Below are 72,089 nucleotides of genomic sequence, written 5' to 3' on the forward strand. Positions count from 1 at the left end.
TAGTTCTTGTGCCTTTTTGTGCTAGAAGAGCTTATGACTCCTTCTCAGCTTTGAGTCATAAGCTATGAAATGTAACAACCCCTTCCTGTTGTTGACACTAAGACAGCCAGCCTTCCAGAAGTGCAGGGTTGGAGGGCAGGACAGGGGAAACCCACCCTGCCATGTTTTATTTATTTATTTATTTATTTTATTTGTCTTTTTTTTTTGAGGAAGATTAGTCCTGAGCTAACATCCACCACCAATCCTCCTCTTTTTGCTGAGGAAGATTGGCCCTGAGCTAACATCTGTGCCCATCTTCCTCTATTTCATATGTGGGATACCTGCCACAGCATGACTTGATAAATGGCACGCAGGTCGGTGCCCGGGATCCGAACCAGTGAACCCCGGGCTGCCAAAGCAGAGCTCACAAACCCAACTGCTATGCCACCAGCCAGTGGCCGTGTTTTATCTATTTTGATTAATTTAAACAGTGCCTTGTTGAATTATTTCTGAAATAATTTAATGCAGCTTGCAAAATTGGATACACTATAACAAGATAAAATAATTTGATTAAGAAAGAAAATGAGGTAGGATATAATGGGGAATAACGGCAAATACCACAACGTCACACCATATGGGATAAAGAAAGGGATTTGGGGGCGGGGGTTGGGGGGAGGAATTTACAAACCAAGGATCCACAAGAAAGGGATCAGTCTGGTCTCCCCTCCTCTCATCATTCCGTTAGAAGAATACCAGGGCCCAGGCACATAGTGGGTCTGTGTTCCAGGGGAGCGATGGATTCTGCTGGTCTGCCTTCTTACCATGTAAGCATGGGAAGATCCTAAAGAACTTAGGGACAAACAGACTATTTAGATGACTGAGCTTAGATGTCAACTGTTTACAGCCATTGCTGGGAAATGCTGCTACCCAGAACTTGCAGACCTTGGGGGCCTGCGGGAAATTGCAGCCCCTACTAATGGAGAGGCTGCTGTGGCCAGTTAAATTGGGAAACCCCTCCCACTGGAGATGGGACATTTGGGGGTGCCCCAGTCTCAGCTAGCTCACTGCCAGACAAGCTGAGCTGAGCATCCAGAGGGATTCTCAGCTGACCCTGTGTGTCCTTGCACTTCAAAAGAAAGTTTTTGACCAAACCAAGAATGAATCTAAAACATAAAGCGGATGCCTGGAGCCTTCTATATTTGTAAAAGTGGGCCTCAGTTTTCCACATAATTTTTCCAACGACGAATGCAGAGAGAGAAATATGATTCTATTCATGAAGTAAAAATAAGTGGAAGTAAATTCTAATCTTAAAACCAGAATTTCCCCCATGAATCCTCTAGAAAATTCTAGGTGTGATGTAAGGAACACCATCTCCTCAACCAACTCCAGTAATTGATTTCATGTGGTTTTTTCAATGACACTACTAAAGGGTTTTGTGTGGCTCTGCCTTAATTTAGCAGTAGATTTTAGAGCTATTCTCTCCAATGCAGTAGCCATTAGCTACCATGGCTGTTTAAATTAAATAAAATTTAAAATGCAGTTCTCAGTCATGCCAATCACATTTCAAGAGCTCAGTAGACACATGTGGGTAGTGGCTACTGTATTGGACAGCACAGACGTAGAAAACTTCCATCAGAATGTTCCATTCGACAGCATTGTTTAGGTTTTTTTTTTTTAATTTTTTTTTTTTTTTGAGGAAGATTAGCCCTGAGCTAACTACTGCCAATCCTCCTCTTTTTGATGAGGAAGACTGGCCCTGAGCTAACATCCATGCCCATCTTCCTCTACTTTATACGTGGGATGCCTACCACAGCATGGCTTGCCAAGCGGTGCCATGTCCGCCCCCGGGATCCGAACCTGCGAACCCTGGGGCTGCTGAGAAGCGGAACATGCGAACTTAATCTCTGCTCCACTGAGCCAGCCCCTGCTTTAGGGTTTTGAGGATGAATCGCACACCCATCAGACTGTTTGCTCTAAGCATTATGTCCCTTTGCATCACCTTTTTTTAATTAAGATTATGATAGATTACAACCTTGTGAGATTTCAGTTATACATTATTGTTAGTAATGTTGTGGGTACACCACTTCACCCTTTGTGCCCTCCCCTCACCCCCCTTTTCCCTGGTAACCACCGATCGGTTCTCCTTGTCTATATGTTAACTTCCACCTATAAGTGGGGTCATATAGAATTCATCTTTCTCTGTCTGGCTTATTTCGCTTAACATAATACCCTCAAGGTCCATCCATGTTGATGCGAATGGAACAATTTTGTCCTTTTTTACGGCTGAGTAGTATTCCATTGTGTATATATACCATATCTTCTTTATCCAGTCATCAGTTTCTGGGCATTTAGGTTGGTTCCACGTCTTGGCTACAGTAAATAATGCTGCGATGAACATAGGGGTGCATGGGACTCTTGGGATTGCTGATTTCAGGTTCTTAGGATAGATACCCAGTAGTGGGATGGCTGGGTCATAGGGTATTTCTATTTTTAACTTTTTGAGAAATCTCCATACTGTTTTCCATAGTGGCTGCACTAGTTTGCATTCCCACCAACAGTGTATGAGGGTTCCCTTTTCTCCACAACCTCTCCAACATTTGTCACTCCTGGTTTTGGATATTTTTGCCAATCTAACGGGGGTAAGGTGATATCTTAGTGTAGTTTTGATTTGCATTTCCATGATGATTAGTGATGATGAGCATCTTTTCATGTGTCTATTGGCCATCCTTATATCTTCTTTGGAGAAATGTCTGTTCATGTCCTCTGCCCATTTTTTGATCGGGTTGTTTGTTTTTTTGTTGTTAATCTGTGTGAGTTCTTTGTATATTATGGAGATTAATCCTTTGTCGGATAAGTAGCTTATAAATATTTTTTCCCAGTTAGTGGGCTGTTTTTTTGTTTCAATCCTGTTTTCCCTTGCCTTGAAGAAACTCTTTAGTCTGATGAAGTCCCATTTGTTTACTCTTTCTATTGTTTCCCTCATCTGAGGAGTTATAGTGTCCGAAAAGATTCTTTTGAAACTGATGTCAAAGAGTGTACTGCCTATATTCTCTTCTAGAAGACTTATTGTTTCAGGCCTAATCTTTAGGTCTTTGATCCATTTTGAGTTTATTTTTGTGAATGGTGAAAAAGAATGGTCAATTTTCAATCTTTTGCATGTGGCTGTCCAGTTTTCCCAGCACCATTTGTTGAAGAGACTTTCTTTTCTCCATTGTAGGCCCTCTGCTCCTTTGTCGAAGATTAGCTGTCCATAGATGCGTGGTTTTATCTCTGGGCTTTCAATTCTGTTACATTGATCTGTGCACCTGTTTTTGTACCAGTACCATGCTGTTTTGATCACTGTAGCTTTGTAGTATGTTTTGAAGGCGGGGATTGTGATGCCTCCGGCTTTGTTTTTCTTACTCAGGATTGCTTTAGCAATTCGCAGTCTTTTGCTGCCCCATATGAATTTTAGGATTCTTTGTTCAATTTCTGTAAAGAACATCCTTGGGATTCTGATTGGGATAGCATTGAATCTGTAGATTGCTTTAGGTAGTATGGACATTTTAACTATGTTTATTCTTCCAATCCATGTGCATGGAATGTCTTTCCATCTCTTTATGTCGTTGTCAATTTCTTTCAAGAAAGTCTTGTAGTTTTCATTGTATAAATCTTTCACTTCCTTGGTTAAATTTATCCCAAGGTATTTTATTCTTTTTGTTGCGATTGTGAATGGGATTGAGTTCTTGAGTTCTTTTTCTGTTGGTTCATTGTTAGTGTATAGAAATGCTACTGATTTATGTATGTTGATTTTATACCCTGCAACTTTGCTGTAGCTGTTGATTGTTTCTGATAGTTTTCCTATGGATTCTTTGGGGTTTTCTATATATAAGATCATGTCGTCTGCAAACAGCAAGAGTTTTACTTCTTCATTGCCTATTTGGATTCCTTTTATTTCTTTTTCCTGCTGAATTGCTCTGGCCAACATCTCCAGTACTATGTTGAATAGGAGTGGTGAAAGTGGGCACCCTTGTCTTGTTCCTGTCCTCAGAGGGATGGCTTTCAGTTTTTGTCCATTGAGTATGATGTTGGCTGTGGGTTTGTCATATATGGCCTTTATTATGTTGAGGTAATTTCCTTCTATACCCATTTTATTGAGGGTTTTTATCATAAATGGGTGTTGGATCTTGTCGAATGCTTTCTCTGCATCTCTTGAGATGATCATGTGGTTTTTGTTTCTCATTTTGTTAATGTAGTGTATCACGTTGATTGACTTGCGGCTGTTGAACCATCCCTGTGTCCCTGGTATAAATCCCACTTGATCATGGTGTATAATCTTTTTGATGTATTGCTGTATTCGATTTGCCAGAATCCCTTTGCATCACTTTTGACAATGAGTGGCAGTAAGCTTGAGCTTTTCTTCCTTGTCAGGTACCTACTATTCCAGGTTGCCGTTTGGGTCCATAGGTACATGCTTTAACTATCAGTTGAGCTGGAAAAAGATCCACTGATGTCCTCCCGTTAAAACTGGGGGGCTTGTCTACAGCACACACCTGTACACTCTCCTTGTGTTTAGAGGGAAGCCAGGGAGAGCCCACAGCAGGGCCAGGTTCTCCTCAGACAGTGACTCTGGTTCTGGGCTGACACTCAGACCAATAGGCAGTAGAAGTTCTAACAAACCCACCATGTGGCATGGCTCCTCGTTTTGGCTGAGAAGTCTCCTAAAGCACCTGGAACCAAATACCACTTACATCTTCATTTTATCTAAGTAATGCCCCCATCTCGCATCTATGTTTGGGCAACAGAACTTGCTGGAAAACTATCCAAGGCAAACTAGTTGCAAAATGAACCCAACAGGCAGTAGGCCTGAGGCATCACACAGAGTGATTTTTAACTTCCTCCTCTCCCACTTGCTGACTTTCTCAGCAATGTTTGCATAGGATCCCAGGTCCTCCATAGGGTTGCAGAGGAGCTGGAGGTCTGGCCACTGTTATATAATGTACGATTGACCACCCTCAGGGGTCTTTGATGACTCATGATAGGAGAGGATTTCAAACTGTGCTATGATCCCATACATGATATTTTCGGGTTCCAGACACCATCTTAGTCTATGAATTGCCTGCCTTGGAGCATATGTGTGGGACACATACACATAGATTAAAATGTAGAGAGGATTACAAACCATGGCATCGCTCAAGAAACCACATCAGCTATTCTGCACCTTTGTAGACAGGAGTCCTTTTCCTTCACTCCCTCTTTAACTGACATTTATTTTTTATTTCAGCCTAAACTATCACTTCCTTAGGGAATCTCCCCAGAATACTCCATGTACCGCCCACCAAGACTTGGTTAAACGCCTCCATTGTAAGATTCTCTCTTCACCTGCACAAGATTCCCCATATCTGTAACCACTGGTTCACTGTCAGCCTTGCCTGTTAGAGTGTGAGAACCGTGGGAGCAGGGATGGTTTCTAGAGAGTTCACTACTCTATCTTCAGGTCCTAGGGGAATGTGTGGCAGAGTGTATACTCAGTAAAGATGTGTGGAATAACAGAATCCATCTCTGAGCATCTCTATAAGGATGTGCAGATGGAGAGAAGAAACTAGAAGAGGAAAGGTCCTGACGTGCCAAAAGAGAGGAATCAGAGAAAATGTTTTCCTAAGAAACTGGTACTGCAGGAAGCAGGAGAAAATTTTAGGAATCATCTGATTTGTATTCTCAACATCATATCAAGAGCAAGTGATAATTTAAAAAGAACATCAGAGATTAGGGAACTTTATAAAATTATGAGAGACACAATTGCTGAATTGAAAGCAACAAATAGCAGCCGGAATAACTTTTAAAATTTGAAGTCAATGACATACAAAATTAGGCCGAGAAATTTTCCCAGAATAAAGAGATGAACATTTTAAAAGGAAAGAATTTCTAAAAAAAAATGATTCAATAGATTCAATTATCATTTATCAGGGATGTTAATGCAGCTAGCCAAAAAGATGGAAGACACAATAACCTACCAAGTAACAGAAGAAAATTTTATAAAACTAAAAAAATGAAGACAATGATTTAATAAGTCTTTAGATCCAAAGGGCTCCCTGAAGATCAGGACATATTAATTAAAATACCCAATATATAGAAATATTCTGGTAATTATGTTTCAGCCTCAGGCTAGAGAAAATTCTATAATCCTACACAAGAAAGGGAAACCTGTCTGGCCTCAGAATTCTTCTCCTTAATATAAAACAAAAAGATTATACAGCACTGGCCATTAAGGTCTTTTTTCTTCTTGGAAAAAAGTAAGAAATAATATACAAAATTTAAAGTACACAAATCATGAGTGTACAGCTCAATGAATTTTTTTAAAAGAAAACATTCTATAATCAGCACTTGGTTAAGAGCTAGGATATGACCATGAGCCCAGAATCCCCATCACACTCCGACTGCCATTCCATACCCCAAAAGGGTAACCACTGTCCTAACTGCTAACACCATCGGTAAGTTTAGCCTATTTTAGAACTTTATGTAGACGGAATCATAAAGTGTGGAGTCTTCTGTGTCTGGCTTCTTTTGTTAAACATTACATTTTTTTGAATGTAGCTGTGGCTTGTGCATTCTCGTTGCCATTTAGCGTTCCACTGTATGCATATACTACAACTCATCCATTCTACTGCCGGTGGACATTTTACTAATGAACATTAATTGTCTTTGGGGAACAGATATATGCATTTCTTCTGGGTGTATGCCTACAAGTGGAATTGCTGCATCATAGGTAGACGTACGTTTAAATTTAATGGATATGGCCAAATCATTGTCTAAAGGGACTGTACCAATTTATATTCCTGTCAGCAGTATATGAGGCTTCCAATTGCTCCACGTCCTTCCAACACTTGGTACATCTGTCCTTATTTTTAGTCATTCCGGCAAGTGTGTAGAGGTATCACATTGTAGTTTTAATTTGTAGTTCCCTGATGACTAATGAAGTTTAGAGCCTTTTTATATGTTTATTGGCTATCTGAATACACTCTTTTCGAAGGTCTATTCAAGTCTTTTATCCATAATACTCCTTCATCTTAATTACTATCATTTTACATAAGTCTTGATATCTGGTTTTATAAGTTCTTCATTTTGATATTTCTTTTTCAAGATTGCCTTAGGTTTTCTTGGCCTTTGAATTTCCATATAAATTTTAGAATCAGCTTGTTGACTCCATAGGAAAAAAAAGCTGTCTAGAATTTCTTTGGGATAGCATTCAATCTATAGATGAATTTTGGGGTAATAGGCATCTTTACAATATAGAGTTTTCCAATCCATGAACATAGTATGTCCTTCCATTTACTTGGGTGTTCTGTAATTTCATTCAATAATGTGTTGTAGTTTTCAGAGTGGCTATCTTGCACACCTTTTGTTAGATTTACTCCTAGGTATATGACATTTTTTTGAATGTAGTATTACCACAAGGATAGACAAATAGATCTCAGCAGAGGTTCTATTCTATTCTAGAGTGTGGAAAATATTTTATATTTTAATCTGGGTGTTTACACAGATGTGTACAATTGTCAAAACTAACCTAACTGTACTCTTAATTAATGCACTTTATTCATTTTTCCTATGTTTGTTTTACCACAACAAACCAGTATGAAAAAGAAAAATATGTAAAAGACATGGCAGACACTTCAAAACTGGAAAAATATATTAATAATAAAAAATGTAAATTACAATAAGATACAATAATTTTTGACAAATTAGCAAAGTTTTCCTCTTTTTGATGATATTACCAGTATAATTTTCATAGGGTCCTAGGATGCAAGTACTTTTATGTACTACTAGTGGAAGTATAAATTAGTATAAACTTACTGAAGGGCAAGTTGGCAAAAGACCTAAAAATGTGCATGCAGGTCCACTGGAAATTCCACTTCCAGAAATTTATTTTAAAGAATCTATCATGGATATAGCATAAATTTAGCTATTAGGATGTTCACTGCAAAGTTATCTATGATAATAAAATACTGAAATCTATCTAATAATAGAGAAGTAATAAAAAACTATGAAAGATAATGAAATAATATCAACCATTAAAAATATGATATAGAAGAAAAGTTAATGATGTAGGAAAGTATTCTCAATCAACATTCAGCAAAGGAAGGTAATCTACAATATTAATAACTCAGGAAGTTCCCAATTTATCTATCTATCTAGATCATAAATCACCATGAAAACTAAAAGGAAACAGCAGTGATTTCCCGCACTGATGGAATTTTGAGCCTTGAGTAGTACTATAAACATCTTTCAGAGCTCTGGACACAAATACAGAAGCACCCTCTTTACCCAAACAAGCTTGGTCCCAACCTGCACACCCCACCCACAGCTTTCACTCTTGTTCTCTCACTGAAACCTCACAGCAGCCCATTGAGGTCGGCATTCCTCTTTGGATTTTTACACGTGAGGAAACTCAACCCAGACAGGATGATCACGTACTCAGAGAGGTCCAGGTAATATAAGGAGGAGAAGGGATTTGAACCCAGGTCCACCCATTTTCAAAGCCCACGCCCTTGTGCCCACATGAATACTTCTTATTATCACACCAGAAGCAAGACCACCAAAAAGTTGTTATAAACCCTTACACTGCAGTGCAGAAGGGCCTCCTTCAGGATAAATACAATCTGTTTGGAATGCACCAGCTTTATTGAAAAATATTACTGAAATCAAAGCATTTTGCACTACTTTATTCATTATTTTTAGGATACTTCAGGATTTTTGCAGGATTTGTTTTTCATTTCACTTCTGTAAGCCTGCCAATGGTTTAAAGGCAATATTTCAATTCAAGAAGAAAAAACAACTTTCCCAGCAAATACTCAACAATGTTTTCCATCCTTCTTTCATACAGTTTTTGGAAATTCTCCCCTCCCCCTCCTCCCACCCCACATCCCTCCTCCCCAACTCCCATAAAGTGCAAATTTAACACTCAAGCTACTGTTTAAACATCCCCAAATATTCAAAACAAATTCAATTTGTGGTTGCGAAGTTTTGAAATGTTAATTATATCACCAGCCGTTCCACCTGAGAAGCCACAAATCATTCTGATACAAAGGCAAGGAAAGCGCAAACTCGCCATCCGGGAGCAGCCGGAGACTGTCGCCTGCCTTACAGGGTCATGAAGGACTGCAGCGAGGGCGTCCCGGGACTGAGAAGCTGAGCCAGACCTCGGAAATGAAAACAAAGGCTTCACTCCTCCATCCACTTCACAGACACTTGTGTTTTCAGCAGGCGCCAGGTGCTGCTGGCCCTCAAGAAGCTTCCAATCCAGGTTTGGTTGGGGGCAGGTAGATTTTAGAAAGCGTTTTTCATTCTGCTTATGGCGTGCACTCCTGTAATACTGTGCTTTCAAACTGTGCTCCCTGGAACTCCGGGGGTGCCTCAGGGGTGCCCTGGGGGCTGTGAAAGGGAGGAGAGCGAAGGGTGAGGATTCTTCACCGACAACCCCACCCCTCACTTCAACCACAGGAGTTCTGCTATGATCTGTTTCAGGCACTTGGATTCCCCATCAGTTTTATTTTGGACGAAAGATAATGTGGCTTTTAAAAAAAAGTTGGAGAGGAATCCCTGCTTTAATGCATTGTGACAGTGGAATGAGAAGAGAGGGCCACACTGCTCATCAGAACATGGAAAGAAGAAAAGCATTTCAATCTGCAAGTGCCCAGAACCACCTCCCTTGGCCTGAATTCTTCTTTTAATAGCCGATGAAATTACAGACCAGAGCAAGGGAGAGAGACAAGCTCAGGGTCACAGAGATGTCTCGGCAAGTGCACAGCAAAAATTAGGAAGTGTTAGCGTAGCTTGTCCATACCAGAAAACTCAGCCACAGGATCTTAGGAAGCAAATCACATTTCCAAAATGCATTTATTTACTTAAGTCCTGCTTCTTTTCAAAGCACAGAAATAAGTAGGTGTAGCAACCTGAGAGCTAATATTATTCTTGAATGTCGAAATTAATTTTGAGCTTCCTACCACTCAAGGTAAAAAGAGAAATCCACTAGGTTCTATAGTTCTTATTGATGAGAAAATATCAATTCTTTTTAAAAGAGATTAATTCATGAAGAAATGTCCTTATGTAACCTTACAGAGGGAAAAGGTTGTGTTCTTCTTCTGATGGAATATACCAATAATTCCAAAGATACTAGCTTTCCCATCTAGGCTGCCTCATTGGGTCAGTTCACATGTTAGCATATGAACTCCCTCACTGGCCATTTCCACTGATATTATAAATGAAATCATTGGTTTTGTAAGTTGAGAAACTGAAAATCCGTGGTTTTCCTTTTCTCATTCTTCAGTTACATCAATTACCCCAAACTTTGCATTCTGTGTGACTTCTATCTGCAGGTAAGAAGTAGAAACTCCATAGAGAGAAGAAAGGAGCAGAGGGAAAAAGAATAAAAACATTTGTGATTTGGGGGCCCTGAGTATTCCGTACGCCATCTCATAGTTTAATCTAACACCGTGGATTCCCGCTCTGTGTCGCTCACTTCTCGCACTGTGAAATCCGTGCTCCGTCTCTGCTCCTCTCTGCCACACCACAACCCTTTGAAGCGCCTCCTGGTATCACAGGTACAGAAAAGCCAAGGACTAATGAGCTCAGAAGCTGGCCCTGGTTACAGGGGTCTTTCGTCAACACTTCAGCCACCTGCTGTGACCCAGGGCTGATCAAGGCGCTCCAAGTCCCAAAACAATACAGATCAAGCCCCTGCCTTCAGAGACCTCAGGCTCCTGGCCAGACACAGCCAGCAGTCAACAAACAAAAAAGAACAACAAAGAAACACCAACAGGTAAATCACAGACTGTGACACATGCTGGGAAGGAAACAGACCAGGGGAAGCGATGGAAGGCAACTAGTTGGGGAGGAGCAGGCACAGAAATCTCCTGATTTCCACGGGAGATCAGGGCAGGCCTCTCTGAGGAGGGGACGGATAAGCTGAACCTGGAAGATGAGAAGCAGCCAGTGAGCCGAGGACCAGATGGAACCAGGAGAGCCTGGGTCTGCACCCGGAAGTTCAGGAGGCCTTGGGCCACTTCCTGTCTAGTCGCTCCGACAGCCCTGCAGGGTTGGCATCTTTTTCCACTGCATAGGCACACACACTGGGGCTCAGAGTGGTTGAGTGACTTGATCAACACCACACAGCCAATAGCAATGGAGCAAGACTTTAATCCAGGAACATTTGGCCCAAACCTCTGCTTTTAGCAATGACCTCATTTGGTTTGACTCATTGATTGATTGATCCTCTACCACTGCTGGCAACTCAATTTACACTGCGCCAGTCAGTTAACTAGTTAATTGTCTGTCTATACATTTTGATTCATACTCAGCCTCATTCTAAAGGGGGTTTGAAACCCCAGATTCTCTGTACTTGCCGGAGTCTCCTTCAAAGAAAGCCCCTCATTCTGATTGGTGGTACAGAGATCCCATGAGAACGTCTTCTCAGGTGCAAATTCAGACTTTTAAAGAAATTCTCGCATCCAAGATGCCCAAGGTGATGCTTAGGAACCTTCTGATGCTCTGCTGGGAGCTGGGGGCCTTCCCACAGCAGGCGAGTCACAACACATGTTCTCCCAGGATGCTGCCACTCAATTTTCAAGGGGTCCTACGTATACCTGGAAACTCAAGCCTCCCTTTACCAGGCCAAAAGCCGAGCAAAGAAACAAAAACCCTCCTACCTCCTCTGGTGATGCAGCAAACATTCCCTGGAGGGCCAAGTGGGCAACATGCGCTCTGCTCCTCCGCCTGTCTCCATTGCCATCATCCTGAACGTGGATGTCACCATGGCAGCGTCCCTCCACCCCCTCCCCAACCCTGATTCGAGCTGCAAGCTGTGAAAGCGGTCTAGAGTGGCAGAAAGAGCTCTTTCTAACCCTGGGCTCACTTCCAAGCCTGCTGGTTGATGAAACCCATTGCAATGACCAAGACGAAGTGCAGGAAAACGGGTCATCCCCTGAATGGCCAAGTGTGCCAGAAACAGGTACATTACATCATTGCCACACAGGGCCTGATTCTTACTCAACCAGGTGTGCCATTTGGGGGTTTTTCTAAATAATCTGCCAGCTGAAAAAAGAGGCTGCCTTTCAGGGAGCCCTTCCTAGCTCAGAATAACAGCCAGCACATGTTCAGCTTTACCATGAGATAGGAACTATTCTCAGGCCTTAGCGTGTTAACTGAGTAATTCTCACAACAGCTCCATGGAGGTAGATGTTATCAGCATCAGTATTTTACACGTAAGGAAAACAAGGCACAGGAGTTTGCATCACTTGACGGAGGTCCCACCCAGAAAGGAGTAGAGACTGGATTCCAGATCCTAAGTGCTCACTCTGCTGGATCTCCCCACTGGGTGCAATGAAATGGCTTTTCCAAACCATATGGGAAGGTTCTCAGCCTGTTACTCATGCAAAAATCAGAAGCTCGTATCCAGCCATCACTATAGACAAACAAGGAAAGATGGAGATGGTGCTGTCAACACTAGCAGGTGGTTTTCCGATTCCAGGCTCACTCTGATGCATGCAGAAAGCATGCACTGAAAAAAAGTAGGGGGCCGGACATGGGTAGCAGAGATCAGAGAGAATGTTAAAAGTCGCCATCATGGGGCCTGAGTTAGCAGCTGCCTGTGACGTGTCATTCCCCGGCTCTGATTGCCCCATCATTTGCAGGTGACAAGCCTCAGCATCCCACAACCTCAGGTGTATTCGAGCCAGATCCACCAGGTGACGTTCCAGGAGACGGTGCTGCGTCCATGGGCATCACCGGGGCCTCCGTCCCCTGGGTTCCTCAACGCCCAACTCCCAAAAGGAACTCCTTCCCCAGGCAGGCATTTTTATTTGGGGCGGTGATGTGTAAATTCAGAGAGAAGCTCTGGGCTGGAGACAACATTTGCTTCCTTCCAGAGAGCAGTGTCAAGAAATTGCATTTTCGAGGTAGAAATGGTTCATCCCTGTAGTGACACGGCCTTTTATCTCCTGTTAGTTCTGAGACAGGATTAGAGCGAGAGAGAAGTGGAGACAACACACAGCCTCCCTCCTCGCCCTCAACCCCAGGCAAGCAGGAGGCTAGACACCCAGGGAGCCCTGTCTGGCCCTGTTCACGGCCTTCAGCAGTGGGAGGACACAGGCCACACGCGTTCCTCAGGGGACACACACGTGGACATGCGTGGACATCATATTTGGGTCCAAGTGAAAAACCATAGAATCCTGAGCGCTCCTGTTCTGAAGGGACCTTAGAGACCATCTAGCTCAGTGCTGCCCAATAGAAATGGAACATGAGGCACGTATGTCATTTAAGATTTTCTAATAGTCATAGGAAAAAAATTAAGCAAAAAGGAACAGGTGAAATTAATATATTAGTTAACCTAATATATCCCAAATATTATCATCTTGGCATGTAATCAACATAAAAATTATTGAGATATTTTACATTCTCTTTTTATATACTAAGTTTTTGTGTATTTTACACTCACAATGCACCTGAATTTGGACTCAATTAGCCACATTCAAGGGCTCAACAGCCACATGGCAGTGGCCATCACTGCCGCACAGGACAACAGAAGTCTAGCTCATGGATCCATATGGATTATCATGTGCCTTCTCTAGCATCTCCCCCAGGAATCATCTAGCTCCCTGCCTCTCAAGTGTGGCCAATTAGCAGCAGGAGCATCCCCAGGGACTCGTTAGAAATGCAGACTCTCGGGCCTCACCCAGGACCTATTTAAATCAGAATCTGAATTTTAACACTATCCCCAGGTGATTCATTTGCACTAGAAACTCTGAGAAGCCGGTTGCCTCCTCTTAAATACTTCCAGTGGCAGGGGACTCCCTCTCCCATCCCCAAGGAAGCCCACACCATATTTAACTGGCTCTAATTATTAGAAAAGCATTTCTCCTCCCTTTGTTGTGTTCTCTCTGTGAGCCGGGCACTACGTTAACTCAGCCTGAATCATCTCGTTTAAGCCCAGCCCAGCTGGATGAGATGGGGGCTAGCTGTGGCTCCTTCTGATTAGATGAAAAAACAGAGGCCCCACCATCTAGATGACTTGCCCCAGATCACGTAGCTAGCCAGCAGCCTGTCTCCGGCACCTGCTTTCTAAGCCACTCACAACACCAGGGCCTCGCTGTACCTTCTGCCTGCTGGCTCCTCCTACACCCTCCCTTGAGGCCACCAGGAGCCCAGGGGACTTCTCCCTCTTCACAGTAAAGGAAAGCGTAGTTGGTACTCGGTAGAGATGCAGTCTTCAGTACCACGGCTTTCTATTTTGGTGTGTTTCATTTATTACTGATTTGATGTCTTTTCATTCAATATTTCATTTATTGCCTGAATAAACTCTGTGGGTACCTGCCTGCTCAGCATTTCCTTTCCTCATCACAGTTTCGAACAAGTTTAGAAATTGACAACTAAGCAAATAGGCAGAAATTAATAAAAGTCATATGATGTCATTAGATAGCTCAAAGGTTCCTGGTTTCCAATTAAATAAGGTCCACGGTTAAAGCAATTATGTAAGGTACACATATTACGTGAGGGACCCCAATTATACAAGGTTCACACGTAGGTACCGCGTTGAGGAAGACCCTGAGCTTGCCACAGAGTGTCAGGAGACGACAGCGAGCTGAGGGGTACGCTCAGAGCGGGGACAAAAGTAAACAGCAGTAAGTGGCCGTGAAGGAGGTTTACCCCCTAACTGTTGTGGGTCAGTAAAAGCCCCAGAAAACCAGCAGAACGTTGCTTTCCGTCTGTCTTTCCAGTGATAGCCTGGAATTGCTGACTGCACAGTAGAGGGTGAGCGTTGACGTGGAACTTATGCTGTTGTTTTGGGAATGAACTACACTTCAATTCAAACGAAAAGTCCTTTGCCTTGAATAATCATGGAAATCACTGAACGAGACACTGTACTTTTTTGTAAAGAATTTGACACGTTTTAAATGACTATCATATTCTTCGGCTTTACAGGAAATTAAGAATCACTGTGTATCCGAGAGAGAGCGGGGCGTGGAAGTGGGAGATGAGGGAAAGGAATGAAAGGGGAAGCATGCATTTGAAATCAAGTGGCGCCAGCCCGGGACCCCACACTTCAAATCTACATAAAGAAAGGGCCTCTGTGTCTGTCTGTTTCCACATCACATGCAATGCCTGCACTGATTGCCTCCAAATTTAGAAAGTACATCTGGGGTGGCTAACCTTAAGATAGCGGCCGCATGGACACACACCATTCACTTGGGGGTTACCGCGAGGGATCCCAGAGAAATACACAGTTGTCCTCCCAAGCAGCTGATAGCAACCAGAGACCTTTTTCATACCCATTGATAAAGAAACGTCAAATATATCAAGAAGCCACAAACAGTATTTTCAAATATAAGTCCCGATTTAAAGACCTAACAGCAGAACTATCTGAACTGCAGCCCATGATTTATGATCTAGAACCTTCTGACATGGGCATTTCTACCTGGCTGCAGGCACTGGTTGATTTAAAGACGGTTAATGATTGTCCAATGCAGTCCAGGGACAACAGCTAGCTCTGAAATCCACCCCACACGCCACCGCTGGTGCTTCGGAAGCAGCCCACACTCCACGGCCACCACTGTTCCTTCCATTCGTCAAACACTCTGCACCCATGTTAGGTGTCCTCCCACAGGACACAGCCAGTGTGGCCAGGAGAAGTGAGATTGCAGCCGACGGGAAACATCGTTTGGTTAATGTGCAACAGGTTCTCTGGGACAGAACCAACCTTTGTCACCACTGCATCCTCGGGCCTAGGACAACGCTTAGCTCACAGTGCCATTCGGTACAAATTTGTCAACTGGCCGTCCTCGGAGACCTCACTCCCACGTTCCAAAGCTCTCCAGTTAGAGCAGCAGTAACCACAGCAGCTAACATTGATTGGAGGTGTATTTTGTCCCAGACACCATGCTGAACACTCTACTGACATTACCCCATAGAACACCTCAACAGCACGATGAGATTGCGACCATTATTTCAATCTTTCACGTGAAGAAACTCAGGGGCCAGACGATTCAAGCACATGTCCACTGCCCCCTGCCAGTAGGTGGCAGAGCCGGGATTCGAACCCAGATCAACCGCCGCCTTGTTTGGAGGCCCCTCACGATAACGTTTCATTCTTATTTTTGTTCTGGACATCCAGAGGCCCACAGTAACCCCGGATGCTCCTTTGTGGGGGAGCATCTTTGAAATGCCCCTGCAGCAGCTTCCTTTGAGGACCTTGGCATTTTCTCATTCGGAACTTTGCAAGTCATTTCGAGAAGGATAAATAGTTTGTGGTTCGTGCCCTCCAGGAGTCACAGGCTGCACCAGGGGGCAGAGGAAGAGACATAATGGCAAGACAGCGTGGCATTGAAACAGACTTCCACTGAACACTGCCAAGCTGGCGTCACCAAGCGAGGCACTCAGCAGGGTGTGGGGACACTGCACATCCTGCCCGCTAGCGGCTTACAACCTGTCTGCCCCCAAACAGCCTAGAAGTGGGTAGCCCACCCTTGAGCCCAATGGCAGGGTCAAGACCAAATGTGCTAGAGGCGTGCAGATGGGGTGAGATCACTATGGGTTGAGGTCATCGCCATTCTCTGGGAGATGAAAGCAAAAACAGCCCTGACAGATGCCCTGAGTGTCCGTGTCATCTCTAAGTATTTCCCTGGGGATGGTTATTTAGGGGAACTGGGATGGTAATGCTTGCTGTGGTCACATCTGTACAGCAGCCGCAGGCTGAGGGCTCCCCGGGGCTGCCTCCAAGCTTCACAGTTCCACTTTGGTTAGAAACCCCGGGAGGCCATCATCTCGGCCAAGGGTGCACAAGGCTGGCCCCCGGTTAGTGGGGGCTGCTGTGGGTCAGCGAGGTCGGCGAAACTTCCCGAACTTGGCTGACTTTGAACAAGACGTAGGAGCTGTTTTAATGCTCCAAAGGGGAACTTTCAGTGAAAATAGCCTGCACATCTTTCTCCAGAAGGGCTACAGGGACACGCCCACTTCTCCGAGCCCTGACCACGGCTCTGGGGAGTTCTTCCAGCCTTCCCTGAACCAATTTCCCAAAGTGCTCTCTAATTAATGCCTCCCAGAAGAGATCCTCTCCTTGTCACAGAGCAGAGAAAAATAAAAGCATTCCTGCAAACGTTTTATACCCTGGGCAGAGCAGATTCCTTTTAGCCAGCCCAAATCAAGTGCCGTGAGGTGAGTAATAATAGAGACCAATATTTTTCAGGACAGCCTGTCAAAGGCCCTTCTAGGATGTTTCTCTCTTTTTAACCACAGAAGCAGAGTCAACATAAAGTTTGCAGGAGACATTATCGCTATGAATAGAACAGTTTGGGGGGTTCCTATGGAATTTCTGCAAGAGAAGAGCTGGTTTAGCCTGTGTAGCACCTGGCACGCAGTCTCTCAAGTATAATCTGTTTCTACACAACGCGTGGATTTATTCACTCACTCAGCAAATATTTATCAAGCACCTGCTAAATGCAAGACACTTGGATAGATGCTGGAGGGAAAATATGAAATCCCTGCCCTCATGGAACTTGCATTCTTGTGGGAGAAACAGACACAAATAAAATAATAAGATACGTCTGTTAAATATACTATGATTTGTGATAGATGCTGTGCAAAAAACAGAAACAAGAAGTGACCAATATGAAGGGAAATGTGTATTTTGGGTTCAGGCTCAAGAAGGACCTCCCTAGGAAAGGAACATTCATACTGCATTCAGAAAGCAGCCAGCCTTGCAAAGGGCAGAGGAAAAGCTTTCAGGCACGAGGAATAGCTTGTGCAAATGTCCTGCGGCAGAATGGAGCACGACTGAATTGGTGAAGCTGAGAGAGAAGCAGTGGGGCTGCAGTATGATGAGCGGGGGGGTGAAGGGATTGAAGGAATGGGCAGGGGCCAAACCAGGTGCTCCATGCTCTGAAGATGGACTCTCTTCTCTGAGCTTCTGCCTGGCTTCCCTCAGCAATTCATCAGGACAGACCAGTGCCTGACTCCTCCCCCTCTCCCCTACCTAGCACCCCAGGAACACTATCCTGACGCTTCAAAAGAAAAACCAACACACTCTGCCCACCCTCTGCTTTGTTCCTGCAGCTTCTGCAGTGATGAAGGAGCAGGCTCCATAAAGAGAGCGTGGGTGATGTTCCCCCAGTGTGAATTCTTCCCACCCCATCGAGCCAACCCCGGGGTGGCTGCACTCAGTATGCTGCCACGGTCGTTGATAATAATTGTTGCATTAATTGGTGCTGTCCGGACCAGACAGACGTAAAAGATCCCACTGTGTCCAATAATTAATGTTTTTCCCTCACTGCAACGCCATTAATAAGGGGCTCTTCCAAGAAACAAGTAATTGGCTGGTTGGGCGTCATTAGGGTATTTATAGATAAGCTTTGGTCTGGAGACATAGAAGAAAGCTGATTATGTTTATTTAGACTCTATTATCTATTGCTAATGTGTTATCCTGCGTTCCCATCGTCCCCATTCTCCGGTTCCTAATGACACGGGGCACACTTACAACGTGATTTCAGTGACCTCAGCGCGGCTTTCTCTCCGCTGCAGGCAGGCGAGGCTGTTCACGAGTTCCCTCGCCCCCGCTCATCCACCAGAACCTTCCCTTTCTGCTGAGAAATTGAGAGCCCGGCTCTCGGAAGGACCAGAAAGACAGTTTCTCCTAATTAAACCTCAGAGGAGTGGAAGTTTCTTGGGTTTGTGATGATCTGAAGGGTTTTTGAAAATGTAAATCTGGTTGGGGAAACATTGCTTTGAAAAATCAAGGGAGGCAGAGGCAGCTGGGATTTGAGATGATGTCTCAGTGGTCGCCAGCAACGAAGTCTCAGCGACTGATAGAACCTGGCAGAAACGCACATCTCGCTGGACCAGCAGCTGTGCTCACACGCGCTCTCTGGACCCGGGAAGTGGGCACGCGGCGTGTGGGGCTGGCTGCTCCTTCTCCCAGAAGGCTTTGATCCATTCGTCCTTTGCTAGAATTTTCAGAAGAGATTTCTTACGTTTTTTAAAAAAAGTATAGATATGCACAACAGTATGCGTGTACTTAACACCACTGGATTGTAATAAAAATTATTAAAACAGTAAATTTTATGTCACGTACATTTAACCACAATAACATCATTACTAAGAGACTAAATAGAATAATACAATTCATAAGCAGAATTTAAAACCATAAGGAAGAACTAGGGTTTGAACTTTGTAACTGTAATATAGCTAATATTAATTTTAGAAACCGAATAAACTTCTAAACGGTCTTTTCTGCACACAAAACTATCCTCAAGTTAATTTTTAAAAACCCTTAAATTAACAGCAAGAATTCAAGACAATTGCTTTGTCAGTTGAATGAGCTGGATCAGTATTCATTTTTACCACTTTCTATGAAATTTATCCACTCCTGGCTGTAGGCTCACATGGATTCCGTAGCTTTTTCTGTGACTCATAAAATAAAGAACCCAGACCCATCTAATAATAAAAAGTATAACTAAATACGTACACACATCGACTCTCTATACACATTAATGTGCTCAATACACGGCCCCATTCACATCTCCCACTGCACTAGATGGTGGGAAAGCGTGGCATTAGGAGTCTGGAGACTGGGTTCCCGTTCAGGCTCTGCCCAGGTCACACGGCACACGGAGGGTAGGAAGACACACAACCTCATTAGGTCTTGGTTTCCACACATGTGAGATAAGGATGCTGCTAGTGCACACTTGGTCTTGGAAGGTGGCTGGAGGCGCTTGGCACATGCAGAGAAGAGGCCCCGTGAATATCCACCTGTCCCCATCTGACCTTGCAGATGTGAAAGCAAGTGACGCGTCTGGTCCCCCTTCCCCAGACGTCTTCTCCGTGAAGGACGCCCTCAGGATCACTGACCTGCCTCTAGTTTTAAAATAAGCTCCCAGAAAGTTGACCTGTGCATGAATGTGTGATGTAACTTTGCAAATTAAGCGTGCAATCCTTTCAGAAAAACGACGCCCTTTCCTCCCCTTCTCCCCACCACTGGGACCAGGTAATTTGCGGGCACATCTGTTGCAGGTGTTGGGGAATACTCTTGGAGATATTCTTAGATCCTGGCCTGGGGTCTAAAGGGTGAGAGGCTGGCTCCTGGGACAAGGTGATGCCTGTGGCATTGGTCGGGTAACAGGAGTGAGCAGGGCTGGGCCTGGGCAGGTGGCCAGGGTTAGTAGGTAGATCAGTAAACAGGGAAGCCACAAGAACTAGGACTGCATCAGGGGCAGGAACAGGAGGCAGGCACCCTAACCCAAACATACACATACCCCGCATTCATCAGATACCACTTAGCAGATATTACCTGGCCCAGGTGAGCGACTTAACCCCACTCGGCCTCAGCAATCTCATTTCAAGGGAGGAGTACAGACGTGCTTAGCTCCTGGGCTGAGGCTGTTCTGACTGGCAGCACTTTAATTTGCAGAGTGCCTGCTGGGCACCCAGCATGGTGCTGTGTGCTGGACGGGGAGGGATGGAGGATCAAAGTGAAAAAGAAAAAGAAAAGAGAAAAAATCCAAACCGGGTCAAGATCCACACGAAACATGAGGATCCAGCCTGGTGCTCCTGCCAGACAATATTTTGTGGTGCCCCTTGGCTATTCTGAAACAAAGTTTAGAGGCATATAGTTTGTCTACACACAAGATGTTCTAATCAGCATAACATCTCAACTGTAATATAGAGAGGGGAAAAGAGAAGCAGTTTGTAACAAAACAAGATGCATTTCAATAGGTTGATTCTCTGACATGACTTCCCTAATGAACACAAGGACCTGCGTTTGCGTGTAAGTCGTTGTGAATGCCACAGCCACAAACACAGCCTGACAATGGGCGTGTTGTTTCGGAGACTCAAATACCGAGAGCGAGGTTGCCATGGGTGACATGATTTTCCCAACGTGGTGAACGCTGCTTGGTAACGTTCCAAACAAAACACAGCGCAATCTCCCCTTAATTTGTACATTAGTCCCATTCCTGGACAAGTCGATGTATAGTGGACGCCATGCTGAAACTTCCTTCTGTTTATGTGCATAAGAGAGCCACGTCCAGGCTCAATCATTAGAAACCAGCTTTTCGCCTACGTGAGTACCCATCAGGACACCCCAAAGTCAGGCAGGACCCAGGACAGTCCATTGTTGTGTGGGACTGTTCCATGGTCTCTTGAAGTCTTGCATCCTTGGTGCCTGCTCCCTGAATTTATGGCATTCCTTCTATCACCACAAATGGACTCTAGAGGACAATATTGCCCCCCTTGGGAACCACGGATCTAGCCCCTGCCTACCTCTCCAACACTGGTCTGGTCCTACTCTCTCCTCGTTCACTGCATTCCCGGCCACACAAGCTTTTCTCCATTCATCCAACACATCAAAGGGCCTTTGCACGTGCTCTACTCTCCACTAGGACCGCTCTTTATGCAGCAGCCTTCTCATCCTTCATGTCGCAGCTCACAGATATTTCCACGAGAGCACCTTTTCCCTGTCACTTGTCTACAGTAACACACACATCCCCCCCCCCCCCGACTAGTCTCAGTCACATCACCCCATTCTTGTCCCTCAGGGCACAGGTCGTTGCTGTAATGACCTTTTTCTAGATTGTCTCCCCCACTAGACTGAGGTCAGCAAACTTTTCTGAAAGGGTCAGAGAGCAAATACTTTAGGCTTTGCAGGCCATATGGTCTCTGTCACAACAACTCAACTCTATCACTATAGCTCGAAAGCAGCCATAGACAACATGCAAATAACCGGGCGGGGATGTGCACCAATAAAGTTTTATTTATAAAAACAGGAAGGGCTGGATTCAGCCCAGGGGCAGTAGACTGCTGATCCCCGCACTAGACTATAAGCTCCTCCGTCTCTGTCTGTTTACTCTTGAAGGCCTCCGGTCTAGCACAGTCTAAGGCATACAGTGAGAGCTGAATGAGTGTGTGTTGAAGAGATGAGTTTGTTGTCCAGGTAGAAAGAGGAACAATGGAAAACAGAGAAAGACCTACCAATTCTTGGCACCAGGGAAGCGTTTACACGTTGGTTGCATACCCAGCACTGCAAGTCTTGAGAAGGGATGGCAGAAGAATTCAGGGAGAGCTTCCTGCAGGAAGTGGCCCTGAACAGCAGCTGAGGAAAGAGGGGAGTTGGAGCACGGGAGTCATGGCAGTCACTTGTTCAATCATTAATTCATTCCCTCATTCAAGGGACTCTTGCACAGTGTCATATCAGATGCTGTCAACACAAAGATGAACACACCGTGCCACCAGGGAAGGACGAATCTGATCCTGTTCTCAGGACAGTCTAGGGATTTCAAGGATTCTGCGGCCCAGTCAGACTTCTGGGTGCCTGATGCATAGGAGAGACCAGGGTCACATCTGAGCATGACTCAGTAGGGCCCCAGCTGGACCTTCACCCCACCAGCCATCTACAGCATCCAACCCCACTCTGCCATGCCTGTGAAATCAGTGTGCAGCCTCCAACCCCACCCAGCTGCAGGGCCCACCCTGATCACAGCCTGCTGTTGGCCCCTCCACCACCCAGTGGCATAATCCTGCGCTTTTCCCAGGATGGGGTGCCGTAAGGGTGGGTCTTCTGCTGGAGGCTGGGGGCATTTGAGCAGTGGCGCCCCCGGCCATCAGAGCCCACAGCACACGTTGCCAAGTAACTGGGCAGGGGCGGCCCAGCAGCGTGATAGGCATCTTGAGACCATGAGTGATGATTTTTTGGTTTTTTAAGAAGTTATTTGAAATTCTTTTTTAAAAAAGACTCCAGGGTATCCACACTCTTCCCTGCAAAGCTCGAGGCCTCACACCTCCTCCAGACCTCAGCCCCGCCTCTCTTTCTCTGCCCTGCCTTCTGGGAAACTCACAGCCAAATCCGCAGCCCTCAGCCCCCAAGGCCTCGCGGTGGACGTGGTGCGCCATAAGTCTCCACTCCAGAGGATTTGGCTCCTTATTGCCCTTTCCATTGGATTTCCTGTCTATTTTTGAAGCTATAATGGATGCATCTCCACAGGCCAACTCAAGTCCTTTCAGGGGTGAGCTAAGCTCCCTTTGCATACACACAAAAAAAGCTGCAGAACGCTCTCCCTATCTCCCACCCCCTTCACCCCTGAACTCGTTTTATTAATATTGAGCTTAATTGTTTTGAAGTTTAGTTTCATTTAAACAGTCCAATTTATTCTTAGCATTCATAAATAATACATTTTCTATCTGCAAAGGAGGGGTAAGAATAGATAAACTGATTTCTCAACACAGTATTGATAACAAACAAACAAGAAAACATTCCCTACAGGAAGGAACGCAATGTCATGACCTTCTTCTTGTCTTAATCCTGGCTCTGTCCCCTTGTGGTGACCTTGATTGAGTGCGCAACGAGGGGCAGGCCCTAGTACGTCTGCACGGACACCATGAGAGCTGGGGGCTGTGGCCCAAAAGCTAGTAAGGGTCACAGACGAAAAAAGTCCCAAAGGGCTGCTCTTAGTGGAGGGACTAAGCGCCAGGCTTTGGGATCAGAGAACCCTTCATTCATTCCTCTGCTTCTTGGCTCATTCAATAAATCAAGTACCTTTTGGGGTCAGGCAGCACGCTGAGCCCTGTGGAAACAGATGAACAAGACTGGACCTAAGCGCACAGCGTAGGGAGAGCACAAGAAGCGAGGGAGCTGCCAAGTACAAGGTCATTCCAAACTGTGCTAATGCAACAGGGAGCAGTGGGGGTGGGGGAGTGGACACATTAGGGAAGGCCTCTCAGAGGAGGTGACATCTGAGCCGGCCAGGAGAAGGGCAGGGGAAGCAGAAGTCAAGGGTCCAACAGTGAAAGTCCAGAAGAGGAAAGAAGGCGGACGTGGAGGACGCAGAGGCGTAGAGGCCAGTAAGTTTCCCGCCTCTCCTGGGGGGTTTAGGGCGGAAAGGCAGCCTTCAGGAAGGCTGGGAAACTGTAGAGTGCCCGCAAATGTGCCTATGGGGACAAGACAGTGTCACTCCCCTCACAGAGAGTGGCAGAAGAGGACAAAACACTGATCCTGATAGTGGAAGAACGAAAACAAAGAACAGACAGACAGTGTGGGTGAGAAACGAGGCAGAGACGCTCGTTCCTAAAACAAGCCAGGGGCCCTCCTGCAAGCAGGCGCTGCTAAGATGCGAAACCCAGGGGGCCGTCAGTCAGCACCTTCAGTTCCAAGGGTCCGGTCCCTTACAGACCTTTCTGAGGGCCCCAGGCCTCTGCACAAGGCCCAAGCCTGGTGGCACCGTGTCATTTACGGCGCTGCCCAGAGGACCACGATGCCATGTTGAGAATCACCGATGATCTTTTCTTAGCTGACAAGTGACAGCTCTTCCCTCCCCACACCTGTCTGGAGATAACGCTGTTCTGGGCTGGCCTCAGAGAAGAGACAAGCCCACTCGATAAACAGCAAGGGCTTCTCCCCTCATCAATGAGCGGGTGATGCTCTCCGATGCTTCAGAAAAGATTCACCCAGGCCAGCTATCCAGGGGAGCTCATTTGGGGCCTGCTGGAGACGTCTGAACACCAGGATCACGCAGCGACAAGCGGGGAAGGCTCCAAACTCTACCTCGCCATCTTTTTAATGAGTAAAACCCTCTGGCTGCTGCCAGGGCCCTCGGAGACCAGCTATTAATGAGCGCTTAGAATAGACTGTGCCTGTTTTATACGTGTACGGTGGCCTGGGAGAGACACTTCAATTTCCATTTTACATCTGCTGCCGTGTTCAAGTGTCTCCTTAAGGGCAGGAAAACACTTGGCAAATTTTCTCTTTAAAAAGACATGTTCAAAGAGAGCATTCCCTCCCCACAGACACATTCTATATGTGAGCGCTTTTCAATTTTCAAAGTATATATTTAGATTATGTATATGAAAACCTGAGGATGCTGGGAGGCAGTGGGGCCTCAGCTGCACACACAGCTCTTCCCACCTCTTGGGGCCGCGTAACGAGGGCTTTCTGGTTTTGTCCTCAGAGTCAGTGGCTTCCTTCACTGAGATGAAGACGGGCACAGGGCATGGAGACAGCCTGTGTTTGGTTCCTATTGACCGGCCTCAGTCCTAGCCCGCAGACCACGTGGGTCACAACTTGAGGAGTAACACTATTTCCACGGAGACTTCCTATACAGCGTGTGACCTGAGATTCGGGAAAGGGGGCTGGACCGAGGTGTGAGCCACCTGGGGCCCAGAAAGGAGGCGTGACTGGCCCAAACCCAGACGGGGGTCAGGTGACGGGGCTAGCTTTCCGCGGCAACTTTGCAGGGGTCTTTCCAAGACTGGAGGAGGGTCTTGAGTGGAGGAGAGGGAAGAGGAGGAGGTAGAGATGAGAAAGGAGTTTAGGAGACAGCAGATGCTGGGAGGTCTTGAGGACACCCCTGTTGTCCCCAGGAGCTACGTCTGCAATGGGGAGGGTGGAGATAGGGACCGCATGAAGTGGCCTTGTGGTGTAGGGGAAAGCACAGCCTCAGGCTCTTGCACTTACCAGCTTCTTAGTCAGCTCGGGCGCTACAACAAAAGTACCAGAGACGGGGCGCTCAAACGGCAGACGAGAATTTCTCGCCATTCTGGAGGCTGCAAGCTGAGATCAGGCTGTGGTGTGATCGGCTCACAATGAGAGCCCTCCTCCTGGCTCGCAGATGGCCGCTTCTCACTGTGTCCTGACATGGCAGCGAGAGAGCTCTGCAATCTTCGTCCTCTTATCGAGGCACCAGTCCCATCATGGGGGCTCCGCCCTCATGACCTCATCTAAACCTAGTGACCTCCCAGAGGCGCCACCTCCAAATACCGTCACATTGCAGGTTAGGACTGCAACATGCGAATTTGGGAGGGACACAAACACTTAGTCCATAGCACCAGCTGTGTGATCATGGGCAAGCTGCTTAGCCTCTCTGGGCCTCCACTTCTCATCTGTAAAATGGGATCATAATCCCTCTGCCTGCAAGCATGTTGTGAGGAGGACGTGACCTTCCACATGCACAGTGCCTGGTGCAAGGCAGAGCAGGCTCAGGGGTAACCCTCAGAATCCTCCAGAACAGGAAGCCCATCCTCCAATCGACCTCAGAAGACCCGCTGGATAAACATGTCATGAACAGAAAAAATCCAGATAAAATAAAACTTATCCCTATTTTGAAAGGGGACAATGTGGGATGAAAGCCACTGACAGTGCGAATTGCCGCTGATTCCATCACCGTGGCCATCCCTGGAACACACAGCACCAGAAAGCTCAGTGGTCCAACCCTTGCCCTGTGGCACCCCAGGGCGTTGCCAATTATCTCACAGGGTGACACCAAACTCTGACCAAAGCTAACCCGAGTTTTCCCGATTCAAAATGCCACCATTCTCAGCTAACAGCACTTTGGCAAGTGGGAGAGGTGCCACAGGGCCACGCTGTGGCAGAGACGGCCTACTGTTCTCTCATCCTCCCGTACTCATGAGCCTCTATATATTTTTTTTTTTTAAGATTTTATTTTTTCCTTTTTCTCCCCAAAGCCCCCCGGTACATAGTTGTGTATTCTTCGTTGTGGGTTCTTCTAGTTGTGGCATGTGGGACACTGCCTCAACGTGGTCTGATGAGCAGTGCCATGTCCGCGCCCAGGATTCGAACTAACGAAACACTGGGCCGCCTGCAGCGGAGCACGCGAACTTAACCACTCGGCCACGGGGCCAGCTCCGAGCCTCTATATTCTTGAGACAGCAAGGTGCCCAGTTAAAGACTTTCGTTCCCGGCCTCTCTTGTAGACAGGTGTGGCCATGTGACTAAGTTCTGGCCACTGAAACTAGAGAAACTTACAGGGAAGGACTTCTGGGAAGATTCTTGGAAAGGGAGAAAAGACAACTGAAGAAAAATCCTTTTGCTTTACCAACTTCCTCCTTCTTGCTGGCTGGAATGTGGACACAACGGCCGGAGCTGCAACAGGCATCTTGAAACACTGAGGACAGAAGCCAAATGTTGGGAATGGCAGAGCAGGAGGAGAGATGGCCCTGGGCCCCAGATGATGGTGAAGCTACCACACCAGCCTACCTAGGACTTCTTGTACATCAGAGAGGAAACCTGTATGCAATTAGGCCACTGTTATTTGAGTTTACTGTCAGGTGCAGCTGGACCTAATCCTAATATTTGTCCTTTGTTACTGGAGGCTGGTGACTGTGTGAAATAGGAGCTCTGGGTGCCTGGCTACCAACCCATTCTTGGAAGGAGACACGGGTGGGAGGTGGGAGGAAGGGGGCAGAACGTCATGGTGCAGGATGAGGGTCCACACCACCTTCCCACTAGTGCCCACCAATCCACCAATTTTGGCTAGTGCTAGACCCCAGATGAGTGATCCGTCTCTCCCTGTTTCACCTTCTAGACACCTCCAGCCTTAGCCAAAATCTAATTGGGGGGTGGAGGGGGGGCCCGCGCTGCAACAGGAAAAGGGCAGAAGTCAAAATGAACCCTGGTTCTAGTCCTATCTCTGACTCCTACCAGCTGTGTGACTTTGGGCAAAACACTTAATCCTTGAGTCTCGGTTTCCTCCTCTGAAAAATAGGCATCACAGTAACACCTGCCTCAAAGGGCTACATGGATAACGCAAATAAAGTGCATGGAATTCAGCCCTCAGGAATGACAGCTGTTCTCATCACAGATGACTTATGAACTGATACTACTGTTTTCAGAGAGAGGTCTTGGGGCAATGGCACGTCCTCTCTCCGTGAACGCAGGAGGTAGCATTGCTCTGTTCTTCCCAGGTAAATCACTTCCCGTGCCACCAAGGTCACTCCCAACTGTCTGAGACCTGGGTAAGATGACAGGACTGGGAGGGAGGGGACCCGGCTCCTGTCACTGGCTTCACCACAGCGGTGTGACCTCAGGCAAGTTGCCACCTCTGTCTGAGCCTCAGTTTCCCCATCTGTGAAATGAGGATGCCAGACTCCACCTCTGAGACCCCTTCCAGCATCAAAGAGCAGCGATCCCGCGAACACAGGGGGCCTGGAGAACCGGATGGAACCGATCCATCCACCTGCTCTATTTGTACCTGCTGTCGACTCTGCCGGCTTCTCGCCCCTGCCATCATTCTCAAATGTTCCTTCCCACTGTACTCCCATCACACCACGAGCCCCATTCAGGAAGAACCATCATTTCTGCAGACACTGAGCCTAGATCTGAGGACCAGGCACGGAGAGATTGGAGAGAGTGGCTTACCTCACTTTACGCAAACCTGATATAAAAACTCAGATGTGCAAACCCAATAAATTGGAAGATTGTTGGTTTGTAAAAGAATCACCTAGAAATAGAAATAAGCTTGCTCATCTGCGTCTTGCTCATGAGAGCCTCTGCATAGATGGAAATCATGCTGACTGCTGGCTCCTGAGCTCGAGGCCTTAACCACGTACTTAACATGTCATGATATATATTTTACTTAAATTAAGGTCACACAGACAATGAATGGTTGAGCCAGGATTCTAACCTAGATTACTAGATTCTGGATTACTGCACCATAATCTTGAGGCCTGAAAGAGAAACAGCACAAGATGGGCCGATGCCAGGCAGTAGGAGAGAATTTCATCCTGGAACCAGCTGCCACTGGGTGGCTGTGTGACCTCAGGGCAGACATGGAATCTCTCTGTGCCTGTGTTTCCTCCAGTATCAAAGGTGGGCTTTGGCAGAGTGATCCTTGCTGGTAGATCTTCAAGCTGCCAGGAAGCCCCCACCCCACTCCGTACTCAGTATACACCAGGGCCTCCAAGGGGAGAGCACATAGCCACGGAAGCAACACCCTGTTTGGGAACCTCTGCATGGGCAGAAGGCTGGGGACCTTGACTGCACACGTCTTCCATTCCCTGCCCACCCCTGGCCATCTCCAGAACCCCATGGGGGCCTCCACTGGGTTTCCAAACACAGGCAGATCTGCTTACAAACCTGAATGCGTAAATCAGCTATTTGGGGTAACTGGGGACCCCTCTACAGATCCCCTCAACTCCCATTCCACTCAGAGACTTTCTCCACCCGCTAGTTCCATGAGGAGGAGGGGCCCCTCACTTGCATCAAGGTTCACCTGGATCAGCCATGCGGTGCCAAATGATGTCACTGCTCCGTGGCATCCCAAGAGACTTTTGCAACATATAGACAGCATTGCTGTAAAAAATTTAACAGGCCAACAATTGACACTCGAACGCTTTTGGATTCACCCATGAATCGGATGCCCACGTGGTGCCAAAAGCATTTATTGTCTCATAATTTGATTTACTTTCTTTCCGTGCTGCTCCCAGTGCCTGCAAGTAAGGGCAAAATGGCTGATGTCTCCAGATGCCACGGAGGCTAATAAAGCTTGCTGTGCTCCCAGCATGCTCTCTGCTGTCAGAAACCAGCAATTAACTTAATAGGGTTCTTGAAATGGAGTCGATCCGGGAAATGTGGCATGTGTTGACACTCTCCCGCTGATCCAGGCAGCCTCCCACCATTGACTTGCAGGGTCTGTTTGCTATTTGAATTATTTAGGAGCTTGTTATGTGAATTAAAAAGCAGCACTTTGCAGCATTAAGTCTAATATTTTATGATCTTCAATTGATTAGGTGGGCTTTCAGGATTACATGGAAAGGTTAAGATAAAACACGCCTCAGACAGGCAGCTTTCGCCAGTCTGCTCTGCTTTTCAAAAACCTACGGGAAAACCCAAAAGGAGCCTGCCTCCCTTTTCCCCTCCAAGTGCAGCTTCGGGAACCGGTTTTCGGACCATCAGAGAGCTTTCCCGCCCTGAGGATTCCAGGCACCTGGGTTCTCAGGCCCAAAGGAGGCTGCACCCCCATTTGTCTACCTTTCTTTTGTCTTTTTTTTGGCACAAAGATGCCACTGATGATGTGGTGCCCAGAGGGACCGCATTCCAAGCCTGGGCCTGCACAGGGAAAACCCTGATGCAGACTCCCAGCCACTCATTTGGACCTAGATGGGGCCCTGTGCCGTGCCCGCCCGTGGCCAAGGGTGCGTGTAGCACACGCCCCACACAGCAGGAACCTTACAGACCGCCAAGCTCCAGGGGCCTCCCTCTGCCGTGAGTGCCAGTTCATGCTTTCTTGCCCTGCCGGCTGCCACCACCCTCTCCCCCCGCCTATGACAATAGCCTAGCTTCTCCCATCACTTCTGTTCCAACCCCCTCTACACTGTGCAGCCAAAAGGATCTTTCTAAAACCCAGCTCTGGCTATGACATGCCCCTCCTCAAAAACCTTCAATGGCTCCCCATTGCCTGTTAAGTATATACTTATCAACCTGGCCCCTGCCTCTCTTTCTAGCCTCGTCTTCTATTGCTCCCATAGGAACCAGCCAGACGGAGCTACTTATTATTCTTTAAAAACACCCTCTGTTGTCTCAACTCGCAAGCTTCGCTCAAGGTGTTCACTTGGTGCATCGTTCCCCCCCTTCAGCTACTGAAACTCAACCACCCTTGATAAGGAACAGAGTAAAGAAGTACAGAATATAGAGCTTCCTGCGTTCCAAGCACTTTAAATGTTATCATATAGTCCTCATAATAATCCTGTAAGGTAGGTACTTTTATCGTCTCCATTTTATACCTGGTAAAACTGAGGTTCAGAGAAGTTATTAACACCCCCACGGTCACTCAGCTAGCTGGGATTCAAACCCAGGTAGCAAGTCCACTCAAGTCATCTCAAGTCCACTTCTTTGGCAAAGGTCCCCTGCCTCTGCTGGGGCGCCCTCTTTCCCCTCAGAGGTTCGCGGCATCCACCTTTCCCTGGCCCTGACTGGTGCAGCCTGCAGGCGGAGGGACATGGCTCTCTTCTCTCCCAGGATGCCAGTGCCCTGGGACAGTCTGGGCCTCCCTTGTCTCGTCCCAGGGCTTAGGACCAGAGTTTGCACGTAGCAGGGGTTGTCGGGAGCAGGCTGTCAACTTGACCTCAGGATGGCTCCCCACCCAAAAGTCACTGCCCCCAAAAGAGCATTCACCGGGTGCCTACGGCACTTTCCCAGCGGCAGAAGGAGGCACTGCACGTGCCGAGTAAGCGAAGGGCAAGCTCTCAAGGAAGAGCGACTCGAATCTGAACTCGGGCACCACTTCTTTTAACCATGAAACCTTGGGGAATCGAGTTAATTAACCTCCCTGAGCCTTGGTTTTCTCACCTGTGAAATGGAATAGCGCTCCCCACTCCATAAGGAAAACTATCTAAATTAAATGCATTAATTCATCAAAAGCACTTAGGGTACATGGCCCCTAGCACACCTAAGGGCTTAGGAAAAGTCAGCTGTTGTTACCACCGGACTCACCCCCATGGGAGTCTCCAACTCGCCTCCTGCAGCTCTGGGCCCCGGGGCCTAGCATCTCTACACCCCACTTCCTCACCTGGGACATGGGTTACTTAAAACTCACCTCCTAGGATTATGGGAAAGGATTTCATGAAATAGCAGAAGGGCCTGGAGCAGCACAGGCATCCAATATATTAATAATAATATACAATTTTTCAAATTAATATAAACTTCACCCAAGCTGAGGATTTTTATCTTTTCCAGAACACCATAAAAATTGCCCCTGATGCCTGAAATCAACAAACTTGTGCAAAACAAGTGATATCTTCCACCCCCCCAACCCCATGGTGGGCTCTGAGGGGAAAGTGGATGGATGCCACACAGCCCCGGCCTCCAGGGGGCGCTCGATTTCATGGGGGAGGCAGCGCTGAAAGAGCCGATTTCCCCCAAGGCAGAAGTGGGAGAGGGCTGCATGAGGGCAGGGGCGGGGGTGGCAATGAGCAAAGTCTGTACTCGGAGCTCAGCAGGGAGGAGCTGCTGCCCCATCCTCTGCCCCATCCTGTGACCTGTGATCCGTCAGACCCGTTGGTCGTGCCATGGGGATGCCAGCAAGCGCTTGGCAGCTGCACGCGGTGTGGCAGAGAGTGTCTGTGTGATTGTGATGCCTTCCTAGGAGAACTTGGCCCCCAGAGGCAAGGCTGTCACTAAAATCCCTCAGGTAAGGAATTGTCTTCAGAACCCCTCTGTTGCAGAGAGGCCCCAAAGCCAGGAAATTGCTCTCAGAAATCCTCTTGCCAGCATCCATTGCGACTGCTGAGCTCTGTGGGTCCCATTCCCAGCTCTGTCACTTCCTAGCCCTGAGACCTTGGGCAAGCTGCCGTACCTTTCGCCATCTCATCTATAAAACGGGGGTGATGTTACTTTCTACCCCCTAGGGTGCTGTGAGGCTTTAAAGAGCTAATAACAGGTGTAAAGCAATTAGAACAAGGCAGGTGTATAGCAAGAACCATCACGTGTTACTACTGATACCCTGGGCAGGCAACCACCCCCACCCACCTACCTCTGTGTCCTTCTGATGCTCTGTGCCCTTGGACCGCCAGGGCTGTATCTTGTCCATCTTGGAAACTAAGCCAGAGGGAGAGTGCAGTGTGGTGGTTAGGACTGCAGGCTCTGGTTTGATGGTCAGACCCCGTCACTTCGTGGCTATGTAACTTCGTCAAGCTCTGTGTCTGCTCTGAGCCTGTTTCCTCCTGCACAAAAGGGGATAATAATAGAAGCTATTTCACAGAGATGTGAGTGTTTCATTAAGTGATGTAACCCACAAGAAGCACGTAGAACAGCTCCTGGCACATGGGAAGTGCTAAACCAGTGTGAGCTATTATTGTATCTACGGCCCCAGCACCCATCGCTGTGCCCCATCCAGTGGTGCTAAGCAACTGGTTGTGGATCCGTGAATGAGCTGACTATTTATATTTCACGTTCTCTGGATGGCCAGAGGTCTTCTTCAAATTTTCTCCCAAAGATAGGACCCTGGGACAGGAGTTGGCCACCGAGGATGTCATGTATCCGAGATACTCACTGTTTATAATGACCTCACTGAGTAAATAGTGTGAGATGGGGAGCCAGGTCTTCCAGAAATACTCTGTCCCTGGCTCTGGCCCCGGCACGGAGACACAGTGACCCTAGCCAGTTGACTCATCTCTCCACCATGAGCTGGGCTGCTGAGACAGCCCCACCCAGCCTCTCTTGCCTGGCCTTGCTGGCTCCTTCAGATGGTCTGGCAAGCCCAGCCGGAGCCAGTCTAAAGCAGCTGGCTCTGGGGAGGAGGAAAAGCAGGTGTGAATCTGTGATTAATGCCAAAGAGGGGCAATCAAAGGAATAGAAAAGCTCTGGCAAGGGAGGTTGAGGACAAAAGGCCAGTGCCGTATGATGTCACTGGAGAGCAGGGGGAGGGGGGTGGGCGAGAGGGACACTGAAGGGCAGGTAGAATGAAGGTGGGCATTACTGTGCTGTGGGGTGGAAATCTACAGGGTTCCGGGACCCAGACTGGCCTGGAGCCACCACCACCCTCAACTAAGAAAGAAATCAAGAGTAGGGAGGAAATCCAGAAGTCCTCTCTATCACCTCCCAGGATCAGGGAGCCATGGGGAGAGCTCCAAGAGACTGGCTCCAGCCTCATGGTCAAAACTGGTCAGGGCAGAAAGATGGTGGCATTGAGACAAGTCTCCAGTTGTCTGGCACCCTTCTTGAGAACCTAGATCTCTTTAGAAAATAATTGGTTTTTTAAATTTTGAAAATATAATTTCCATGCTGACGATTTCACTTCTTGAACGACAGGCCTAGGCACTTAGAAATGATGTGGTTCAACCACTTTGATGTACAGGTCAGAGGATGTGACTCCGTTCATCCCTCCTACGGTATTTACTGAGCACCTGCTACAGCGCTGATCAAGGTGCTGGGACCCACAGAGAACAAGACGACCGAGGTCCTCATTCTCATGGAACTTACATTTTTGGGGAGGAGACAGAGAATAAACACTAAGGGAACAGAGAAAAGCATTCAGATCAGGATAAATATTAGGAAGAAAACAAAGAGCTTTGTGATAGTCATGGGGGGAAGAGCCAGGTGTCACGAAGATGTATCTCAGGGGTGACAGCTGAGGCCTGAAGCAGAAGCTAGGACAGGAGCACCGGAAGAGCTCTGCCTGCAAAGGCCCTGAGGCAGGGACTCAGTTAAGGAGGTTCCAGAAAAGGGACAGGTGTACATGTACGGGGCTGAGGCAGAGTGAGCCTGCTGTCATTTGAGGGCACTTTACTGCATGCCAGGCACTGTTCTAAGCACTTTACTGGTTGCTCATTAAATACCCAGAAGGACCCTCAAAGGTCGGGTACCATTCTTAACTCCATTTGAGTTGTGGAAACTGACGCCAGAGAGGTTAAGTAACCTGCCCAAAGTTACCCACTGAGGACAGGACGTGCAGGATTCCATCCCTGGAATTCCGATTCCATCCCTGGAATTCCGAATCCAGAGCCCACTGGAGCAGATTCCAGGCAAAAGCTCCACGACACAGCTGCTGTGAGCCTCGGATCTGGTCACACAGTATGCGAGTGGTCAGCTCAATGATTATCGAGCTCCTACTGTGTGCCAGGTGCCGAGCCCCATCCCCAAACCCCTTCCTGCGTGCCAGGCTGCCTGCAGTGCGCCTGGTGAGGGGACATGCCCTCTCAGGCGACCCCTGCCTTCCCCGTCCACCTCTCTGGCCTCCCCCAGTGACTCCCTTCCGACCCGGGCTTCACTGGTTTGGGAGTGACGCTGGCGCTCTGGGTGAGAAGCGGCTCCGGTCTCTGGTCCTCGGACCCCAGGCGCGCCAAGGGACCCGTGGAGCCCAGCCACCACGCGCGCGCTCAGACGGGGCTCGCAGAGAGGCCACCCGTCACCCGCCCCGCCTCCAGCGCGCCTTTCGCTCACCGGAGACCCCTCCTTCGGGAGCCTTCTGGGGTGTCTCTCAGGGAGGCGAGCGTGGCCAGGTTAACCTACTATCAAAGCGCCCAGGACCACCCGCCCGCCCTAGGAATCATTTCTGTCGTCAGCTCGGCCGCGCATGTCCAGCGCCATAAGCCCCTGGTGCCCCCGGTGCCCCTGGAGACCACGCGGTGGGCGCCCGGCCCGTAGCGCGCAGACGCTGACCCCTGCGGGCACCTCGGCTCTGGGCGAGCCCGGGCTCCGCGACCCCCGCGCCGAGACACCCGAACGTTCCATCCCCCGAACCTCGGCGACCCAAGGATTCCCAGTCTCTTGGTGGCGCGGCCTGATTGGCAGATCTCCCCTTGGCAGGGGTGGGGGGCCGGGGGAGGGCTCTTGTGCACAATTGCTGTTTTTACTCCTGCCATCATTAATTCAACTATTGACAGAGCAAGGAGGGTCTGCCGCGCGGCTTTGTGTCACGCACTCACTGTAATTTACTTGAAAAGAATTAAATCACAATTACCTGCCATTCGTTTTGCATAAAACGACCCGTGAGGAGCCTGCAATCTCGGAGTGCTTGAAAGGACAACAGCCCCATTGTTGCCACATTAGAACAATATTTCTCCATTTGAAACTTAAAACATTCGAATTAGCAGCTTTGTTTGACTACGGTGGCCCACAGATAGGCAAGACTGACACCCATCCCGGACTGCAGACATTACAGTTAACCAGCGCAATTTTCGTTCAAGTCTAGACGGATCTTTTACAATCGTTGCATTTCTTGTACAAATGTACCTCTCAAATGTTGGAAAGGACAACATAATCTTTTATCTGTTACCTAGCCAGGTCGATAAATTATCTAAATGCCATGAAAATTCCTCCTAAAATCAGAGCAAACTGTAATTAACTCACTTGAGATTTGTTTAAACGTCCAAAGAAATCACACGGCTTCTCAAATAAAGTTACTTCTGTTCTCATTTTCTCGCCTTTCAGATGTGGTCCGTCAGGCAAATATAACTGATTAGCTTTTACACCAAGCTTTTAAAAGTGTATTTAAAATATTCAGTTCTGCAAAATTACATCACTGTGAACCAGTGTGTTCAGCAAATTTGAAACCAGGCTGGTTTTTTAACAACTTCTGTAAAAGTAAACTGCTGCTTTGAGTGAGCCGTAGTTTCCACTCACGTTAATGGTTTTTCAGTAACAAAATGTAACTGTGCAATCAAGCTTGAGTATTAGAAAGAACCCAGTTACTAATGGTAAATACCCTTGAAGGACCAGGAAAAACGCCAAATAAAAAAATATAGTTGGTAACACTGGGAGTTGTGCACAGTGAAGTAATGTGTCATAGCAACATGATGCATATGAAAATAAAAAGAAGTGACAGAAAGGAAGGCTGAAAATATAAAAGATGAAGGAATGGAGGTAGGATTTTAAAAATCTGAGTGGTAAAAAGCAAGCTGAAATGCGGATTGAGTGCAGCAAATAATTAAAACATGAAATAAGAAAACCCAATAACCTAGGAAAGCAAATGAGAGAAGTAAACATGCATTTGCTATTTTTAACAGTGGACGTTGCTAATTTTAAAAAGTGCCATTTAATGATTGAAATGTTATTCATATTTTAAGAAGTTTCTTTTTTAAGAAAGAGTGAAGGCTGTCAGCTAATTTTTTTTTTTTAATGAATAGCCTTTTCCTTTAAAGAAAAAAATATTTTATTGTCTGCTCCCTTTTATTTTTTGGAATGAGTGTGAAAATTAAGATGTTTAATTTTATTTTTGGTGACTTTAAATTTTTTTAAGTAATTTTCCCTGTATTCTTTTAGGAGAGAATAAACGTTTTGCTTCGGCACAAGACAAATACACGTGGAGTAAACCAAGGACTCAACTCTGTTTTCATGACTGGTTTTTTGAACAATAATCCATAGAGGCGGGAGAGGAAGGGATTCATGCAGCAAATGAAACAAAGTCCCTGATGTCTATTTCTATTCTGATAGCACCTCCTGGAATATCGGCAACATTTTAAGTTCCAGCCTAAGCCATGAATTCCTTCAGAACAAATCAAATGTCTTTAAAGAATATTTCTGTTTGAAAAGGAATTAAGCCCTCCTGAAAGAATTTTAAAGGTTGTGATATTCACAGTCTGATAAAGCAGTACCTTTAATGAAATTCTAATTAGCAATTTCATGCACTTTGCTATTAGTCATATCAGATTAGTGCACATTTTCACAGCCTTCCTCTAATTAAGTGCACTTATTCCAAGTTTCAAACACTTTCCTTATAAGATGAAAACTGTGCTGAAATGTTATTTAGTAAACAGAGGAAGTGTGAAAGTGTAGGTGTGCGTTTGTACAGGGGCAGACATTTTTAACTGTCTACAAATTTTTTTATATTTAAGTTGGTGAACTCAGGTTTTCATCCCTGCTTTCTTGTATTCTCAGTGTTTGCCTGGTATTTCTAGAGGATGTATTCAAATCCTTAGCCCAAGTGCACATCATGTGTATTTCTGCTTAAAACATATTTTCTGTATGTGTATAAATGTAGCAGGATTTTTTCTTAAAACATCTTTTCTGTGTGTATATTATGTCTATGTTTGTGCATGTGTATATATATATTGAGAGAAAGAGAAACTATACAATATACAATAGTTAGTTTTTAAAATCTCTGAAAAGCAATGAACAAGCATTTGTCCATATAACATCCTCACCCCTGTCACCTTTTGTAGGCACCTTCTTTCCCTGAAAACAGCAATAAAATTTCATTCGACCTTCTAAATTTCATTCTCAAGCCCCAGCAAGGAGCGGGCAGGTAGCTTCGTGAGCGGATCCATGGGACACAGGACGTCTTCCTTCGTTTCAGACTCGGCTTCCCCGCGGCCAGAGCCCAGCAGTCAAGCCAGTCATTTCCAGGCGAAGCAGGACCTACCCTGGGGGCTCACACCCTACAAATCCCTGAATCCTCCATCATCCCTCCTCCCAGCCTCCTAGTGGGCCACTCCAATTTAGGAGGATTGTATTGTCTGGAAATCAACCTGATCTTATCTGTAGCCTTTTGTCAAGAGGAAATTTTTGTTGCCTGTTTTGCTCAGAGGTTGAAACTTGTAGTATATTAACTAATTGCTTGCATCACTAACACATGTTCTCTTGTTGGTGTCATTCATTTATACTGTAACATTTTTGACATTTTTAGATTGTCTCTTGGGACTCCTGGGCCTCTTAGCAGTTCCCTCTATGAAGAGTGTTTGCCTAATGATTACTGACTGACATCTCAATAACGAGCAGTAGGAGTTGGGTGCATCTATTGAAGAGTTCGGGGCGGGGGGGGGGGGGTGTATGTGTGTGTGTGTTTTAATTCATGGTCCACTTTGTCAAGTCATGTGTGAGCCATAATTTAAGCTAATAATTACCAGACATGAATTCAATGAAACATTGGTGTCTACACTTAAAAAAAAACATAGTCCTGAATTTTAATGCATTCAGAAAACGTTTGCCTAGGGCCAGGCTGGGTCCAACACGCATATGGAAGCACTTTAAAAGTGATAAATGATTTGGAATCTACCCTGTCTACTGGTGTGCTTCTCAGGAAAGAAAATTAGAGCTAACAGGTGTTAGATAGGGAGTGCTGGGGCATTTTAATAGAATTGTCAAAATCTTGGTACCAGATGTTGACATTAATGCACACAACTCGGAACGTAATGCCGGGCCGCCATTTAAATGATTATTTGTTTAAATTTCAAGTCGCCCGCAGGAAATCCTTACTCTCCTCAGCACCTTTCTCTACACACCATCTCCTTGCTCTTTCCCCTACGATTTGCATCAAAGTGCAGTGGCTGCTCTGCTCACATATGCATGCCTTAAATAATCCATGCCTGTCAAATTTCATTTTTTCTTTTCAGATCATACTCATCACATCCCCATCCTCGCTAGCCTTGAAGTCCGCCTCAGTGTATTCGTATATGAGAAAAAATGATTTAAATACAGCCAGTTACAGGATAATTAATCTTTGAACTACTCGGTAACTTCAAATGTATATACCAAGTAATCTGCATGAACTTGTAATTACTATGTATTTATACGATATTTTCCATGTAATCACCAAGTCCTTACATGGGTATGTGAGCCTTGTAAATTATGCCGATAGCAGGAAACTAATCTCGCCCACGCCACGTGCAAAAAGCCGGTTCAGGAGCCGCTGGTCTCCACCGCAGTCAGTTAATCGAAGGATCCACAAAGAGTCTATCCTTTAAAGGACACTAGAACGTTAGCCTGCAATAAAGTCCCAACTTTAAGAAATACCAGGGGATTGAGAGATGGGTGAGGTGGGCAGAGAGAGGCTTTCTCATCCAGCTTTCCTACAAGGACTGTGATTGGTTTGGGCCGTTTATTGCTGCTGGAGTTGAAAGGCAATTGGGGAAAAAAATCTCTAGGCGAAATCTGCCAGCAGACCCACAAGCAGCATTCTGCTGAGGCTGGGGGAAGGTCCTGAAATAAATTCCAATGTGAGTTTCAAGAGCGAACCCTGAGGCGGATTTGGTTTGTCATCTTTTTGAAGCCAATTAAAGCAGAGGCAAACTCTCCAGTTTTTCCAAACCGAGCATCTTGTCCCAACTCTCCAAAAGTAACCACCATCACAAACAAACTGTGTGTGTGTGTGTGTGTGTACACGTGTGCACTAGTTTAATGTTTTCAAAAGCCATATTTGTTCAAAAGCAACCATCCAAATAGAAAGGACCCTTCTCCATCCTTGGCAGGTCCTCTCCTTCCCCCTTGACTTGACAAGAAAGGAGGAGGGAACATACAGAGCTGTGGGCTTTGGGGGAGCTACAAGTGGCCACTCAGAACAGAGCAAGGGGACAGGGCAAATCTACCCTGGATTCTGGACATCTGCAGAGTCACAGGCTTTCCTCTTTTCTCAGCCCTGGTTAGAAATAGGAAGAAACCAGGGACAACCCTGGAGGCTCTACCAAGGCCCGCTGCCCCGTGGCTCGCACCCGGACCCTCCCCTGGCTCCCACAAGGCTCCAGGACAATGTCCCCAACCCACTCAGACCTGACGGCTGTGTGGCTTAGCATCCACAAAGCCCTCTTTCTTCAGGGGCTCACCCGTCTAGAACTGCACTGTCCAGTAAGATAACCACTAGCCACAAGTGGCTATGCAACCAATTAAATTTAAAGATTCAGTTTCTTGTTTGCACTAGCCACATTTCACGTGCTCAATATATGGCTAGTGGCCACCCTTTTGGACAGTGCAGATATAGAACGTATTCAAGACTGTTGGTCTGGAACCCTACATAATTCTCTGCTCTCTGTCCTGATGTCTCCCTGCCCAGAGACGCTGGCATATTGGTCTAGGGAATCGAAAGATAAAACCAGAGAGGTTTTCCTGGACTCATGAAGACGCTGCCTTGTCTCAATAAGCCCTCCCCTCGCTGCACCTGGCCTTTCGTGCAGGGCCAAGGTCAGACCCTGGGCTCAGTGTGTTACCCAGAGCTCAGTGTGCCCTCACTGGGATTCCTGTTGGGGAAAAAAAGCCCCAGCCCCCACAGAGCCCTGGGAGACATCTGAGGTCATGGAGGCCTTGAGTGGCTAGCGGTCAGTTCTGCTGGCCAAATGGTGTTTGCATCGTGGAGGCGCCAGCCTTTGCTAGTACAAACCTGGGACGCCGCTCTGCCTTCCAGGGTAAGAAATTTCAGGGTCATTTGCTAGGGAGAAATTCTGGTTGTTCATTATTATTCATTATCTTTCAACATATTTGCCATTTGATTGATAGCATGTACTACTCATTATTGCAGCTGTTCTTCCAGGGCCTGCCATATGGCAGGCCAAATGCCTCTTTATCCTCACAGCAACCCTGGGAGGTAGAAACTGTGATCCCATTTTACAGATGGTAAGACTAAGGCTAAGATGGACTCACTGACCCCCCTCCCCCCACCAAAGCCACATGGCTAGTCAGCAGTGGATCAGGATCCAAACCTCACCCCATTCGCCATTCCACACACACAGGCCTAGTCTTCAGCCCCGTATGAGCTGTCTCTGCTCCCAACAGGCAGCCAGGAAGCTAAGTAGAGTGCTTACCTTCCAAATCCTCAGCCATGCTCATTCTCAGCATGCAACTGCCTTATCTGCTTCCCTCCCCTAACGGTTGGTTGGTGAGCCCGCCCAGTCCGCGGTGGTTTGTAAAATGGCCCAATTTCCCACCCCATGTGCGTGCCCCCTTTGCAGTGGGGTTTTGCAGCTCCCTCCCTCAAGAGCTGGGATGTGTTTAACAGAGTGTATTTCTAAATCCAGGTTGGCCTTCTGACTTGCTTTAGCTGGTAAAATGTGGCAGAAACAACAAGATATCAATTCCGAGAGCGTGTCTCAAGAGGCATGCATCCTTTTGTCCTCTCTCTCTCTTAGAATCCTGCCACCACCCCCAAATGGGCCCAGGCCAGCCTGCTGGATGACGAAGGTAAATGGCCAGTTGTCCCCACTTCCCAGCTAAGAGCCAGCCAACCTCTGGAAGCAAAGCTGCCTCACTGACCTGCAGATGACCCTAGAGGCATGAGGAAGCACCCTCAGGAAAGAAGAAGTGCCCAGATGAGCCCAGCCAAGCTCACCTACCCACAGAGTCGTAAAGAGATGGTGGTCAGCTAAGCCACTCTGTCTGGGGGCGGTTTGTTTCGCAGTGGGCACTAAATACAAGACAGCTCCCAAGCCAGATATTTTTTATTATCTAAGGCATGCTCATGTTGCACCCTCTGCTTCTTTCATTGGCTGGTTATCTTTAGGGCTATGCAAGAAACTCATCAACCTGGCAAGATTCCATAAGGCTCCTCCTGTCACCAGTCCCTGAGCACCAGGAAACCTCTTTGCTCACCAAGCAACTGACAAATGAGAATTTTTATTTTCAAAAGTCTACTTCTGTGGTCATTGGACACGAGATTCATTCCCACTTTTGGTTCTGATTTTGGACCAAACCACAAAACCTCCCACATCCACTGAGATTCTCGCTTTGCTTTGCTTTCCTTTCATAGCCAGGCGTCCACAGGCAAACATTCATCCCTCGCAAATCCATCAGCAGCCGGCAGGGCTGAATGCAACGCTCCCAACTCGTTTCCAGTTTTCCCATTGGATCCATTGATTCCAGGCCTTCCCACAGTGGAACTCACTTTGGAAATCCTGTTAAGGCCTCATGTCTGGAACAGCGCTGTGGAGCCCATAACACATTCCATGCAGCTGGACGTGAGATGCTAGAAGCTGGGTTGTGGCCAAACTGAGCTGTTCCAGCAACCTCCACAGAGCCTCAGTGAAATGTCCCGTCATTCATGCTTTGGGTTTCATGGCTTTCCTCTACAGAGGTGAGTTCCTGGGATTTCTAAGCATTTTACACTCTGCATTCATTCAATAAGTAGGTCTTAGCCACCTACTGTGTACAAGCAAGACTCGGAGGGGCAAAGTGAGGACGGAAAAGAGGCCTCCGCTTGGAAAGAGCTCACTGATGGACAGGTGTGAAAATGAGGAAAGATGATGAAGAGCAGAATAAAATGAGTGTCCAGCAGAGAATAAAAAAAACAGAGCTGACATTTATGGACACTCAGCATTTGCCAAACACTCTTCCAATAATTATTCTAACTGCTTTAATTCCTTTAATCCTCTCCCCAATCCTACTATGAAGACACTATTACCTGCCCCATTTTAGAGATGGGAAAACTGAGGCACAGAGAGGTTAAATAGTACAGGCAGTCCCCCACTACGTTCCTGAAAATATACATGAGTATTAAATGCATGGAAGTTGAGTAATAGATTGGTGTGTTAGAAATGGAACTCCAGGGGCCAGCCCCACAGCCTGGTGGTTAAGTTCAGCGTTCTCTACTTCGGCAGCCGGGGTTCAGTTCCCGGGCACAGACCTACAGCACTCGCCAGCAGCCATGCTGTGGCGGTGACCCCCATACAAAATAGGGGAAGATTGGCACAGATGTTAGCTCAGGGCTAATCTTCCTCAGCCAAAAAAAAAAAAGGTAGTAAAAAAAAAAAAGAAATGGAACTCCATTTCAATGATGTAAAACATAGAAAATACCTAACACAAATGTTCCATAATGTACACCTGATTATTTAAATATCAAAAATTATTAAGGGAGGCCAGCCCAGCGGTACAGTGGTTGAGTTCCTGTGCTCCGCTTCAGCAGCCTTGGGGTTCACAGGTTCAGATGCCAGGCATGGACCTGCACACTGCTCATCAGGCCATGCTGTGGTGGTGTCCCATATACAAAATGGAGGAAGATCAGCACAGATGTTAGCTCAGGGCCAATCTTCCTCACCAAAATATATATATATATATATATATATATATAATAATTAGTAAGGGGCTGGCTGCCTGGTCTAGTGGTTAAAGTTCTGCACACTCCTCTTCGGTGGCCCAGGTTCATGGGTTTGGATCCCAGGCATGGATCTACACCATTCATCAGCCATGTTGTGGTGGCAACCCACGTACAAAATAGAGAAAGATTGGCACAGATGTTAGCTCAGGGCTAATCTTCCTCAAGCGAAAAAGAAGAGGAAGATTAGTAGAGGATGTTAGCTCAGGGAAAATCTTCCTCAGCAAAAAAAGGTTTTTTAAAAGCCTATTAAAAATTATGAATATATCAAAATGATTAAAACCCTAAAACATTAATTAAATATAAATATAAACAAAAGTATTGCTAAAGTAACTTCTTACACCATATCTCTGACCTCCTGGCTGACCTGAAGTGGTGTTTATAAAGCAAAAGAAGCCAGTTTTCATCTAGGTCAGAGCATTTGCTGAGCAGGCCTTGCTGCAGAGCCAGAGAGCCCAGCTCAGCCCTAGACATGCTCCTGAGCTGAGAGGCTCTGTACCAGGTGAGGCAAGTGGAGCCTGGGAGCTGGAGGAGCCGAATTTGGCCCAGGGTTTCTCCTCTTGTAGCTGGGTGTCCTTGGGCTAATCACTTAACCTCTCTGAGTCTCAGTTCCTTAGTTTAACACGGAACTATGGGTAAGAACTTTCCAGGCCTCTTGGGCTTTTTGTAAGGGTCAATCCGAAAACATTGTGAATGAGTTGTAAGAACTGTTAAGCACACAGGCTCCAAGTCAGGCTTCTCAAAATGTGGCCCATGGACCTGTAGCATCAGCATCCCTCGGGAGCTAGTTAGATGCCAGTTCTCAGGCCCCACCCTCACCGATTCAGAATGTCTGAAGACAGGGCCCGGGACTGCCCTCTGGTAGAGGATCCCTTATGAGTGGGCAGTTTGAGAACTATGACCTTAAGTGACGCCAATTCCCCAGGAGAGTCCTAGGTCACAGCTGTGGTCCCGGGAGAATTATGGAGAGTGCCCCTTTCATTTTCAAAAGTATCTCAGGATGGATCATAAATTGTATGGTCCCTACAAACGGCTCCCATGAGCCTAGCAGCCTTCCTGAGAGATGGGGATCACATTATCACCATGGAGACTGGGCTAGGAAAAGGGAAGAGGGGAAGGAAGGAAGACAAGTGGGCAGGCTTTCTTTAGAAGCTGGCTTTGGGCAATTAGAAACAACTAGAATTAGAGATCGTGGGCATTGACCCCAAGACCCCGGAGACCTGGAGGATCCTGGCTGTTGGGGCCCTCTCGATGTCAACAATCACGCCATCATCTGGCCATGCTGGAGGTCACTCACTGGTCCCTTGGCTTTCCAAGAGCCTGGGTGTGGCTTCAGAGTTCTCCTACACACAGCACTCCAGGCAGCTATTACTTATTTCAGGCCTGAGTGCATCCGTCTCCCTTCATCCTAGAGATGAGCACACTGAGGCCCAGACGATGACTCCCCCAGGGCAAACGGGCAGTTCCCAGAGCTGGGAGTGCCTCACGCAGCTAATTCTTCCTGGCCCTTTGCAACCACATGCTACCTGAAAGTGAATTGTCTCGTGTGGCTGGGCCTGCTGAGAAGAAAGGAGAGAAGCGTTGCAACTTTTGGTGAAGCAAGCCTGAGCCATCTCGGGGAAGTACCTCAACTTTAACCTGACCAGGTAGAGATCACCTATTTCTCAGATGAACAAATCGAGGGATTAACTGGCCTGCCACGGTGGCTACAGGGAACCTAACCTGAACTTCCTGACACCACTTGGTCCTTGGACATTTGACTCGAAAGGTGGCTTGCCTTCAAACTTAAAGAAACTCACTTGCTGCTGGCCTGAAATTCTTACATTGGGCACTCATTCCTTTGGGTCTGGAGAACAATTTGGTCTTCTAGAGTCTTATCTGCATAGATGAGAAATCTGCAAATGTGGTCATAAGCTGGCAGGGAGCCAAGGATAAGGTTGGCTCGCCAGTTTGGTTATATTTACATGCCTGTCCTTTTTTTTTTTTTTGAGGAAGATTGTCCCTGAGCTAACATCTGTTACCAATCTTGCTCTTTTTGCTTGAGGAAAATTGTCCCTGAGCTAACATCTGTGCCAGTCTTCCTCTATTTTGTATGTGGGATGCTACCACAGCATGGCTGACGAATGTTATGTAGGTCTGTGCCAGGGATCCAAACCCTCAAACCCCTGGCCACTAAAGCGGAACACGTGAACCTAACCACTACGCCACTGGGCTGGCCCCTGCATGCCTGTCCTTTTACTATTTCCTCAAAATTTTACTTTAAGTTGATTTGCTTTTTTCTTAACAAGTTCAATACATGTATTTTAAAAGAACACATCACATTGCTATTGGAAATGGAAAACCAATTTCACTTGCCATAATTCATTAAAACTAATATATCTTTCAAAATATAAAAAGGTTCCTCAGTGTAGTACCTCCAGTCAGCTCACATGCCACAGCATGACACAGTGCGTGCGCGAAACACCCACACACAGGGAAGCAAGAGGAAGGGAGAGGGGAGGGGAGCGGCGTTCCTGTTTCTGCACTGAAGCCGCCCGGTGCTTTTCAGAAACATCCTGGGGTGGGGGGAGGGCGCCTTGGGCACGGCCTTGGTTGAGCCACTTGTATTCCGAGCCTCAGTTTCTTCGGCTTTAAAATGAGGCTGAGCACGGTCAGTCTCCTCTCAGGATGCGTGAGAGGACGATTAATTGGGATTCTGGCTGTTCATGAGCTTTATACACAGCAACACAGCGCAAAATTGAATGCTCAAAATGGTCGTTCCCGGCTCTCCCCACAGCGTGAGGCGGCCAGTCCCAAGCAGATGGACCTGCGCGCACAAGGGAGGTTACTGTTCAAGGAAACCTTGTAACATGTGTCATGGAAACATGGAAACAGAATACAGAAACTGGGAAAATGCAAATGTGAGTAGACCACCAAGACCAGGGAGAGCCAGGGAGGAGCATGCAGGTCGTAAGGGATCGAGTAGTTGCCCTAGGTTAGCTTCAGATTTAACCTGGAGCTTCCTGGTAGCAGAAGTGAAAAGGTAAAAATACTTATAGAGGAGGAAAGCAAAGAAGCATTTCACCCTCTCGGGGGACACAGAGCTCTTCTTAGTCTTGAATTAAAAAGTTAATTTCTCACACAGGGTTTAGGATAGGGACACTAGATGACAGGAAAAACAGTCTCACCCCAGGGCTGTACGTCCTGCCTCCGCAGTCACAGAAGCTCCCAGGGCCGCTTCAGAATCTGACAGTGCATCCTGGCTTCTTTGGGAGTTTTGCTTTCTCTCTGTTTCATTTTGTGACTATCTCTACAGTGTGCACAGTGGGAAGAGTGCTGAACTGTGAGCCCGAGAACCCCAGTTCTGGTCCTGGATTGTGGGACCCCACGCAAGACAGCTAACTCTATCAAAACTTCTCCATCTGGTGGTGCAGCCACTGAAAATCATTTTAGAACTGTAATTGCATCAGAAATGCTCATGGGGCATGTTACAGATATGGCAGGATTTCACCTCTGTTAAGTCGGTCCACTGATGTACAAAAAGGCCAAATGCTGGGTGGTTAGGCACATAGGACCGAGGCTGGAGCCAGTCCGTCTGTCTGGGTTCAAATCTTATCTCCCACCACTACTTATCTGTGTGGCCTCGAGCAAGTCAAAACCTCTCTGTGCCTCTGTTTTCTCATCTGTAAAATGAAGGGACTGCCTGGTATAGTCATTTTGAAGAGTAAATGAATTACTATGTGAAAAGCTCTTGTAAGAGTGCCTGGGACACCGAGCGTTCAGTGAGGGTGTGTATGCACGTGTGTGCGTGTGTGTACCCGCATGTGAGTGTGCGTGTGTGTGGCCACTGAGAAAAGTCCAAAAGGGAAAGCTCCAAAATGTTAAACGTCAGCTGGCGGTGACTTCGGTTTTCTTCTTTATGCTTTTCTTTACTTTTCCGATGATTTTCTTTATTTTCCTTTTCAACTCAGGGGGAAAAATGCTTTGCGTTTGACTTTTATCATCTGCAAGATCAGGATCACAAATCTTGTTTAAGATACCTCCCAGGTCACTGTGAGGTTTAAGGAGACACCGAACTCAGGTTTATCAACTGTGAAGTGCAGTACACAGTTGGGGAATTACCCGTAGAAGCACACTGGAGCCGCCAACCTCCAGCTCTTGGGGCACCGTCCCCCATGGGTGGGTCTTGCGGCTGTGTCTCCCTCACACTCTAGCCCAGGACGTGGGTTATGGGCTGCCTCCCTCACTCAGGGAGTCCTCTCTGAGCCCCTTCCCCAAAAGGGCCCTGGAGAGGGAACATGTTTTCCCCTCAGCCATCACATGTCCACCAGCCCCTCAGGTTTAAAAGTTGGGCAGTCCCTCATCAACCCCTTCATGGTGGAAAGAATACTTCGCTGTGCCCTCCCACCCACGTGTACCCACACCCCTGCTACACCCTAGCCTCTGAATGTTTCCCGTTAAATTCAGAGATTTTAAAAAAAATATGCGGGGCTCTCTTTCTGTGGGTGTTTATCCCGCCACGTGGGGGCTATCTGGAGCCAGCCCCGTTCTCCAGCTCACTAATCCAAATTCATGCCTCGAAATAAAATTTTTAAAAAAACAATAGACCCTTCTGGGCTTTTCCACATTTTCTTTTTGAGTTGTTTTTTTCCCCCCTGAAAGCAAATTTGGCATCTTAAGCAAGATACCACAGTATATTTATGGGAGTTTAATAACTTCTTCCATTAATAACATAGACAAACTAATTTACCCAAACGTGTCTGTTTTAAACTCTGGGAACAAAGGGTGGGAGGATGGAAATCAATCTTTCCTTTGTACTTGAGCCACTGACCCGTTAAAGCTTTGAAGATCATTTCTTTAAGAAATTGTGAGGAGTTATTTAAAACAGCAGCTACCTTCCCATTCCAGCTGCGTAATCAAGCATAATAAATTAGAGTTTAAAAAAAGTTGACTCCGTTTTTTTTTTTTTGTATAACTGAAAATCCTTAATAGCACTTTGACAACTCGGCTCCATGGCAGACACCAGCGAACTTTCCTTCCACTGGAGCTGGTTAAGCCAAGATGAAGTCGCTGCAAGACATTCCATCTTGGAGGCCATTGGGGAAAACCCAGGCTTTACCCTTGACGCAGGGCTCCCTCAAGTTCCCGTCGCCGGCAGGAGTGAGCGTTGCTGTGGGGCCCAGCCACTCTGAATGGGGCAGCAATTTCCGGCCTCCGCCCTGAACGCCCACCCCACTGAAGGCCACTCCATGGAGAAGGAGCAGTTCAGGCGGGCCCCCGAGGAGCCACACGGAGCCTCCCTCCCAAATCGGGTCAGCATTCCTCCATGCAAACCATTCTGATCCACTTTGATAAAAATCAGTCTCTGTGGGTCTTGAAAGAGTCAAAGGCCCTTCTTAATCAAATGATCAACTGTTCATTTTGAAAGCTTGACTGGTTCAATTAAGATCACAGGCAGGAGACAGGCCGGTCATATTACCCTCCTTACCAGCCGGCCTGGCCGGTCGCCGTCCCCAAGATGTACCGTTGACCAACCCACTTCTATGCCTGCCCGGAATGCTCCACCACCCTCAATGAAATCTGACCGCCCTTCAAGGCCCCATCCTGCTCCCACCTCCTCCCAGAAGCCTTCCCTGGCCCTACCAGCTGGCAGTGACCTTTCCTCCCTCTGAAATTTTGCACCCATATTGTGTGTCCCTCCACTCGGGGTTTTATCGTGGTCTGCCTTGAGCTGCAGTTTACTTTCTTACAAGCAATCAGACTTCAAACTCCTTGAGGATTCTCCCCACGGGACAGGGCCTCCCCGAGCAGACCCTGATCACTGACTGAAGACGAGCCTTTAAAATCCCTGTGTGAGCCTGCGAACTGGCAGCCCTTGATGACAAAGGCTTGGCTCCCGAAAGTTCGTTTGTGAGTCAGCTATTTGGAATTTAGATTGTACGCTTTCATTTGTTCCAGTATAACAGTGTTCTAAAATGATGCAATAATGTTCCAGTGGTGGCCAGGTCACAGGCTAGCCCACAAAGTCCTAATTTGCCTATAACATAACAGCAATACTATTCAACAGATACACTCCAATTAATCCACTGTGAGCTTAATGATTTTTTATGGGCTAGCCTGGGAACTTGCCCCCATTATCCACTAAAGGGAACGCTTTGGTGGGAAGCACACTCATCTCCCACACTTCCTCCCGTCCATCTCCTGCCACAGTGTCTGGCAGGGCACAGAGAGGGAGCAAAGCTACGAATCTCCTCTCCTTCTGCTTTCTTCCCTTGCTCAGGTCAGCCTGGCTGCACCTAAAACAGAAAGAGAAGAGGGCTCAGGGAACCCTTGTTGGCCAGAGCCTGCCCCAGCAAAGCCAATTGTCTGATGGATGGAGGCGGTGGGGTGTAGGGTGGGGGCAGTGATTGTGGGGGGCTAGAAGTTTAAGGATGATGAGGGGCAGCACCCACATCACTAGTCTGTAGAGAGCTACCCTTCCAACCACACCCAAGCCCAGCCTCTCAGACCAGTCGTCTCCCAAAGGCATCACTTTAATCCAGAGATGTAACAGAGACACCCGGACGCTCTGATGTCACCTTAACGTGGGCTCTAATCTCTCTCCTTCTGTCCCTGGCACAAGGCCATGTGGAGCAGCACCTCCCTCCACACCCCCAGCCTCAGAACTCAGGGTCAGATAACGCCTAGACCTCCTGGGCCCTGGTCCTGCCAGTCTGTCCACACATGGCAAATAGCCACACTGAATCTCTATTTTTTTAAACAACAGCACTTAAGGGATAGAGCGTTTTCCATCTTCCCACCAGTTAATCTGCCCCCTAAGAGCTCCCACCTTCCGAATTTGTGCACTCCCAGACAATATTACATATGTCTCTTCTGATCAAGTGACCAATAAATTATGTTCAAGTCAGTTTTTTCTAGAAGTGTCTCCACCCCAAATTGTAGACCCACCTCTATTTAGTCCACGTGACCCAAGAACACCTTTTAAACCAACATATTAACACCAGGGAGGTTGACCCTGGAAGGAAAGTGAAAGAGGCCTGTGTCGTGTGACTGTCGGGAAATTCTGATGGCAGGAGCCTGGAAAGGAGGTTTTGCAAGCGGCCCTACCTTGTCGCTCCGCCACTCTGCCGACGCTATGTTAGAACTCATTTAAAGCATTCAAGCATATAATCAAATTTCAGTAATGAGTTATTAATTAAGCAGGGGCAACCAATTCTCTGCTAACTGCCTCATAAACAATCGACAGGAGATTTGTGAATTTTGACTTCCTGACACTATTAAACAAATCAATATTAGGTTTCAGACACAGCAATTCAGACAGTTTTCTCTGTTATTTGGCAGCCATCTGCCTGGAATACTAATGAAAGAATTAAGAGCTCGAGATTTTGCATGTGTTCCATCAAAAAGATCCTTATCTGTGGGGAATTGGGGCCTGATTTGCATGGAAGAAGTCTTTGCTTTTGTAGGTACAATTTTTCTCAATATGTCACTCATTAGTATTTATAAAAGCACTGGGCAGTGGAACGGCCACCAGGCTTCAGAGCCAGCAGCCGGAGCCCTACCGGAGATAGCTCGCAACAAAGCAATTCATTTATTTATATCCTTTGCAGACTGGTTAATTTATAGCTAACCTAACCCGTGGAAAACTTGGGTCTAAGAATTCCGCCAAGCTTCTTACTCAGCTTTTATTTTTTGAAAAGGTCTGTTTGTTCCAGCATAGAACAGCTAACTAAACAAGGAAGATAGAGTTTTGCAAAGTCTGGGCAACCTCTAAGTGTCAAACTGTGGTCGTCGACGTCATTTACCCTTGACCTTCTCTCTTTCCTTCTCTTCTCTTTATTTATGTCCCTTCGCTGTTCACTTAACTCGAGAGCAGTGCTGTTAAAAATGCGTTGCAGGCACAACGACAGAGATCTAACCCTGTGGATCTAAGGAAGAAATGGAGTGCAGGCAGCAGCAGAGCTGGGGGGCTCCCACTCCTTCCTGAAGGCACCCCAGACCCCAGGAGGGGGTTAGTCCACAGGGTCACTCAGCGTGTGGAATCCATTCGCTCCGTGGCCTCCTGGCTTAGTCGGCCAGAAAGGTGCCAATTAGGAGACGACCTGAAGGTTTCAGGATCGGGACAAACACAGTGACAAGGACCCTTTCCAGACATGCAGAGGCAGAAGCCCTGTTTATCATATCCTTATCTAAATTCCTTGATAAACCAAAACAACCAGACAATTATATATATGTGTGTGAGTGTGTGGGTATGTGTGAACATGTATACACACACACACATATTAGATTTACAATGGGTCCTTAGAGAGTCCCCCTGATGTATGCCAAGCTGATTTGATATTCCCAAATCAATTCACATGCGACATTTCAGAAGTGTAGCAACTGGTTGTGTTATACTCTCCATTGACCAAAATGGATAAAGGGAAGACAAAGAGAGGGATCCATCACGAGGCGGGTATTTATTATGTGTTGGGCCATTCCATACACTGTCTCATGTAATTCTCACCACACAGTGAAGTAGGCCATGTAGACAGCCTATCCTTAACTTGCCCGGGTCCCCCAGGATGTGGCAGACTTGGGACTGGGTGCCAGTTGACGGCATGACCCACTCTCTCTCCGTTCTAGCTTGCTCTGAGGCTTCTCACACTATCTCTATGTCACGCAGAATCTCTGCTAATCTTGTCCAAATATCATATTATAGTTTTCCATTTAAAATTGGCAATTACAACAATACTAGTCGTTAACCATACACATGGTTTGCTGTTTGGGGACATGGAAATTTCCTTCAATATTTTGCAGAATTATAACTTGGTTTTTAAATCTTAAAATATCCTTGTTACCTTTGCAGTCAACATCTCCTACTGCATCAGTACTATAAGTATAAAATTACTACAGATTGTTAAAATAAGTCATATAGTGAAAGATCAAGAGAAAATTCAGAAACTGTATCTGTTCTCCATCAATCTTAGATTCTTTTCCTTGATAGGAAACGTATTATATATTTAAAAATATCTTAGTTCAGAGTGCTGGCCATGTGTCAATGGACAACTTGAACACTCAGGGTTGACATTTCCAATTCCCCATTCCTGGTTTATACTATATCAGTCTTTGAATACTGTTTCTGGACAACAGATCTACTCTAGTCAGTTTAAGCAGAAAGGGATTTACTAAGGAGGATTAAGTAGCTCACAGAACTTCCAGAAAGGCTGGGGAACCAGATTTGGATGCTATAAGAAATACTATAGCCAAGGGGCCACTTTGCTAGGAGCAATACTGATGCACACTGTGGGACTGCTGTACCATAAAACCCACTGGTCGGAACCTACGACACTGAGCGGTGTACTCCACCAACTCCACCACAGCCAGCTCCAAACACAGATGCCTACACTCCCCGTCAGCACAGCTGATCTTCCTCTGCATGGCTGCCAACTTCGACTACTCACTTCACTTCCAAGATTTGAGTGGCACAGCTCCTTGGCAGAATTGAGCTCATATGCAGATTCCTAGCTGCAAGGGAATCTGGGAAATGCAGTTTGTCTTGTTTCTAGTTCTATAGCATCTATAATACAAAAGGATGGGCTAGAAGGGAGTTGTGATGAGTAATAATTGAGCTAATCTACAAAACCAGCCACAGTAATGCTGGTCATGATTTTCCTTTCGTCCAAACAAACCCACACAACTGTATGGCTCACGACATCCCTACAGTGCATAGGTGCTGAGGTAGGACTTTCACATCTGTAACATAATTTGATTTCCAAAAATCCCCACAGCTAGGTACTTACCATCTTATCTGCTGATGAGAAAACTGAGGCTTAGAGACTTTAAGAAAGTTTCTCAGCATTGCACAGACAGCAAATGGGGGAGCTGAGTTTTGCCCTGCTGTACCCTGGTCCAGCAGGAGAGCTACGACAGTGAACAGATCACAGAAGCTCAGCCACTGATGAGGTGAGTGACTTTAAGTGAGTTTTTATTTGATTTCTCTAAGCCTCAGTTTACTGATCTGAAAAAATGGAGACAATTGCTACTGCATAGGTAGAGTAGTGAGTATCGAATAAAATAACATGTACGTATCCTCCAGCTTCAGAGCCAGAATATAATATGTCCAAAATAAGTGTTGAATAAGTAAATGCATGAAGAAATTTAGAAAAACAAATGCAAAAAAAAGGAAGACCGCTCTAACTTTTCACTCCCTGACAACCGGCCTTCTTTCGCTGAGTGGGACACGATTTACTTGATAATCTGCCTAATGCAGGAAGGTTTCACCGCCAAAAGCTCAATGTCAAAATAGGATTATGTGCCCAGGGAAAGGGACCTTTTATAGGAGCAGTGGCTCGCTTTAAAAACAGGCCTGTTAACACTCAGGCTTAATTAAACTGATTTCTTGATGAATCTAATGTGACAGGGACCCACACTGGTAACTGTTAACCTGCAGACGCTCTCAGGCTCTCCCTGGGGAGAGAGAGAAAAGGGCATTTTAAGAACCGTTGTTGAGGTAATTCAATGGACCTCACTTAATGTTTTAGTGGTGATGTAAGTCAAACTTGGAATTCCTTTTTAATTAATTTTGGCCAATAGATTGTGCATTTTTTAACATGACCTACATAGACTGGGTCACATAGGGACTGACTTATAGTTGGATTACACTAATTTTTTAAAATTCAGCCAACAAGTGGTAGTTGCCCTATTTAAATTTTCATAACTTATGGGTTTGGGGCCCTCAGGGGATAGATGGTAGGCAAAAATCTTGCAAGAAATCTCTGCCTTCATTTGTTCACCAAATATTGCATGTAGATTGAATACAGAATATCCTTCAAACACACATATATGCACAACTATTTTTCTTCTCTTTATTTACAAATTTTTAATTATTCAAGTAGTATGCCTAATTCTTGTTGCTAAAAGTTCAGAGTTAAAGACCCCTTTCACCATTCATTTCATTTAAAATAATGAAATAACTAACACTGTGTACTTACCATATCCCAGACAGTGTTCTAAGCATTCGCTTATATTCTCTGCCGGACAACCCTCAAGATTGCTACGATTACTACCATCATTTTACAAATGAGAAAGCTGGGGCACGGAGAGATTAAGAATTTGCCTGAGATGACACGCCAACATGCTATAAAACTGGGATTTCAACCCAGGCTATCTGGCTTCTGAGGCCATGCTCTTAACTACCTCCATATTGCTGATTTTAATCCCATTGGCCTCCCCAGAGAAAGATCCTGTTGTCACTTTGCTGTGTGATGTCTCCCAGATATTTTTCTTCATGTTTACATACATAGACAAACCCATAAAAATATTTTTTAAATTGCATGTTATACATTAACAGAGTGGTTCTCAAAGTGTGGTCCTTTGAGATCAACATCACCAGGAAACTCCGTAAAATGCAAATTCCCAGACTCTACCCCAGACGGACTGAATCAGCAACTCTGAGACTGGGGGCCCAGCCATCTGCATTTTAGCAAGTTCTCCGGGTGATTCCAATGCACGCTGAAGTTTGAGAACCACTACACTAATGGTATGCAATGGGGATTCCAAGAAGTAGACACCAAAATAGGATTAAGCGCGTAAGAATCTCATTAAGGGAAGTCCCTATATGAGAGGACATAGAGCGGGAGGCATGCAAAAAGGGAACAGAGAGGAAACAGGAGGGATTCTGGGAAAACCATCAGACTGCAGGGCAAGAGATCTTGTCAAGGTGCGTCTGACCCTGAGGAAGAAAGGGGGAGAGATTAAGTAGAAGCCACCTAGACTGCCAGTGGGGAGTCCTTGAGCTCAAAGTTGGCTAAGAAAGGAGTCCGATGTCTCCCAGGAACAGGTTTGCTTTAGTATTCTTCCCACACCCAGTCACTGCAGGGGAGCAGCCCAGGGGAAGCATGGCCTTGACTCAAACACAGGGACGGATTTCAAGGAGCAACAATTACGTTGTCAACCAATGATGCCACCTGGTGATCCGTGAGGCTCATTCTCCTGGCCGCCATATAATGTCTTAGGGAATGTTATCATTCTGCAGCTTGCTTGCTTCTGTTACTCAACTCTCATGTGTTGGAAATCTTTTCCCTTCAGTGCATATCGATCTGCTAACTCTTTTTAATGGCTGCATGGTATTCCATTGTGTGAATATTCCGTTGTTTGGGTAATCATACCTCCATTGAAAGACATTTAATTTATTTCCAATGTTTTCACTGTTTCGTACAGTGCTTCAGTGTTCGTCTCATCTTGTGCTCTAGAGGAATCACCAAGAAGTGAAGTTGCTAAACCCCAGTGTCTGTGTGTGTGTGTGTGTGCGCCCGCGTGTGTGCACGTGTGTGTATGTATTGCATTTTAATAATCACTGCCACACATTCCCCTCCAAACTGGCTGCGTTGATTTATCCTTCCAGGGACAGAAAGTAGATAAAAGTAACCATTTCCCCACACCCCAGCCGCCACTAGATAGCATCAAACTTTTAATTTTTGCCTATCTGATTAATGAAATGATGTCTCATTGTTGTTTTAATTTGCATTTCCCTAATTACTCGTGAGATTGATCTCTTCTCATACATTTATTGGCCATTTGTATTTTCTCTGTGAATTGCCTGTTTATATCTGTATCATTATTATTCATTTACATCGATATTGTGATGGATAAAATACAGACCTATTTTTAAGTATGATTAAACTGACAGTATCTTTTTTATCATTTCATCTCTTCAATTAACAGATACTAAAAATAGTTTGAATGTTTTCATGTTAAATAGGTCCTCGTGCACAAAAGGGTGAAGAACCGGTGGGTTCTGTGGACTGGGGGTGCCCACCACCTGCTGCAGAGGGGGAGGGGCTGAACTCCTGCTCCCTGGGAGCGCCAGGCCTGTCCACACCAGGCTTTCACAGACCCTGCAAATGTGACCCCTGCACCCAATAGGTCCCAGACACCCAGCCAGCCCAAAGACAGTTTGTCTGGGAGGGTCTCTCCAAGTGGTGTGGCATCAGCTGAGGGCCACCAAAGGCAGGAAGGCTTTCCTTCCCACTCCACTTTCAGCCCATGTCCTGCTATGGAGTCAGGAGACAGGGGCTTGAACACGAGCTCTGCTCTTTACTGTGTATGCAAGCTCAGACAAATCATGAAACCTCTTGGAGCCTCAGCTTTCCCATGTGTAAAATGCAGGTAGCCGTAGCCTTCATAGAGCTGCTATGAGAATCAAGCGCAAGTGCAGCCCCCACCCCAGGATGAGTGCATTAGACACCCAGCGAATGGTTGCTACCAGGACTGTCATATGCGTTACCGTGGCCGATTACCATCAAAAAGAGAAAGGGGTAAAAATGCCTTCCAGGCCAGTGACATTACAAAGAAGGCGCCTCCTGTCCTAACCTCACACAAGAACCCCGGGCTGTGGCTCTTCCCACAATGCACCTCCACAGCCCCTTCTGCAGAAACCACTGAAGCAAAGCCTGGGACCCCCACTCGGTGTGGCCCCCCCCAGAAGCCTGTCGCTCCCCCGGTACCCCGGCCAGGCCCAATTTGGAACTGCCTTCTTTGCCTCTTGCTGCCTGCCTTAATCTTGTGACACCAATTAACTTTAATGAAAGTTACATGGGAAAATTGTGGGGTGTAGACACACAAATATGTCTTCGGCAGGAAGCAAGGACAGCCTCAGAACCGTGGTGATTTCCAGGTGGAAAGAAATGTGGAGCTTTCTGTCTCCTCCGGGTAAAGGAGGATTTGCAACACCCAAAGAAAATAACTCTGGAAGGAGAGGTTTGAACCATGCCAAGTTTGTGACACGAGGAAGCCGCTCCCAGAAAGGAAGTCCTGATGAAGACTGACAGCTCTGCTCCACTCCCGGGGGACAGGAGGGCATTTCTCTTGGACAGGTAAGCGGGCCCCACCCACCCTCCACATGAGCCCAAGCGGGTCTGGGACACACCTGACTGCTGCTGATGGATTTCCCCCACTTTCATTTAATTACCCTAATTCCTCACATCTGTACAGCCTTTCAGAGTTTCCAGCACACCCATTGTCTTGCTTTAGCCTCAGAACCACCCCTTAGAGTAAGAATTGTCTGGGTCCCCATTTTATGTGTGAACGAAGACGAAACTCCAGAAGGGGAGGTGATCTGCCCCGTGATGAAACTACTAGGAGGCAGGTATCCCACTGCCTCCGGCAGGCTTCCCCATGAACACGCATGTCCTGCTGGCTTTCTCCCTCAGCCTCCTGAAAACTTACTTCCTGATTGTGACAAGCAGAACTTACCAGAGGCAGGAGAGTAAAATCGCAGGTTGCCTGATGTCCATCATGACAGCTTCCTGCCATTGCCACATCCTTATGTTCCTATATCTGAGGGAGATCTCGAGGGTGTCCACGCTTCCTCTAGGACTCCACCTTGAGATGTACCTGGAGCAGGTGTCACATCCTACAAGGGGCTCTACGCTCCCTAAGTCTTGCCCAAACATTTGTGGCTGGACCCTTTTATGTTTTCCATACCACCCTGCCCCACCAAAGGACCAAGAAAATGTGCACCCCGATTACACTGTTATAACATTCATCTTAAAAGAATTCCTTTGAAATGATCAAATAATAGCTCCCATTTCTCAAGTGCAGACTGTACGTCAGGCCCTGTGCTTTGTAGGTTGTGCACATTACCTGACTTGGTCCTCACCACAGCCGACTGAAGTGGCTATTTGTGGTAAGACAGCTAGTTATCCACCAAAGAGAAATCTCCCCTTCTTCCATAGAACGAGACTTGCAATTGAACACATGGGTGCCCAGCTAAAGACTACATTTCCCAGGCTCCTTTGTAGCTGATCTGATCACATGACTGCATTTAGATCAGTAGGATGTTTTGGCAAGTTATGTGTGCGACTTTTGGGTCATTTTTTAACTCCAAAGGCAAGCCTTTTACTGTGATCTCTCTCTTTCACACTCCTGCATATTGGTTTTGATCTTGCAGATGAGAACAATGGCCCAGGAGAGACAAAGCAACATCGTGGAAGGGGTCCAGGTCCTGAAATGACCACATGCATGGAACTGCCCGTTAACCTTGCCTGTTCACCCAGGACTGATACGTGCCAGGGAAATAGACAGGTCTCTTTGGAGCCCCTATATTTTGACATCTCTTTGTTTTATTACTATAGCTTCATCTTTGACTAATGCAGTATTATCATGTCCACTTTACAGATAAGGGAACTTAGGCTCACAAAGATTGTGACTTGCCCACATTTATACGATACACAGCAAGGATTCAAGCCCATGTCTGTTGGATTCCAAAACCCCTGCAATATGATTCATTCACTCATTTATTCGTCTCAGCTTTAATGACTATGTAATAGAAGCAAGAATCCCAGGGCTTTGCCCGTACAGGAGGACCATAAATCCACATGTTGCCTCCTCCTTTCCACCTTCAAGAGAATGCCCTGCTCAGGAGGCGAGTTGCCCTAAGATGCAGATGAGAGCTAATTTCAAAACTTCTACCCGGTCTCTGTGGAGGCGTAAGTGGGCAGATGGCTCTGAAGTGAGTGCCAGTTCCTGATGCAGATGGATCTCGGAGGGCAGCCGGAGCCTGGTCACAGAAGGATTAAAAGGGAAACCGAGACCACCTGGATTAATGCGCAAAGGCTTTTTCCTCGGAGAGCAGGAGGCTGGGAAGATGAGGTTGCATTTGGGAAAATGTCTTTGTTCCTCACTATTCTCTAGACTGTTTGATCAGTGAGAATCAGTATTTGTCATTGAAAGATGTACAGGCAAGTGTGTGTGTGTGTGTGCGCTTACGTTCACATATTGGTGTGTATGTGTGGTTACTTGGGGGGTTGTGTGCATGATATTGTGTATGTAGAGATGTATGTGTGCTGTGTGTGTCTATTATACATGTGTTGTTGTGGTTATGTGTGTGAAGTTGTACGTGTGACTATGCATTCATTTGCAGCTGTGTCTACATTTGGGGTAGGGGGTGATCCACCAGTTGTCCACTGGATAAGAGGGAAGAATCGTCCCTTCACACCTCCCCCCGGCGGGAGATCTGGAGGAAGACCTGATGGGTATGGCCAACCCCATCCCAGACTGTCCTGTTCACGTCCCTTTGGTCTTCTCCCACACACCCACACACACACATGCGCACGCACACACATACACACACGTGCACACTCGCCTTCTTTTTCAGCCTTGACCGAATCACTCAGCTTCTGGAAATGAGCTGCAGGGATTACTGAAGCTCACAGACTGGCTGCTGGACGGAGGGAGATGGAGTCCAGGGCCAGGCCCATCCTCTAAGCAGAGCATGGTCCCTAACGTGGGGTGGAGATTTATCTAGACAGTTTAAAGGAGGAGGCAGGCTCTTGGGGAAGAGAAGACTCGAGGACAGGGCCACCCTGGCTGAGAGCTCACACCTCCTGTGGAAGGTTGATCTTGACTTTGAGCTTTTCTTTTGGAGTTTGTGGGAATCCCATGAATTGGGCAGTTTTGCATCTTCCCCTCTGAGCATTGAATTCTCATTAGGTACTCTCATCTGGCCCAGCTGTGAAGCAACAAGTGACAAAACTGCAGGGCCAGAGAAACAGGATCATACAAGCGTGTGTGTCCTCTGCCTCACCCTCACCCCCGAGAGGTGCCCAGGCCCCTAAGCCTGCCAAGGTTCATAGCCCAGGAGAACCAGGCAGTGACCATCACTAAGGTGCACAGAGGTCCCAAGGGTGAGGAGCAAGGGCCGGGGACACCCCTGGAGAGGCAGACAGGGGACAAACCCTGAGCTACCTGATGTGTCCTGGATGGAGGAAACAAAATGGGGAAGGCTGAGCCTCGGGCTACACCTGCTGTATGCCAGGCCCGGGGCTTGGCGCTAGAGCTGTGAACGCTAACCAGGCATAGACCCTCCCCGCAACGAACCACAGTCCAGGAGAGCAGGCAGACAGGGAACCAAATCATCAAAGGCAAAGAAATGACCCCTACGCCAGGGCCTGAGCTGTAAAGAACTGCCAGCACTCGCTGAGCACCTGAGAGCTCACTAGGGGCTGGTCTAGGCACTCCTCGTATATTAAATCATTTGATCCCTAAATCAGTCCCATAAGGTCGGTATCATCACCATTTTACAAATGGGGAAACTGAGGGATAAGAAGCACAAATGACTTGCCCCTGGTCACACACCTAGTTAGAGGCAGGCTGGGATTTGAACCCAGGCAGTCTGGCTCCACCGTCTATACCACCCTGCCTTGCTGTGTGCGAGGCCTGGCAGAGACATGAAGCAGCAGGAAGTGGCCTGTGCTTGGGGAAGTCAGGGCAGACTTCAGAGAGGAGGGGTGCTCAGGCGGGGATGCCTGAGAGGCCCGAGTAAGTTGGCAGATGAAAGGGGACAGAGGGGAAAGTGGGTGGTGTTCTGAGCACCGTTGGTGATGCAGAGTTGATAGAGGAGCAGTTTTCAAAATGCCTTTTTCTGTGACCCATGGCGAGCAATGCATTTACACTGCGGCCTAGTACGTGTATACTCATGTATAACTGAGACCTACTTTCCTGAGTCAATGCTTACCCCTATTAGGTAGGATGAACTTTAATATTTCCTATTCTATTCTATTTCATGTTGTCTAAGTGCTGTATAAAACATCCAGCAAATTAGTTTTGGAATCCCCTGAAGTTTCATAATGAGTAGTTTGAAAAGCACACTCTCGGGTAAGTGACGCAGGAGGCAGAGGGCAGAGGATCAGCATCGCCATCACAGCTGGGCAGGGCGGGACTAGGATGACGGAAGTGAGATGCCCTAAGCATGAAATTTAATGAGGGACTCACCCTCGGGGTTGAGCAAGTGTGAGGGCGGCATCTGAGAGTGAGCGCCTCCTCAAATTTTGCACCTTGGTACCCCGTTTGTCACCTCATAGTCTCAGCCCTTTAACTGGGCACCTATTCTGTGCCAGGCATTGTGCCCAGGGCTTGGATGCAATCTTCCCAACAGCCTCTCTTTCCATAGAGGAAACTGAGGCCAAGAGAGATGCTCAGGAAGCGTCAGCTGTGACCATTAGCAGTCCCCAGAAATCTTGGGTGATTGACAGCACCAGGACAAGAAAACTACAGGAATGGGTGGGGTGAGTATGGTGAGCCGGTAGAGGGCCACCAAGAAGCAAGGCTGTCATCAATGCCCAGATGCACACATGCCACCAAGAAGAAAGGCTGTCATCAATGCCCAGATGCACACATGCCACCAAGAAGCAAGGCTGTCATCAATGCCCAGGTCACACGTGCTTGTTGATCTTGGAGCCCAAACATCCACATGGATTTCCCACAAACCAACTTCTCAAGACCAATTTTACAAATTGCAGAGAGCTCAGCTTGGGAAATCCTCAACAGCTGTCTACTTCTGTGTTCAAACAGGAGCGGTACAAAGTGCCCAGCGCTGGCTAGCCGGTAAGCTTTGCTATAGCCTCACTTGATATAGTGGAGTCCTATCTACTTAAAGAAAACTAAACCGTGCTTCACCAGAACAAATAAAATCATAAAAAACCTATGGGAAATCACAATGGCATAACACTACACACCCACCAAAATGGCTAACATTAAAAAGATTGATGACACAAAGTGTTGGTGAAGATGTGGAGCAATGGAAACTCTCACACACTGCTGGTGGGTGTGTAAGCCAGCACAATCACTTTGGTAAAATTTTTGTCAGTTTCTACTAAAGTTAAGATACGTGCGTCCTATGATGCTGAGACTTCCCTTGTGAGTATGTACGCCACAGAGACGCGGGAACATGGATAAGGGTGTTCGTAGCAGCATGATTCATAATAACCCTGAACTGGAAACAGCTCCGAGCTCCAGCAATAGAAGAACAGGTAAATAAATTTTAGAACAATCATAATCAACTACTGCATGGCAACGCAAACAAGCTACTGGAATTGGGATGAATCTCAAAGATGCATTGTGGAAGGAAAGAAACCCGACATGGCTGAGTCTATACTGTACGATTCCAGCTTTGCAAAGTTCAAAAAACAGGCAAAACAAAACTATGCTGGTTAAGTGATAAAACAAAAAAGAAAGCATGGGAGTGACTTCTGTAAGAGTCAGAATAGGTTCACCTCTTCACGTGAGGACTATGGTGGTGCCTGAGAGGGAGGGTAAGGGGCTTCTGGGGTACTCACAATGGAACCTAAGTGGAAGGTACATGAATGTTTACTTACAATAATTCATTAATATGTAAATTTATGTTTTATATTCTTTCCTATACATAATTTATGTTTCACAATTTAAAAATATAAATACATATTGGGGCCAGCCAAGTGGCATAGTGGTTAAGTTTGCTCCCTCTGCTTTGGCGGCCTGGGGTTCACAGGTTTGGATCCCGGGCATGGATCTATGCACTACTCATCAAGCGATGCTGTGGTGGCATCCCACTTACAAAACAGAGGGAGATTGGCCCAGATGTTAGCTCAGCGACAATCTTCCTCAAGCAAAAAGAGGAAGATTGGTAATGGATGTTAGCTCAGGGCCAATCTTCCTCACCAAAAAAAAAAAATATATATATATATATATATATATATATATTTATATATTTTTTTAAATGCTTGCCTCATCTGCAAGCCATTCATGTTCAAGGGACCCTGGAAAGCTGCCAGCCCATGGAGCCAGGCAGTCATGTGTTCAAATCCTGATTCCACCAATGGCAAGCCATGTGCTTAAACAAATTACACAGCTTCTCTGAGCCTCAATTTCTTTATCTGTAAAATGGGGATGAAAATTCCTACGCGAGAACTAAAAAGTCATGCATATAAAGAGTGTGGATATTCCTAGTACGTCGGTAGGACCACAGCAGATAGCAGCTGAGTTAGAAGCGGAAGCAGAGAGAACGGTGACTTCAACTGCAGGCTGCACAGAGAGGAGGGCCCACTCTAAATCATCTATTGGGGTTTCCTCTGTTAACATCCTTCATGTCAACATCTCAGGGTGCCACCCAGGACCACAGCTAGCCCAAGGTCACCTCCGTGTGGATTAGAAAATGCACCCCTTCCTGTGGGGAAACGAAGCTTTGGGGAGCTTGGTCTACCTTGGATGATGACCTAGGTTCGGAGTAAGGACTCCACTGTTAAATGCCCTCCAGACTCAGCAGCCCCAGAGAAGAGATGAGCTTCCCAGTCCTGTTTAGAGGGGATTGTTACTGTGTCCAGGAAAGGCTGTCGGGCCTGGGCCCCAGGAACCGTAATCATCAGAAAGTTACTACACATATCAGATAAAGGAGGGCCCGCCTCTTGGAGATGGGACTTGACAGGCCCATAAAGGCCGCCTAATACCGCTGAGCTCATGGTCTTTTGACATCATGTCTCATTTTCTGCATGAATGAGAGACTCAGCCAATGTGAAGCAATCTCGCGTTTCCATTTACAGCACACGAAGTCTCGCTCACCGGCGTCGGCACCCTCGCCCTCCCGGCACACGCGAGCAGAGCAGGGTTTCCCAAGCAGTTACTCAGCAATTTAACAGAAAATGTGAAACTCCTTTTCCTCCTGAGCACAGGTCCTGACAAACATGGTTTCAGGGCTGAGTCAAAGTCTGTGGTGAGCCCCGATTACCTGGTCCTTTGGGGGAGAAAAGAAATTCAGGGCCCACAGGGGAGGTCACCCTGGGGCACTGTCAAGTTGGTGACGGTGACCCCGATCTCGACATTCAGGCCCTCCGCTCCTGTCCCTCCGTGGAAGGGAAGTGGAAGCAAATAGACACTTATTTAACATCTACAGCTGTCAGGCTGTGTGCCAGGGTCTCCACCTCTGGTCTTTCTTTAACCATTATTCCCACTTGACAGATGGGAATACTAAGTCACACAGCTGGTCTCAGAGCCAGGCTTCTCACCCCTCTGAGCCAGCAACCTGTGGACTCTTCTTCCCCACCCCCACCTTTGCTCCCTCAGCACCTGCCCCCAAGGAAGGCTCTGATAGCAGCCGTTTACCTGTCGGTGCAGAAGCTCCATAGGGCAGAGGTGGCTGAAACCTGGTAGGAAGACGGCTGGGATGCTGCCTTGAAGGTGTATGTGCAAAACGAGTATGCTGAGTTGACTCGTATCTAGAAGCTTCCACTGGAGAACCCCTCACTGAACTCATCCTTTCCAAGACCCTGTGCATGGTTTTGCATTTGTAATTCTGTCTTCTTACCCCCAGTTGTATCAGCTTTAAGCTTCAGATCTCCCGTGCTGCGTGGATGCAGCGTGTATTTTATGTAGGAGGGGCTTTTGGAGATGGTGCTGATGGAGACGATGGGGGAGCCAAAAAGTGCTTGAAGGAAGGGTGGTCATGAGGGTGCTCTAACCCTGAGAGAGGAACTGTGCGTGCCTCAGGCCTGCGTGCTGGCCTTGTGGAGGCTGAAAGGCCAGCCAGGTGGCCTCTTTGTCCCCTTTTGGCTTCAGTGGGGAGGGGCATGGTCCACGGAGTAGAGCACAACAAGTTGCAGGTGACCCCTCTATAAGGACACACAAGATGGCCAGACCTTGCCTGTCCCCCCAGGAGGGAGCTGTGCTTCTGTCCCAGGGCTGCCATGGCAAATTACCACACTCCGGGTGGCTGAGAACGACAGGAGCTTATTCCCTCACAGTTCCGGTAGCCTGAAGTTCAAAACCAAGGCGTCACAAGGATGCTTCCTTCTGGAGGCTCTGCAGCAGAATCTGTCCCATGCCTCTCTCCTTGTCTCTGGTGGTTGCCCACAATATCTTGCATCCTTTGACTTGCAGCTGAATCAGTCTCCCCTCCACCTCCACATGGCACTCTCTCCTGTGTCTTTTGTGGCTTGTTTCCCTCTCTTTATAAGCACACCAGTCACTGGACTACAGCCATCCTAATCCAGTATGCCCCCATCTTAACTTCAGCACGTCTGCAAAGACCCTACTTCCCAATAGGTAGTGAGGTGTTGGACCTGAACATATTCTTCGGAGGGACACAATTCTACCCACTATAGGAGCCAAGGTCACCTTTGCCAGACTGGCCTCCTGGCCCTATCTGTGGGCCTCAATGGCTTCTGAGTCCACATGCTGTGTCTCTGCCCGTGGGCCTGCCCTGGGGCAGGGTTGATCCCTGTGGTCTATGTTCCTGCGTGGGAGAGGCCAATCGAGCAGACTGTCTCAGGGCTTCTCTTACACCCCCAGAAGGCTTGAGGCTCTCATGGATAACAAAAAAAGATGGAGGCTCGCCCCTTCACCAGTTACCCTGCACATCATAATATGCCTCTCCTGGAAGCCCCCTCAATTTACCCACCTACTACAGACTGAATACGTCCCCCCAAAATTCATATGTTGAAACCTAATCCCCAGTGTGATGTGGGGGTGGGGACTCTGAGAGGTCATTAGGTCACGAGGGCAGAGTCCCCATGAATGGGATTGGTGCCCTCATAAGAGACCCCAGAGAGCCCTCTCACCCCTTCCACCGTGTGAGGACACAGGGAGAAGACGGACGTCCATGATCAGGAAGCAGGTCTCACCAGACACCCAGTCTGCTGGCACCTTGATCTTGGACTTCCAGCCTCCAGAACTGTGAGAAAAAAATTTCTGTTGTTTGTAATCCCCCCAGTCTGTGGTGTTGTGTTATGGCAGCCCAAACGGACTAAGACTTCGCCCCTCTCTATCATTCCTTTCCCACTCCTCTCCTCAGTCCTGATGCCTTCAGATTCAGCAAGGTTTATTTGACTTTGGAAAATTCAGGAAAGAATAAAAGATAAATCAACAACCATCCAAGTGGCAGACACTGCACATTGACTCCCAATTATCCATCCTCCCCTTCTTCCTTACTGATGAAATCCCAATTTTTTTCAGGGTTGCAATGTGCCTGGCTAGAAAACTTCACTTCCCAGCCTCCCTTGCAGCTAGGGATGGTCACGTGACCCTGCTTGGCCAATGAGACGTAAGTGAAAGTTGCTAGTTGGAACTTAGAGGAAAGTTCTTGATAAAAGGGCCACTTTGCCCTCCCCCTCTTCCTGCCTTGAATGCAGGAAATGACCCAAGAAGTGGGGCAGTCACCTTGAGACACGAGTGATAAGCCTGAGGACAAAACTCACATGCTCAGGACAGTTGAGCCCAGGTTCCTGTTGGGGTCACTGGCTGCCTCCCCCAGACGTCTTAATTTGCAAGAAAACAAGCACGTCACTTGCTGAAGCTGTTATTTTCCAAGTTGTCAGTTACTCACAGCTGAAGAGCGTCCTAACTGACACAGCTCTCCTCCCACCACCCACACGCAGCGCTGCTAACGTTTTGCCCCATATCCCTCTAGGCCTTTCTCTGTGCAGAGGCAGACTCCCTGTCTTTGAATTCTGGCTCCTTCACTAACCAGGTAGGTCCCTAAAGCAAACTATTTAACCTCTTGGCATCTCTGTTCTTGATCTGTAAATTCAAGATAATAGCAACTTCCACATGGAGTTTTTTGAAGGCCCAATGAAGTAAGTAAAGTGATGAGCACGGTACCTAGAGCAGAATATGTACTTAATAAATGTAATTATTACCAATATCAACATTTTATATCCTGCTTTTTTTGCATGGTATTATACCATATGCATTTTCCTTTGTTATTAAGAAGTTCTTGTAAACACCATTTTAACAGTGCCTAAACTTCATATGCACTTGAATGTTAGTTATTAATATCAAAATTTCATATCCTAGGTTTTTACTTAATATTATGACATATGCATTCTTCCATGACAAGAAAAAAAAATCCTTAAAATCATTTTAATGCTTGCCTGGAATTTTTTTTCATGGCTTGACTAGGGGTCAGAAAACTTTTTATTAAAGGCCCAGATTGTAATTTTGTAGGCTTTGTGGGCCATATGGTCCCTGTGACAACTACTCAACTTTGCCATCATAGCGCCAAAGCCGCCCCAGACAATGCATAAAGGAATCGCCACGGCTCTGTGCCAATAAAACTTTATTTACAAAAAGTGATGGAGAGCTGGATTGGCCCAAGGACCATAGTTTGCTGCTCTCTGGGCTAGATCCCTTATTGAACCAGTCCCTCCTATTGTCAGAGCTTAGGCTGGTGCCCAATTTGGAGCCATTGTAAATAAGTCTGCAGAGAAGATCTTGGTGCTGACGTCCTTGACTACATTTCTGTTTATTTCCTTAGAATAGCTTCTCAGCAGAAGAATTATAATTTAAGGTTCTTGAGTCATCCTGGCAAATTCAGTAGGCATCATTTTTTTTTTTGAGCCAGGCTTTGCACTTCCACCTGTACCTTTGTTTGTCCCACCAGTATTTTCCACGTTTCCTGAGCAAGAATTCTGTCTCTTCTATCAGACTTCCAATTCCTCAAGTGTAAAGATTCTGGATATCTTATTCCACGATCGTGTGCCTTGCCCTCAGCTTTGCCATCTCCCTCCCCCCACCACACACACACACTTGTGAAGTATCTATTGTGACTGCACACACAAGGTGTACAGGGGAAACTAAGTAAGTGGCTGAGTGAATGAATCCCACGTTTAAAACCCCAAGGAGGCACGAGTCAGTTGCATATGGCCAATCACTGAGACTTGAATGTAGGGGACCCTCATAAACTAGGTGTTAAACAAACTTAACTCTTTCCCAGAAAACCCATGGCAAGATGTCAAAGAAGCTAGTGGTTTGTCCCAAAGTCCTATGTCCCTCTCTGCTTGCCCAGAGCCTGATGTAACCCCCATCCCACGGCTTCCCAGAGAGGCCGTTGGAAGGACCTCGATGATGCCACCTGCCCTCTCTACACCCCCTTTCATCTTCCACCAACCTCCGCCTATTTCCCAGTCCCACACCATGGTGGCCCTCTCATCATTTAGTGAGACTGAAGACAGCTGCCACTCTGCCAAAATCCAGGTCATGAAACGTAGAAAATGTTCTACATTTCTTTTCACCTTGAATTTTTCGTGAAACCAAATGGCAGTTTCCAAAGGTGAAAAACTGTTATTTTCCCAGACAAATTCCTGTGAAGTGAAAATTGCTAGTTTCGCACAGCTCTACCACTGAGGACTATTATTACTATGGGCACAAGATTAGCACAATTTGATCAGGAAAAAATAAAACTTGGCTTATATCCCCAGCAAGCTTTAAATGTTCCTACAGCTAGACTTTCACAGACCAAGAGCCAGTGGGAGGCCATCCCTAGCCTCTGGTCACCATGCCTACCATCACTATCCCTGTGGGTGAGTGCTGAACCCAGACCCCCTACCGGACATGGCCAAACTCAAGATCAGGCCTCTGGAGAGGAATAATAGAATTCCTTAAAGTGGTGACCTGTATGGGAAGCCGCCCCTGCCCCATATTAGTTCACAGGGCTGCCATGACAAAGTACCACCGACTGGGTGGCTTAAAGAACAAAAATTTATTTTCTCACGGTCAAGGAGGCTAGAACTCCAAGATCAAGGTGTTGGCAAGGTTGCTTTCTTCTGAAGCTTCTCTCCTTGGCTTGTAATGGCCATCTTCTCCTGGTGTCTTCACATGGTCTTCCCTCTGTGCGTCTGTCCCCTAATCTCCTCTTCTTGTAAGAATACCAGCCATACTGGATTAGGACTCACTCTAGTGACATTTATCTCAAAACACAGTCACCTTCTGAGGTCCCGGGGGTTAGGACTTCAACATATGAATTTTGGGGGGGACACAATTCAGCCCACAGCACTCCACATCCCCAACCCAGCCATCTTACCATTGCCTTGTAGATGATCAACGGTAAGAGGGCTTTAGGACTTATCTAGTCTAGCGGTTTTCAAACTGTGTTCCGTGGAGCACTTGCAGATCCTAAAGTGACCTTAGGGGCTTCCATGGCTGAGAGGAGGAGAAGAAGTGGAAATCTGGGACCCCAACTCTGCCTCCACCAAATCAGCATGTCTTTTATCCGTCCCATACTGAGGTTCCCTTTGAGATTTTGTTTGACCAAAGGGTTCTTTGTTTGACAAAATGTTTGAAAATTGCTGATTATTTTTCAAATGACCAGACTGCAGAGTAGAGAAGCAAAGAGATGTGCCCGGGATTGGGGAGCTACCTGTTGGCATGTCTGGGGTAGAGCTGAGCTCTCCCGTTCCGGCCTAGCGTTCCTTCCACTATGCCTTTCTGAGATGGCTCTTGAGTGAGACCTCAGGAACCGCAGTGGCATATAAGGAGTTTTGTGGTGCCAAAAGGTGAGTATCTTGCTGGAGTCAGATGGAGTATTGAATTGACATAGCATCACCTTAGAGGTTTGGACATGTGGATCTGGGCTTAAATGTTGGAAAATCTGAGTCACTACTATCCTGACGTCAGATACTGCTTGGAAATTTTCACTTCAAACAAGAAGAAGAAAGTGCTCCATTTTGGTGCATTTGGGTGACTCGGTTAGGAACCACGCACAGAGCTGAGAAGTGATACATAGCTTTGGCGACAAGCCATGGATAACCGTGTTTGCATGCTTTCCTGAGTGCCTGGCTGTCAACAGCAAAAATGGAGCTGAGGGAAAAGCATCAACCTCCACTTAAAAAAAAAAAAAAGAGAATTTAATGTCCTCAAGGGCAACACGCTGAGCTCACAGCAGAACAAGAGTTTTGTTGCATGTACGTTCTGAAGAAATGGCCTGTGCTTGGAATATCCCAAGGAGTTCTTGGGTTTGAAAAGCAAAGCGATTGTCCTACCTGGAGACAGTTAGGGTAGGGGCAGCTTTGGGGGTGAGAGAGAAAGGCCTGTCCACAGGCTGTACATTTCAGCAATGCCTGCAGCTCCGAATTCTGGGGCCAGAGGTGGGAGTTGGAGCTGAATCAGGCTGGCGCTTTCCTGGGCTCCAGGGTAAGCTGGGTGAGGAAAACAGGAGTCTCACCCAAAACAGATGTCCTGACCAACAATGGGAAGCTGCTTTTCTTTGAAATGTCCTGGTACGGGCCACACCAGGCAGTCGGGGCCACCCGCGTCTGATCGCCTCCTGATAACACCCGGAGCAACTCTTTATAAAGTCACTGAGAGAATTCCTAGAGGAAGAGCTGGCCTACACCATGGAAAGGACATTACCCACACGCAGGCTGTTCCTTTGCAGGGCCTTGCACCCTGGCCTGGGCACAGCTCTCCCTGCCATCGCCTGGCTAACCCAGCGCTTCCCCCAGGGCTCAGCTTGGGCATCAGCCTTTCCAAAAGCATTTTCCAGCCACTGTCCATGACCAGCAGCATCAGCCTGCCCAGGAGGTGGTTAGAAATGCAGAAGCTCCAAGCTGCCCCGCACCTACTGAAGCAAGATCTGCATTTTTGCAAGATTCCCATTAAAGTTTGAGAAGCGCTGGTCTCCTGGAAGTTAACTTCAGGGGCTTATTCTAACTGAGACCTAAGGAGAAAGCCCTGTGTGACAAACACTGGGTAGCAGAGGGCCATGCCACCAAGGCAAAGAAAATTAATAGTGGCTTATAAGCCCTAAAGGGAGAATAACGGGGCAGACTCTAGCAAAGTGGTCAGGGGGAGCAGCAGAAGAGCATATTACTGAAGATGCATGAGGACTCTCCCAAACTCTAGAGGAGAATGGAGCTAAGTAGTCATAGACCTGTGTCCTGAACATCTCCTATGTGCAGGCCCTGTGCTAAATGTCTTGCGTGCTTTGCATGCATTTAATCCTTGCATCAGGCCAATGAGATTGGCATCCATATTCCAAATGAAAAAGGGAGGCCTTTGGTACAAGCACTCTGGAAAATAATTTGATGCTATCCCATAAAGTTGACTGTCTTTATTCCCTAAGATCCAGCAATTTCACTTCTATATATATGTCCTATAGAAACTCATATACATGTGCAGCGGGAGGCACATAGCAAAATGTTCATAGAAGCACTGTTTATAATCGTAAAAATAACTGGATACATCCCAAATGCCCATCAAAAGGAGACTAGATAAATAAATTGTAGTGTATTCATACCATAGGATATTTTCTAACAGAGAATGCGGATGAAACACAACCTTACCCAATAACAAGAATGCATCTTAGAAATATAATTTTAAGTGGGGAAAAAAAGCAAGTCACACAAGACCTGATAGAGTATGGTAGAACTTTTTTAAAGCTCAAAAAACAATCAAAATTTAGCAATATACTTCGGGATGCATATGTAAATAATAAAAAAAATTGGTTTTTGTTTTTTGTAAAGACTGGAACCCTGGACACATTTCAGGGTCACGGTTGCTTCTCCAGTGGAGGTGGTGGATTGAAGGAAAGAGGGCTGTCGATGATGCAAAGATGCTAGGAAAAGTCTACTTCTCAGGTTAGGAAGCAAGTTCACGGGCATTCATCACTCGCATGTTGCAAGTCTTCTTTTATATGTGCATTAAATGATAATTTCTAAAACAGATTAAAGTCCTGAAAGCTAAGGCTCAGAGAGGCTGAATACCTTGGCCAGGCTGACACAGCTAGTACCTGGCAGTGCTGGGGTTTGAATCCAGGCAATTGGCTGCAGAGCCCACATAAGCCACTGAGCCCAGCTGCCTGTCGTGTGCTAGGCTGGGCTCAAGAGCCGCTGCAGATATCATCTACAGGTCTGACTTCGGGGCCTGGCTGGACTGGTATTAATGACCCTCCCTCTCCGTGGGGGGTGGATGCAGACACCCCATGCCAGAAGCCTTCAGGGGGAGGACAGTGCTGGCCTGTTCTCTTCCCCAAGCTCGTTCCAGGGGAACACACTCTGGTGCCGAGTCTCCTGCCGGCCTCTTTCTACTGGATACGTGGTGACCCCCGTTCACAAGGGCTCTCAGAAATCTGCCAGCATTTGCTCCAGGTTCAGACTGCGCATTTTTCACAGATTTGTAAAATAAAGAAGAGAAACAGAAAGCAGAAGAGAAAGGCAGGTAAATCCAGTTAGATTTCAGTTCATCATTCCAGCTCCTAAACATTCCTAACAAGGAGAGTGAGAACACCTTGCTTTTAGAAAACATATCACGGTCATTGAAAGGACTTCCAATTTCTCACGGCTTCCTAACACCCAACTCCATGAAAAGAGCCACCATGAGTCCCCACATCCCTGGTTACAGATACGGAAAGTGGCACCCAGGGAGGGTAAGCAGATTGCCCCAAGTCAAGGCTGTGTGACTTTGACTGATCACTTTCTCTTTCTGGGCTTCCATTTCCACATCTGTAAAACAGAACGGTTGCCCCTGGTGATTCCTAAGCAGTCTTCCAGCTCTGACAATCTGCAGTTCTCAGGAGGACAAAACTAAGAGAAAACC

The 72,089-nt window shown here is 46.9% G+C and overlaps 2 long non-coding RNA genes across 3 annotated transcripts; one reads left to right on the forward strand and one right to left on the reverse strand.

Moving 5' to 3' along the window:
- Window positions 1–8,657: 8,657 nt before the first annotated feature.
- Window positions 8,658–35,787, reverse strand: LOC139078895 (uncharacterized). Of its 2 annotated transcripts, none has more exons than XR_011532111.1 (3): window positions 35,570–35,787; window positions 32,253–32,442; window positions 8,658–9,387 (listed from the first exon to the last, which is right to left on the reverse strand). It is a non-coding gene; the product is annotated as an uncharacterized lncRNA (long non-coding RNA). The 2 variants fall into 2 exon arrangements; XR_011532096.1 differs by lacking the exon at window positions 8,658–9,387 and adding an exon at window positions 26,411–26,888.
- Window positions 35,788–44,400: 8,613 nt separating this feature from the next.
- Window positions 44,401–47,919, forward strand: LOC139078922 (uncharacterized). Its single transcript, XR_011532125.1, has 3 exons — window positions 44,401–44,656; window positions 45,787–45,910; window positions 46,306–47,919. It is a non-coding gene; the product is annotated as an uncharacterized lncRNA (long non-coding RNA).
- Window positions 47,920–72,089: the final 24,170 nt, after the last annotated feature.

Source organism: Equus przewalskii, chromosome 1 (assembly GCF_037783145.1).
Source record: "Equus przewalskii isolate Varuska chromosome 1, EquPr2, whole genome shotgun sequence".
Classification (NCBI taxonomy): domain Eukaryota; kingdom Metazoa; phylum Chordata; class Mammalia; order Perissodactyla; family Equidae; genus Equus; species Equus przewalskii.